Source organism: Dendrobates tinctorius, unplaced genomic scaffold (assembly GCF_039654945.1).
Source record: "Dendrobates tinctorius isolate UK_male_01 unplaced genomic scaffold, ASM3965494v1 ptg000046l, whole genome shotgun sequence".
NCBI classification, from domain to species: domain Eukaryota; kingdom Metazoa; phylum Chordata; class Amphibia; order Anura; family Dendrobatidae; genus Dendrobates; species Dendrobates tinctorius.
In genome coordinates, this window is record NW_027361714.1 from 61,062,771 (window position 1) to 61,134,859 (window position 72,089).

At 45.5% G+C, this 72,089-nt stretch overlaps 1 protein-coding gene across 4 annotated transcripts; it reads left to right on the forward strand.

Annotated features, from left to right (window-relative positions):
- Positions 1 to 19,088: 19,088 nt before the first annotated feature.
- GOPC (golgi associated PDZ and coiled-coil motif containing) lies at positions 19,089 to 58,277 on the forward strand. Of its 4 annotated transcripts, none has more exons than XM_073575939.1 (9): positions 19,089 to 19,611; positions 32,098 to 32,262; positions 32,941 to 32,964; positions 35,336 to 35,511; positions 40,745 to 40,910; positions 43,561 to 43,659; positions 54,692 to 54,856; positions 55,225 to 55,408; positions 56,740 to 58,277. In XM_073575939.1, exons 1-9 carry the CDS (start codon positions 19,357 to 19,359, stop codon positions 56,853 to 56,855), a joined length of 1,350 nt encoding a protein of 449 aa, XP_073432040.1. In that variant the 5' UTR covers positions 19,089 to 19,356; the 3' UTR covers positions 56,856 to 58,277. The 4 variants fall into 4 exon arrangements, with proteins under 4 accessions (XP_073432040.1, XP_073432041.1, XP_073432043.1 ...); XM_073575940.1 differs by having other exon boundaries at positions 19,090 to 19,611; positions 43,564 to 43,659; XM_073575942.1 differs by lacking the exon at positions 32,941 to 32,964 and having other exon boundaries at positions 19,103 to 19,611; positions 43,564 to 43,659.
- The last annotated feature ends 13,812 nt before the right edge of the window (positions 58,278 to 72,089 follow it).

A 72,089-nucleotide genomic window follows, 5' to 3' on the forward strand; every position in this document is an offset into this window, starting at 1 on the left:
TGGAGACACGTCGGGGCTCAGTGTCATGTTCCCATTGCAGGTTTTGACCTGCACATCTGGGGTTAATGTCTTGAGCCTAGTGCAGGCTTTGACCTGCACGCCTGGGGTTAATTATTGTGGCCTCTCTTTGGTTCAAGGAGAGCTTCTTATAGCCCTGGGAAACTCCAATCCCCGTCAGTTATACTTTTGCCTTTGGCCGAGTGTGGTGACCCCTGTGTGCCTGTGCCTTCTGATTGTCTTCTAGCTTGCTTATATGGTTCTGACCTGGTTTTGTCCCCTGTTGTGAGTTTGTCTCTTGATTCTGTACTGTGTATCTGCTTCTCTGGTTTCTGACTCATTGCCTATGTCCTGAATATTCTCTGATTGTCCCTCTGGTACCGTGCCGCCTCTCCGTGTAAAACCCCCCGTTTGCCTGACCTGAGGATCCCTGTAGCAGAATCCTGCATTCATCTCCAGCAGCAGGATGCTAAGCCCCGCCCCCTGCGGTCACATGATCGTAGGTCCTTCACTGCTGGCTACCTTCAACGTCCCAGGTCCTGTCTGCCTGAGCTTACCCTGCAGTATCTGACCCCGGGCCCTCCCGCAATGTGGGTGAGTCACCCTGTTCAGCCGTGGCAGGTCGCCGGCGCTGACAGGACCCTGACATTATAACTGACCGTGAACTTTTTTTTTCTCACTTCTGCAGCATGGACCCAATGCATGCTTTATCTGAGCAGGTGAAATGCTTGACTCAGTCGCTGCAGAAGCTAAGTTTAGAACACCAAACTTTGGCCCAGTCCCAACGGCAGGTTGCGGACTCGGTTCAGGGGATGCTTTCCGCTGGGTTTCAGCAGGTGGGGACTAGAGATGTCATTTAGTCCCACCCGAATCCCCGGTTAAGTTACCAGATACGTTTGCTGGTAACAAAAATGAATTTAGAGCGTTTAAGGAGGGCTGTAAGCTCTTTTTCTCCTTGAGACCCCGCTCCTCTGGGGATGAGAAACAGAGGGTGGGGTGGTTATGTCCCTGCTTAGAGGGGCCTCGCATGCCTGGGCATTTTCTCTTTCCTCTTCTGCCCCAGAGAGAATGACTGTGGATGCGTTTTTTGAGGCCTTAGGGCATATTTACGATGAGACGGATAGAATGCGTTTGGCCGAGTGTTTGTCAGGGGAAGCACTCGGCCAAGTGGTTCTGTTCTGAATTTAGGCGTGGGGCAGCTGAGATTTCTTGGAGTGATGCAACCCTTCGGGGGATGTTCCGTAAAGGCCTGTGTGAACGTCTGAAGGATGCCCTGGCACTTCATCCTCCACCTGACTCCCTGGAGGATGCCATGACCCAAGCGGTTCGTATGGATCACAGACTGCGGGCAAGAGGGGTTATGCAACTCGAAACCTCTTTATTCTCCAGTGGAGGTGAGACCCGAACTCCTCCTGAGGCTATGGAGGTGAGCGCTGTCACCTGTGAGGAGAAGGAAAGCAGACGCCACGAGAAGCTGTTGTGCTTCTATTGTGGGGAATCTGGACATTGGAAGGACTGCCCCTCCTGTCTGTCATCCTCCAAGGTGGCGGGAAATGACTAGGCCTGTAGTCGAGGAGGCTACCCAGACCTTCAGGTACCTTTTTCCTCACTTGCATAAATTGTGCTTCGGGTGGAAATGGAACTTGGTGATGTTCCTGTTCAGACTACCGCCTTTGTTGACTGTGGCTCTGCTGTTAACCTGATTGATGCCCGGATTATGACTCTTAATAAGATAGGGACAGTCAGGCTTCAGGATACTGTTAAACTTGTGGCAATTGACTCATCCTCTCTTACTCGGGATGGTATCTGTTTCAGGTCTGAACTTTTTTCTCTGAAAATGGTTCCCACTTGTGGAAAAACTAACTTGTCTTGTGTTAGATAACTCGCCTGCAGGACTGGTACTGGGGATGCCTTGGCTACAACGCCATAATCCTACCATTGATTGGGTGACGGGGGAGATCACTCAATGGGGATGCAAAGATAAATGTTGCAACCTGGGTCCTCTTGTTAACTCTGTTAAAACCGTATCTGTGTCGTCTGTCAGTCTGGAAGGTATTCCAGAGTACCTGAAGGATTTCAAAGACGTTTTTTCAAAAAGTGAGGCTGAGGCGCTGCCACCACATAGACCCTACGATTGTGCCATTGATTTAGTACCCGGAGCCAAGTTACCTAAGGCTCGATTGTTCAATTTGTCCGGGCCTGAGCGCCAAGCCATGAAGGAGTACATAGCTGAGAGTCTCCGCAAAGGGCATATCAGGTCTTCTGTGTCACCCGTGGCAGCAGGATTCTTCTTTGTGAAGAAGAAAGATGGTGGTTTACGGCCGTGCCTCAACTTTCGGGAACTTAACAAGATAACGGTTAGGAACACTTATCCACTTCCCCTCATCCCAGACTTATGTAACCAGTTATCTGGGGCCCAATGGTTCTCCAAATTAGATCTCTGGGGGGCCTACAACCTGATAAGGGTTCGGGAAGGGGACGAGTGGAAAACTGTGTTCCTCACATCAGAGGGACTCTTTGAAAACCTGGCTATGCCGTTTGGGTTAACTAATGCCCCCGCTATTTTACAGAACTTTATCAATGTTGTGTTTTCTGACCTGATAGGCCATTTTGTTGTCATTTACTTGGATGACATTTTGGTGTCTTCCCCGCACAGTCAGTCTCACTTGCAACATCTACAGACAGTTCTCCAGACACTCAGGGAGAACCACTTGTTTGCTAAAAATGTTCGTTTTTCGTACAGGAACTGTCTTTTTTGGGGCTGATTGTATCTTGTGAGGGGTTTCGTATGGACCCTAAGAAGGTGCTGGCGATCGCAGACTGGGTTCAGCCTCGTGATCTCAAGGGGCTCCAGCGCTTCTTGGGATTTGCAAACTATTACCAGAGATTCATTAAAGGTTTCTCTCAAGTGGTTAAACCACTCACGGATCTTACCCGTAAGGAGGCTGATGTAAAAAATTGGTCGTAACTCGCTAAGGAGTCCTTCTCAGCTCTTAAGAAATGTTTCTTGTCCGCCCCGCTGTTGGTTCAGCCAGACCCGTCCAAACCGTTTATTGTGGAGGTGGATGCTTCTGAAGTAGGGGTGGGGGCAGTGTTGTCCCAGGGTCCGGCCACCCTTACTAATCTCAAACCCTGTGCCTTCTTCTCCAAGAAGTTCTCATCCGCCGAGAGAAACTATGATGTAGGCAATAGAGAACTTCTTGCGGTCAAGCTGGCATTCGAAGAATGGAGGCACTTTTTGGAAGGGGCAGCTCACCCTATCACTGTTATCACTGATCACAAAAATTTGGAATACCTTGAATCTGCTAAGAGGTATACTCCTAGACAAGCCCGTTGGTCACTTTTTTTTCACGCTTTCACTTCTCCTTTACTTTTCGACCAGGGTCCAAAAATGTTAACGAGGATGCGCTGTCCAGAAGTTTTGACTCGTTGTTTCCCCCCGAGCTGCCGTCCTCCATTCTTCGCCTGAGGGTGGTAGTGGCGGGGGCCTCGTCAGAGTTGGAACAAGAAATTAGGAGGGCCCAGTTCCTAGCTCCAGCGGCCAGGCCAGGAGATAAATTGTTTGTTCCAGATTTATTGCGGCCTAGACTTCTGCAGGACTTTCATGAGTCTAGGCTGAGTGCTCATCCCGGTATCACGGCCACTAGAGAGGCAGTAGCCAGGGTTTTTTGGTGGCCTTTACTTGGGTCCGATGTCAAGAAATTCATTTCATGCAGTTTGTGGCCAAATTTTGGAGGGCAATCTGTAAGAAATTGGGCATCTCACTCTCCTTCTCCTCGGCATATCACCCAGAGAGTAATGGTCAGATGGAACGCACCAATCAATCCCTGGAACAGATTCTCAGGTGTCTGACCTCCACCAGACAGGAGGATTGGTGTGATGCGTTACCGTTGGCGGAGTTTGCTTTTTACAACCGGGTGAATCAATCCACCAACATGTCCCCATTCCTGGTCAATTATGGGTTTAATCCTCATTTTGGGGAGTTTTCACAGGTGGATTCCGGTTGTCCAGGGGCGGAGGTATCCGTTCAACGGTTAAAAAACCTCTGGGCTGAAGTTCGGCATAATATCTCTCGGGCCCAGGGGAGGTATAAATATTTTACTGACAAAAAGAGAGCCCCGGGACACATGTTTCAGGTGGGAGAGAAGGTTTGGCTTTCCACACGTAACATCACCTTGAAGGTACCATCAGCTAAATTGGGACCAAAGTTCATTGGTCCGTAAAAGATTGTGGAGATAGTCAACCCAGTGGCATATACTGTATGCTGCGTCTACCCGCCTCCATAAAAATATCCAATGTGTTCCACAAATCGCTGTTGAAACCCATGGGGTCTGTCAAGGAGGACTCCAAGCTTGTTGTTCCTCCAGTGTTGGTGGAGGGTCACTTGGAGTACGAGGTCGGACATATTGTGGACTCTCGGCGGGTGCGCCGCTCCTTGCAGTACCTGGTCCACTGGAAGGGATAAGGACCGGAGGATCGCTCGTGGGTCCCTGCTCACTCTGTACATACAGATCGCTTGGTTCGGGCTTCATTGCCTATGTCCTGACTATTCTCTGATTGCCCCTCTTGTACTGTGCTGCTATCTCCGTGTATGACTCATTGCTTACGTTCTGACTACTCTCTACTTGTCCCTCTGATACCGCGCCGCCCTCTCCGTGTATGACCCCCCCGTTTGCCTGACCTGAGGATCCCTGTAGTAGAATCCTGCATTCATCTCCAGCAGCAGGATGCTAAGCCCCGCCCCCTGCGGTCACATGATCGAAGGTCCTTCACTGCTTGTTACCTTCAGCATCCCAGGTCCTGTCTGCCTGAGCTTACCCTGCAGTATCTGACCCTGGGCCCTCCCGCAGTGTGGGTGAGTCACCCTGTTAAGCCGTGGCAGTTCGCCGGCGCTGACAGGACCCTGGCACTGTTAGGCGTCGGGTTCCGGGTGCTGCACAGCGGGAATCCCGAGCCTTGCCATCTGCAGTCTCCCATTCCCCTCCGGCCGCAGTGGAGCCTGCTCAGCAGACTCCACGATCCCAGCATTCTGCCCACACCAGCATCATGGGTTCAGTTGCTGTTGCCACCTCTGGTTCAGTTATGGCAATGCAGCCTGTCCAGCAGCAAAAGACTCCAGAGTCTAAGTTCTCCCCTCGCTCCACTGAGCATGCTCAGGAGACGATCTCCCATTGGGGATCGGGATTCACATGCTCAGGTCCTTCTCCAGTTCCGATTGGTCCATCTGGAGGATCAGGAAGGTCCCGGAAGGTTCCGGCTATAAAAGGCGCGCATGGCCGCCCTGCCATGCGCTATGATACACTAAATGCATTAGCCTCAGTGTCTATGTGTGATAATGGATGAATGAGCCTGGTGACTGACGCATTATAATTCCCCCTTCCTTAGATGTTACGTATGTGTTAGGGTGAGGGATTAGAGTCAGTATGTTAGCTCTACACTGCATAGCGCCGCAGTGTTGCTCCACATCCACCGCTAGCGCCTAGGGCGTCGGCCAGTATAGGCCTCCTTGGCCACTGCTATCGCAGCGTCCGCTAGTTACGCCGTGCGCTTTAGTAGTGCTTTTCAGCCCGGTTATTAGGCTGGTTAGCGGCATCCGTTAGGGCGGATACTGCACACGTTGCAGCAGTGGTTCACACCCCGTGACCTGTGACGTTAACAGGTTGTTGTGGTTGTTCGCCAGCAGGCATGTGTTACGTGAAGTAACGGCGCACATGTCTGTTAGCACCGGCTCAGTGGTTACGCACCGGTGTCCAGCTTTACTCCCATACGCCTTTCCCTCATTGTTTAGCAGCAGTTGGTCACCTCTGCACGGTGGGCCCTGGGCTGCGAACTCACCCTATATATTATTTCATCTTTATTATTTGGTGCGTTCCGCCAGCCCCGTAACAGACATTCGGAAGTAGTGACGTTTTGGAATGCAGACTTTGATGGAATGGTCTGCGGGTGTCATGTCGCGTTTGGAGAGCCTCTGATGTGCTTAAACTGATGAAACTCCCCACAAATGACCCCATTTTGGAAACTAGACCCCCTAAGGAACTTATCTAGATGTGTGGTGAGCACTTTGAACCCCCAAGTGCTTCACAGAAGTTTATAACGCCCAGGTGTGAAAAGAAAAAAAATCATATTTTTTTTCCACAAAAATGACATTTTTGCCCCCAATTTTTTATTTTCCTAAGGGTAACAGGAGAAATTGGACCCCAAAAGTTGTTTTGCAATTTGTCATGAGTAGGCTGATACCCCATATGTGTGGGTAAAACACTGTTTGGGCGCATGGCAGAGCTTGGAAGGGAAGAAGCACCATTTGACTTTTTCAACGCAGAATTGGCTGGAATTGAGATCAGACGCCACGTTGCGTTTGGAGAGCACCTGATGTGCCCAAACAGTGGAAACCCCCCAATTCTAACTCCAACCCTAACCCCAACACACCCCTAACCCTAATCTCAGCCCTAACCCTAGCCCTAACCCTAATGGGAAAATGGAAATAAATACATTTTTTTAATTTTATTATTTTTCCCAAACTAAGGGGGTGATAAAGGGGGGTTTAATGTACTATTTATGGTGGGTTTTTATATTTGGCAGCTGTCACACGCTAAAAGACGCTTTTTATTGTAAAAATAGTTTTTGCATCACCACATTTTGAGAGCATTAATTTTTCCAAATTTTGACCCACCAAGTCATGTGAGGTCTTATTTTTTGTGGGACGAGTTGATGTTTTTATTGGTACCATTTTCAGGCACATGACTTTTTTTGATCGCTTTTTATTCCGATTTTTGGGACGCAAAATGAACAAAAACCAGCATTTCAAGAATTTCTTTTGGGGGGTGCATTTACACCATTCCGCGTGCGGTAAAATTGATAAGGCGGTTTTATTCTTCAGGTCAGTATGATTTCAGCGATATCTTATTTATGTCATTTTTTTATGTTTTGGCGCTTTTATGCAATGAAAACAATTTTATATAAAAAATAATTATTTTTGCATCCCTTTAGTCTATGAGCTATAACGTTTTTATTTTTTGCTGATGATGCTGTGTGGCAGCTCGTTTTTTGCGGGACAAGATGACGTTTTCAGCGGTACCATGGATATTTATATGCGTCTTTTTGATCGCGCGTTATTACACTTTTTGTTCGGCGGTATGATAATAAAGCATTAGTTTTTGCTTTTTTTTTTTTTTTTTAAGGGGTTCACTAAAGGGGTTAACTAATGGAACAGTTTTATAGTGCGGGTGGTTACGGACGCGGCGATACTAAATATGTCTACTTTTATTGTTTTGGGTTTTTTTTATTTCCAAAAAATGAATTTATTAGGGAATTTTTTTTTTTATTATTTATTTAACGATTTTTTTATAAATTATTTTTACACTTTTTTTTTAACTTTATTATACTGTCCCAGGGGGTACATCACTGTCATGTGTGAGATCGCTGATCTGACACATCACAGATCGCTGTGACAGATCAGCGATCTGACACAGGCACTGCTGGAGGCTTCCTCATGCCGGCGCTTTACAGACACTGAGGAAGCCGGCTCCCTGCAGGCCCCCGCCGCCATATTGGATCCAGGGACCTGCAGGGAAGGAGGCCTGTGCAGCAGCGCTGCACATCGTGCTGCTGCGGGTTTCACAGGGAAGCACGGAGTGAGCCTCCTCCCTGCCGATGCTTCCCTAAACCCCCGGTACACTGCGATCGTGTTTGATCGCAGTGTGCCAAGGGTTAGCTGTGATAATCAGCTGACACCCAGCCGCGATCAGCGGCGCTCCCCCCCGTGAGCTAAGCGGATTGCGCTAGACGTACTATCCCTTCCATGGGCATAGGAGCCCGGGTCCCGTGGACGGGATAGTACATCAGATGGCAGAAAGGGGTTAAAACCAATCCTGCGTGATAATATATATGAATCTAATGAAAATGTAGAGTCCCTGTGGGTAGAGATAAGGGGAGGGGGGAAAAATAATAAATTACTGATAGGAGTTTGTTATAAGTCTCCAAACATAATGGAAGCAACAGAGAATATCCTCATAAAGCAAATAGATGAAGCAGCGACTCAAGGAGAAGTCATTATTATGGGGGACTTCAACTACCCTGAAATACATTGGGGAACCGAAACCTGCAGTTCCAGCAAAGGTAATAGGTTTTTGACAACTATGAGAGACAATTACCTTTCACAACTGGTTCAGGACCCAACAAGAGGGGGGGCACTGCTAGACCTAATATTAACCAACAGGCCCGACCGCATATCAAATGTAAGGGTTGGGGGTCACTTGGGTAATAGTGATCACAAAATAATAAGTTTTCATGTATCCCTTAATAAGATGTGTAGTAGAGGGGTTACAAGGACACTAAACTTCAGGAAGGCAAATTTCCAACGGATGAGAGATGATCTTGGTGCAATTAACTGGGGCGATATCTTGAGACATAAAAATACACAAAGAAAATGGGAGACGTTTATTAGCATCCTGAATAGGACCTGTGCACAATATATACCGTATGGGAATAAACATGCGAGAAATAGGAGGAAACCACTATGGCTAAATAGAGCTGTAAGGGGTGCAATAAGTGACAAAAATAAAGCATTTAGAGAATTAAAGCAAGTAGGTAGTGATGAGGCATTAAATAAATACAGAAAATTAAATAAATTCTGTAAAAAGCAAATCAAGATAGCAAAGATTGAGACAGAGAGACTCATTGCCAGAGAAAGTAAAAATAATCCCAAAATATTCTTTAACTACATAAATACTAAGAAGCTAAAAAATGATAGTGTTGGCCCCCTTAAAAATAATCTGGGTAAAATGGTGGATGAGGATGAGGAAAAAGCCAATATGCTAAATGACTTTTTTTCAACAGTATTTACACAAGAAAATCCCATGACGGATAACATGATCAGGGATGAAAATTCTCCATTAAATGTCACCTGCTTAACCAAGCAGGAAGTACGGCGACGTCTAAAAATCACTAAAATTGACAAATCCCCGAGCCCGGATGGGATACACCCCCGAGTACTGAAGGAATTAGGTATAGTCACAGATAGACCATTATTTTTTATCTTTAAAAATTCCATAATAACAGGGTCTGTACCACAGGACTGGCATATAGCAAATGTGGTGCCAATATTCAAAAAGGGGACAAAAACTGAACTTGGAAATTATAGGCCAGTAAGCTTAACCTCAACTGTGGGTAAAATCCTGGAGAGTTTTCTAAGAGATACGATACTGGAGTATCTGAAGGAGAATAACCTCATGACCCAATATCAACATGGGTTTACGAGGGACGGTTCCTGTCAGACTAATCTGATAAGCTTTTATGAAGAGGTAAGTTCTGGACTTGACCAAGGGAATGTAGTGGACGTGGTGTACATGGACTTTTCAAAAGCTTTTGATACGGTGCCACACAAAAGGTTGATACATAAAATGAGAACAATGGGGATAGGGGAAAATATGTGTAAGTGGGTGAAAAGCTGGCTCAGGGATAGGAAACAAAGGGTGGTTATTAATGGAGCACACTCGGACTGGGTCACGGTTAGCAGTGGGGTACCACAGGGGTCAGTTTTGGGCCCGCTTCTTTTTAAACATATTTATTAATGACCTTGTAGGGGGCATAGAGAGTAGAATTGCAATATTTGCAGATGACTCTAAACTCTGCAGGGTAATTAATACAGAGGAGGACAATTTTATATTACAGGAGGATTTATGTAAACTAGAAGCTTGGGCTGATAAATGGCAAATGAGCTTTAATGGGGATAAAAGTAAGGTCATGCACTTGGATAGAACGAACAAGATGTATAATTATGTGCTTAATTGTAAAACACTGGGCAAAACAGTCACTGAAAAACACCTGGGTGTATGGGTGGATGACAAACTCACATATAGTGACCAGTGTCAGGCAGCTGCTGCAAAGGCAAATAAAATAATGGGATGCGTTAAAAGAGGCATAGATGCTCATGAGGAGAACATAATTTTACCTCTATATAAGTCACTAGTGCGACCACACTAGTACCAACTGTGTACAGTTCTGGTCTCCGGTGTATAAGAAAGAAATAGCTGAACTAGAGCGGGTGCAGAGAAGAGCGACCAAGGTTATTAGAGAACTAGGGGGTCTGCAATACCAAGACAGGTTATTACACTTGGGGTTATTTAGTTTGGAGAATCGAAGGCTTAGGGGTGATCTTATTACAATGTATAAATATATGCGGGGACAATACAAAGACCTTTTTAATGATCTTTTTACTCTTAGGGTGTGTGCACACGCTGCGGATTTTGCTGTGGATCCGCAGCGTTTCTGGCCCTGCGGGTCTGCAGCAGAATCTGCTGCGTTGTACAGTACCATTTTACTCTATGTAAAATGGAAACCGCTGTGCACATCCTGCGGAATTTTCCACGCGGTTTTGCTGCGGTTTCAAATCCGCAGAAAGAAATTACATGTCACTTCTTTTCTGCGGATTCCGCTGCGGTTTACCATCTCCTCCATTGTAGAGGTGATAAAGCGCAGGGCTAAACCGAAGCCTAATCTGCAGGTCTTTTGACCTGAAATTTACCTGCAGATTTTATAAAATCCGCAGGGAGAAATCTGCAGCACCTAAAAACTACATGTGCACATACCCTTAGACCTGTGACAGGGACAAGGGGGCATCCTCTACGTCTGGAGGAAAGAAGGTTTAAGCATACTCACAGACGCAGATTCTTTACTGTAAGAGCAGTGAGACTATGGAACTCTCTGCCATATGATGTTGTAATGAGTGATTCCCTACTAAAATTTAAGAAGGGACTGGATGCCTTTCTTGAAAAGTATAATATTACAGGGTATATACACTAGTTTCCTTGATATTGCGTTGATCCAGGGAGCTAGTCTGATTGCCGTATGTGGAGTCGGGAAGGAATTTTTTTCCCCAATGTGAAGCTTACTGTTTGCCACATGGGTTTTTTTTGCCTTCCTCTGGATCAACATGTTAGGCCTCTTTCACACTTCAGTTTTTTGTGTCAGTTAAAATCCGCCAAAAAGGTGGAAAAGCGGATCCGTTCCTAACTGATGTGAACGGATGCCACAGGAACCGTTTTTTTGACGGATCCGCAGAATGAAGAATTTTAAAGGAACCGCTGGCGAGAGAGAGAGTTTTTCGTCCGCTAGAAAGGATTTCAGGGTTAATTTTCTCCCTGACTTCCTTTCTCCGGGCATGCGCACTGGAAAATGCGGATCCAACAACAAAAAAAAACGTTGCAAGGTCCATCCAGGCATGCCGGCGGACGCAAAAAATTTGGCGGATCCTCACAAAAACGGATCCAACGGATGGCCATCCGTCAAGATCCACCAGTAATGCAACTCAGTGGGGAAAAAAACGGATCCGCCCAAAAAAATGGCGGATCCGTTTTTTTCAAAACCTGGCGGATTTTGACTGATGGTCAAAAACGGAAGTGTGAAAGAGGCCTTAGGGCAAGTTAGGATAGGATATGGGTTGAACTAGATGGACTTAAAGTCTCCCTTCAACCTTAATAACTATGCTACTATGTTACTATCTCCTCCAGTCCCTTTCCCCTGCTGTCACCACTCACCTACCAAAAATATTCAACCGCTCTCTCTTCTGGTATCTTTCTCTCCTCATTTAAGCATGCCATCATACATCCATTACTTAAAAAAACATCCCTCGACCAAAACTGTGCTGCTATTTATAGACCTGTCTCTAATCTTCCCTTTATCTTTAAACTCCTGGTCCACTCCCGTCTTATCCACTATCTCTCAGATAACTCTCTTCTCGACCCTCTATAATGCGGTTTCCATACTTTACACTCTACTGAAACTGCCCTCACTAAAGTCTCTAATGATCTACTAACAGCTAAATCTAATGGTCACTACTCCATGCTAATTCTCTTGGATCTCTCTGCAGCATTCGACACTGTGGATCATCAGCTCCTCCTCACTATGCTCCGCTCCATCGACCTCAAGGACACCGTTCTCTCCTGGTTCTCCTCCTATCTCTCTGACCGCTCTTTCACTGTATCTTTTGCTGGCTCCTCCTCCTCTCATCTTCCCCTTACTGTTCGGGTTCCTCAAGGATCAGTCCTAGGTTCTCTTTGTATATTGCCCCTATTGGACAATCAGATTTGGTTTCCAGTACCATCTCTATGCTGATGACACCCAATTATATACATCTTCTCCTGATCTCACGCCTGCCTATAGAAAACACCAGTGATTGTCTTACCGCTGTGTCTAACATCATGTCCTTCCTCTATCTGAAACTGAACTGTCAAAAACTAAACTCCCTGTGTTTCCTCCTTCTATTATCCTACCTATGCCCGACATTGCCATTTCCGTGTGTGGTTCCACCATTACTCCACAGCAACATGCCCGCTGTCTTGGGGTCATACTTGATTACGAGCTTTTACTCACCCCCCTACATCTGATCACTGGCTTGCTCTTGTTATCTGCACCTGAAAAACATTTCTAGAATTCGACCTTTTCTTACTTTCAACTGTGCAAAAACTCTTAGGCTGAGTTCACACGTGGCATTTTTTTTGCATTTCCGCGGCGGTTTTAACCGCGCGATTTTGATGCGAAAACGCAAAAAATAAGCATCCCATGCATTCCTATGGGATTCCGCAATGCTGTGCTAATGCTGCGGTTTTTACCGCAGCGGAATCTCTTCGCGGTAAAAAACGCAGCATGCTCATTAATTTTGCGGAATCATGGCGATCCCGCACCCATAGGAATGCATTGTTCCGCTTACTTTCCGCATGTGGCTGTGCACACCATGCGAAAAGTAAGCAGAACATTTGCGGATGGTACCCACGGTCCGGAGGAGAGGAGACTGTCCTCTGGGCTTTAGGTACCATATCCCTGTAAAAAATAGAATTTAAAATAAAAAATATTGTTATTCTCACCTTCCGACATCCCGCGCAGCCTTCCCGCCTCTCTCCACGCTCCCGTTCCCAGTACTCCTTTGCGAAAATGCCGGCGATAACGTCTGTTCTCGCGGGATCGCGAAGTCTCGCAGTCATTCGCGCGACGTCATCACGAATTACCGAGAGACGTCGTGATCCCGCGAGAACGTACGTCATCGCGGGCATTTTCACAAAGGAGTACTGGGAACGGGAGCGTGGAGAGAGGCGGGAAGGCTGCGCGGGACGTCGGAAGGTAAGAATAACACCATTTTTTATTTTTTTAAATTATTTTTTACATTTTATCTTTTACTACTGATGCTGCATAGGCGGCCTCAGTAGTAAAAAGTTGGTCACACTCGTCAAACACTGTTTGACGAGTGTGACCAACCTGTCAATCAGTTCTCCAAGCAATGCTACAGATCGCTTGGAAAACGCTAGCATTTTGCAAGCTAATTACGCTTGCAAAATGCTAGTTTTTCCGCAGGAAAATCGCGGGAATTTAAAATGCGATTTTCCCGCGGAATGGAATCCCGGAACTCTCGCGGTAATTTCCGCGAGAGTTCTGCTACATGTGAACCCAGCCTTACTGTTTCTCTTATTCATTCTTGTCTGGACTAATCGGTCTCCCGCATACCAAACTCTCCCCACTCCAATCTGTCCTGAATCCTACAGCTAGGATCATATTCCTCACCAATCATAATACTGATGACTCTACCTTGTGCCAGTACTTACACTGGTTACCCATCCACTCCAGAATCCAGTACAAACTTATTACCCTCACCCACAAAGCACTCCATGGCTCAGCACCACCCTACATCTCCTTCCTCCTCGCAGCCTACCACCCTACCGTTGCACTCTGTTCTGCTAATGACCTGAGGTTAACATCCTCAATATTCAGAACTTCCCACGCCTGTCTCCAAGACTTTTCACGTACTGCGCCAATTCTTTGGAATGCACTACCTAGGTTAATATGATTAATACTAGGGGTGCAATAAGAGAAAAGAGGATGGCACTCACCATTTACCAAAAGTAGAAGTCTTTATTTCATGGACAAAAATGCAAAGACTTCTACTTTTGGTAACGGTGAGTGCCATCATCTTTTCACTTATTGCACTATTGGAGTTTGTATATTTCTACAGGATTGAGCACCTGTTCCTTGGGGTATGTGGCGTTCATATTGTGTGTGAGGGGTCTCTTTAGATTTGTTCATGAGACCACGGTGGTGTAGCGGTGCCAAACCTTTTTTTCTTTTGTTGGACTATGAATACTAGGACAACCCCTTCATGATCCAAATATTTGGCGCCGATTAAATAAAAAAACCTATACTCACCTCTCATGCCGACGCCATTCCAGCAACGTCAGCACCCGTGATTCCGGGGCTCTCGTGCGTTGTTGTGACACTTTCTGCCCGGCATCCAATCAGCGCTGATGTCACTGTCCCCTCCTTCGTATGGATTGAATATGAAGAGGAAGCCAGGGATCAGCTGCAGCCCGAGATTCCTCTTCATGTTCAATTCATACTAAGGCGGAGACAGTGATGTTAGCGCTGATTGGGTGCCAGGCATCACGTGTTACAATAACTCACAAGAGCCTCGGGATCACAAGTGCTGACACTGCTGGAATGGCGCCGGCATGAAAGGTGAGTATGAGTTTTTTTATTTTATAGGTGCCAAACATCTAGATTAAGAAGGGGGTTGTCCTAGTAGTGGATAATCCCTTTAGTAATTGTAGCATTAATTATGTTTAATTACTGATGAAAAAGAAAGAAATACAACATATAACACAGAGATAATAAAAATAGAAGTAGACTACAGGAGCAAAAAGTTGCCAAAAAACAACATGGTAAATAACAGATGTACAATGCTGTGCAAATTAATTGGGACAAAGCATTTTTTAAGTAAAATCATAAGTTGGTTACCAGTCAGTGATTCAAACCAGATTTAACTGCTTTGAACAGGTGTGAGTGCCTGTTCAAAGCAGTTAAAAATGGTTTGAATCACTGACTGGTAACCAACTTACGATTTTACTTAAAAAAATGCTTTGTCCCAATTAATTTGCACAGCACTGTAATACAAAAATGAAAATACAATGAAAAATAAAACTAAATGAAAATATAACTATGTCAGGAAAAGTGGCACATGAAATAGTAGGAAAAATAACTTAGAACAGAAATGTATCTATTTTTATCAATCAATGAGGATGTTATCTCTCTATATAAAAGTGAATGTATGTACAGTCATATGTAAAAGTTTGGGCACCCCTATTAATGTTAACCTTTTTTCTTTATAACAATTTTGGTTTTTGCAACAGCTATTTCAGTTTCATATATCTAATAACTGATGGACTCAGTTATATTTCTGGATTCAAATGAGGTTTATTGTACTAACAGAAAATGTGCAATCTGCATTTAAACAAAATTTGACCGGTGCAAAAGTATGGGCACCCTTATCATTTTCTTGATTTGAACACTCCTAACTACTTTTTACTGACTTCCTGAAGCACTAAATTGGTTTTGTAACCTCATTGAGCTTTGAACTTCATAGCCAGGTGTATCAAATCATGAGAAAAGGTATTTAAGGTGGCCACTTGCAAGTAGTTCTCCTATTTGATTCTCCTATGAAGAGTGGCATCATGGGCTCCTCAAAACAACTCTCAAATGATCTGAAAACAAAGATTATTCAACATAGCTTTTCAGGGGAAGGATACAAAAAGTTGTCTCAGAGATTTAACCTGTCAGTTTCCACTGTGAGGAACATAGTAAGGAAATGGAAGAACACAGGTACAGTTCTTGTTACGCCCAGAAGTGGCAGGCCAAGAAAAATATCAGAAAGGCAGAGAAGAAGAATGGTGAGAACAGTCAAGGACAATCCACAGACCACCTCCAAAGACCTGCAGCATCATCTTGCTGCAGATGGTGTCACTGTGCATCGGTCAACAATACAGCGCACTTTGCACAAGGAGAAGCTGTATGGGAGAGTGATGCGAAAGAAGCAGTTTCTGCAAGCACGCCACAAACAGAGTCGCCTGAGGTATGCAAAAGCACATTTGGACAAGCCAGATACATTTTGGAAGAAGGTCCTGTGGACTGATGAAACAAAGATTGAGTTGTTTGGTCATACAAAAAGGCGTTATGCATGCGCTGTATTGTTGACCGATGCACAGTGACACCATCTGCAGCAAGATGATGCTGCAGGTCTATGGAGGTGGTCTGTGGATTGTCCTTGACTGTTCTCATCATTCTTCTTCTCTGCCTTTCTGATATTTTTCTTGGCCTGCCACTTCTGGGCTTAACAAGAACTGTACCTGTGTTCTTCCATATCCTTACTATGTTCCTCACAGTAGAAACTGACAGGTTAAATCTCTGAGACAACTTTTTGTATCCTTCCCCTGAAAAGCTATGTTGAATAATCTTTGTTTTCAGATCATTTGACAGTTGTTTTGAGGAGCCCATGATGCCACTCTTCATAGGAGAATCAAATAGGAGAACTACTTGCAAGTGGCCACTTTAAATACCTTTTCTCATGATTTGATACACCTGGCTATGAAGTTCAAAGCTCAATGAGGTTACAAAACCAATTTAGTGCTTCAGGAAGTCAGTAAAAAGTAGTTAGGAGTGTTCAAATCAAGAAAATGATAAGGGTGCCCATACTTTTGCACCGGTCAAATTTTGTTTAAATGCAGATTGCACATTTTCTGTTAGTACAATAAACCTCATTTGAATCCAGAAATATAACTGAGTCCATCAGTTATTAGATATATGAAACTGAAATAGCTGTTGCAAAAGCCAAAATTGTTATAAAGAAAAAAGGTTAACATTAATAGGGGTGCCCAAACTTTTACATATGACTGTATGTGTGTGTGTATAAACAACCAATCATGAAGCATCTTTCATTTCACCGGAACTGTTTAAAAGAAGCTGAGCTGTGATTGGTTGCTATGAGCAACAGTTTTCCCACTTGACAACACCTTAGCAGACACTGACATGGTGGGAGAAATCTAGCATCCCCTGAAACATAAGCTCCCAGCCACCGTCGGCTCCCCAGAAAGGAGCAGAGATCACATGACAGAAATGAATCCCCCCTCCTGTGCCCATATACCCATCGCACATCCTTCATCCCATAGGCACATCTTCCCTCTTAAAGGGATATCCGGTATGGAAGTCAGGGAAAATCCATCCAGCGCTTTGGTTTTGACCCCAGGCCTCTCTTAAAGGGATCCCCGGTATGGAAATTAGGACCATTCCACTCAGCTCTGTGGTTCTGACCCCAGGGTCTCTTAAAGGGATCATTGGTATGGAAGGTAGGGCAATTCCACCACGAAGTGCTCTGGTTCTGACCCCAGGCCTCTCTTAAAGGGATATTCGGTATGGAAGTTAGGACCGTTCCACTCAGCTCTGTGGTTCTGACCACAGGGTCTCTTAAAGGGATCATTGGTATGGAAGTTACTGTAGATCAATTCCACTCATTCTGGTACTGACCCCAGGCTCTCTTAAAGGGATCTCCTGTATGGAAGTTAGGGCAAATCCCTCAGTGCTCTGAATCTGACCCCAAGATTCTATTGAAAAGATCATTGGTATGCAAGTCAGAGCAAATCCATTCAGCGCTCTGGTTCTGACCCCAGGCTGACGGAATGATGTGGGATATTAGGGGGAGTAGTCCGGTGGCTCTGGCTGATGGGATGATGTGGGATATTAGGGGTAGTAGTCTGGCAGCTCTGACTGATGGGATGATGTGGGATATTAGGGGGAGTAGTCCGGTGGCTCTGGCTGATGGGATGATGTGGGATATTAGGGGTAGTAGTCTGGCGGCTCTGATGGGATGATGTGGGATATTAGGGGCAGTAGTCCGGCGGCTGTGACGGGATGATGTGGGATATTAGGGGTACTAGTCCGGCGGCTCTGACGGGATGATGTGGGATATTAGGGGTAGTAGTCTGGCGGCTGTGACGGGATGATGTGGGATATTAGTGGCTGTAGTCCGGTGGCTCTTGCTGACAGGATGATGTGGGATATTAGTGGCTGTAGTCCGGTGGCTCTGGCTGACGGGATGATGTGGGATATTAGTGGCTGTAGTCCGGTGGCTCTGGCTGACAGGATGATGTGGGATATTAGTGGCTGTAGTCCGGTGGCTCTGGCTGACGGGATGATGTGGGATATTAGTGGCTGTAGTCCGGTGGCTCTTGCTGACAGGATGATGTGGGATATTAGTGGCTGTAGTCCGGTGGCTCTTGCTGACAGGATGATGTGGGATATTAGTGGCTGTAGTCCGGTGGCTCTGGCTGACAGGATGATGTGGGATATTAGTGGCTGTAGTCCGGTGGCTCTGGCTGACGGGATGATGTGGGATATTAGTGGCTGTAGTCCGGTGGCTCTGGCTGACGGGATGATGTGGGATATTAGGGTGAGTATGGCTATGCGGAGTAGGTGGGACTATACACTCAGCTTTATATATATATAGATATAATCATTATAATTTGTTATAACTAACCTTAGTTAGTTACTATGGCCGGGCAGCGCCGGGCTCTTCAGCTAGTCAGTTATAATGGGCAGATTTATAATAGAGAAAAGCGCTAAGCCACAAAGGTAATTAATATAAAGCTAGGTCTATTCCCATGGGACCATATTATAGACGAAAACCCTGTGAAAATGAAAGTTGTACTGATCTGAATGGCGACTTCCTGCTCCCATCATGCACCCAAGCGCGTTTCGCAAGTTGCTTCCTCAGGGAGTAAGAAGGCGGGTGTAGTAGACGAGTGCTGAGAAGACGGCCCTCCTCCGGGGACAGCCTGATGGCGACTTATAAACTGAGTTATTTTGAGACAATTCTTTAGGATTTTGTGCGGAATTGTCTGCGTCACACAAATCCGTTCACTACATGAGAATGGGCTTAGCGATCCAGTATCTACATGGCGTTCTGCAATTCAGCTGAACAGTCACAGAAAGTTGTACATGTAGCATCAGTCAGGACACTGTCACTTTATGAGACACCATGTAAACAACTAGTAACAATATCCCAACACACTGCCACATTGACGACCACGTGATCCATAAAGGCATACACACCATACAGCATGGGAGTATCCCTGGTCATGTGATCCACTGACGATCATTCAGGGATCACTTGATCTGGCCTGAAAGCTGAAAGTTGTGGCAGGCTAGAAGTGCAGACTACCTACACGCGCAGAGCCGCCGTTTCCGGGCGCTGAGGGTGCATCCATGCACATGGAGGAGCGCGCAGTGTGTGAGATACATAGCGACTGCCACTACACTATGCCCCAGGCTGCACACACACAACCTCTACACTCTCCACACAGCCCCGCCCTGTGTGACAGCAGCCAATCAGAAACTAGAAGCCGCAGAATGGGGTCCAATCCTAGCCTCTTGCTCCTGACTAGCCAATCAGAAAGCTCCTTTACGTTTGTGGCCACAGCAAACAGCCAATGGCTCTGCGGGTCACTGTGACGCTCTCGCTCGGCCGTCTGTAGTCTCCGCTGCTCTGTCATGTCTGCGGTTCCGTGTTCGGCCGCCTCGTCCTCCGGGCCGGTACCGGGAATGTCCATGTTTCGGTGGCTGGAGGTGTTAGAGAAGGAGTTTGATAAGGCGTTCGTGGATGTTGACCTCTTGCTGGGCGAGATAGACCCTGACCAGGCCGACATCACGTATGAGGGCCGCCAGAAGATGACCAGTCTGAGCTCCTGCTTCGCACAGCTGTGTCATAAAGCGCAGACCGTCAGCCAGATCAACCACAAGCTGGAGGTGAGTCGGTGACTGCCGCAGCGTCCCCTGACCGGCAGCAGCGTCCCCTGACCGGCAGCGGCGTCCCCTGACCGGCAGCGGCGTCCCCTGACCGGCAGCGGCGTCCCCTGACCGGCCGCCGTTGCTAGGACAACACATTGCTTTGGTTGTGATGTGTACCTGCAGACAGTGAGTGACATAGTATCGTTACGCGTGTAGAACTTAAAGGGAACCCGTCAGATGTCTGCACCCCACACCATTAATGACTGTGTGACCCCAAGTGATGCTCCAGTAATGAGAAATCCTATACCTGTATGTGTCGGGCATTAGGGGGCCGTGCACTTCCAGCTCCTCAGCCCCTGCTGTATTCCCGCCTCACACCACTCTCCTCTGGTTTATTGGTAGATGGTGGGCCCTGATACATGGCAGGAAATACAGGGTGAGGCGGAGGAGCTGGATCTCTCTCATTTTGATTGTTTCATGCCTTGACACAGCGTTCCCTGTGCTCCGAACACCAAAGGATGTCTACTTCGGTGAGCTGCACTTTTTTCTACTTCGTTAGGTGTATATAGCTGTGTTTGTGTGGTAAATAAAGACACAGCCATAATAAAGTCTTTTATTAGAAATAAGACTAAACACAGTTTTCCATTTTTATTTAAAAATAACAACTATAGGATTAGTAATCGGTGTTTTATAGATGCCTCTCCGTTACTAATCCGTGGGCTTGATGTTACCTGACAATACAAAGGTGACATCAACCCTACAAATATTAACTCTACTTACCACTGCTATAGGGCAAGTGGGAAGAGCCGGGTAAGGTGCCAGAATTGGAGCATCTAATAGATGTGCCTTTTCTGGGCAGCTGCGAGCTGCTATTTTTAGGCTGTGGACATGCCCGACTAGAGGGTGCCGTCTCGCTCAATACGAGTGTAAGTTCAAGTCCTCTGCCTCTCTGAAGAGACAGTGTGTATAATTTCCCAGAGAAGCATTGCATGGCTTATAAGCCTCCTTATCCTGGCATCTCAGACACGTCACTCTCCATAAGGGTAGGTGCAGAGGAGCGCATAATCAGTCCGAGTGTGAGCTGACAAAACCTAAGATCACACCTAGACCAATCTTATGCTATGTGGCCATGCACGTAGCATGGTCAGAGGAAAAAATAGCTGCATGCCTGAGTTTGATCCAGTGTTTGGCCATACAAGTCAGACCATGGGAAACTTCGGGCTGCACCCTGATTACTTCTGAGCGAAGTCTGATTTTCGCTACCTGACAGATTGGAGAAGATGGAAGATTTATTCTCTCCTCCTCATCTGGGAGAATCATATCACACTGATCAGAGTATGAATAGCTGAATGAACCCGGTTCTTTTGGATGAGAGAATACACGGGTGTCTGCAGCTAGCCTAAGTAGAAGTGTTACCCCTTAGACCCCCTGGATACTCCTCCAAAGAGCAGGCAGTACTTGTTTTTCAGTCCTATTTGATGCTATCACTCTGGTCTATCATATTGAAAGGGCTCCCCCCACTATAACAGCTGGTTGTGCCGGACCCCTACCACTAGCTCATCATCAGACCTGTTACTTTGGAAATAAAGCAATCGCAGAAAATGCAATAATGAGCTTGTGGCTGGTCATTCATAGTAGATGTGATAGCCTGGCTCTGTATGCTCACCTCCCTGTCAGCTTCTGCAAGGTTTCTGCCGTTACACAGATTTTAATTGTATGAAGCAGTGCTGAAGTATAAAGCATGCTGTATGGATTGCTGCACCTCATAGTGGTTTCCTTGGAGAAGAGTTAAAAACCATCCTGGAAATAAATATTGGCCTAACTACTTAATTTCTGATGTCTGCCAGAAGCAAGTAAAGGATTGGTTTCTACGGCCAAGACGAGCGTTATGTGTCTACAAGCCGAGCTGCACCATCATTTGGTTGGGGGTCGCATGTGATTTTGATGGTATGAAGAAGTTGCTGCCTTGTTTTGGTTTGCTTCGGTCCCGTGTTGGCAGTCACCTGGACTGTTATGTCTCGGCCGGCTTATCGTCGCCTGTAGTACTGTCACCACGTGCATAATAATCCAGGATCGACCTTGTGATTTTGATGTTATTGGACAGAGTGCTTTTCCTCGCTATAAATGGTTGATTGTCCAGAAGCGTAACTTCTCACATCAGTTATACACATAAAAGGACATTGACATTGGAATCTTTCGAAAGTATGAATCCAGTTCTCAAAACTCATTATCCATGTTTCTGGCTCATTTCATTATTTCTTTTGATGAGCCATGAAGTGTAAATTATCGCTGATACTTCTTGCTTTATAGATGGCAGCAAACAATGTAATTGTCTTTTTGGGGCAGCACACTCTAGGGTATGTGCACACGCTGCGGATTCTGCTGCGTTTCCGCAGCGTTTTTGGCTCTGCAGAAACGCAGCAGATTTTGCTGCGTTGTACAGTACCTTTATTTCCTATGGAAATAAAAAAAAAGCTGTGCACATGCTGCGTTTTTTTCCGCGCGGTTTTGCTGCGGTTTACAATCCGCAGCATGTCAATTGTTTGGTGCAGAAACGCTGCGGTTTTACACCTCATCCATTATGAGGTGTAAAACCGCAGATAATCCGCAGATGAACCGCAGAAAAACCGCAGCACTTTGTCCTGCGGATTTCCTGCGGTTTTCTCTACAAAATCCGCAGAGACTAAAAACTACGTGTGCACATACCCTTAGGCTGTATGCACACGCTGCGGATTTTGCTGCGGTTCCGCAGCGGTTTTGGCCGCTGCGGACCCGCAGCAGTTTCTGCTGCGGTGTACAGTACAATGATTCCCTATGGGAATCAAAAACCGCAGTGCAGACGGTGCGGAATTTTCCGCGCGGATTATCTGCGGTTTTCAATCCGCAGAAAGAATTGACATGTCAATTCTTTCTGCGGATTCTCCTGCGGTTTGCCATCTCCTCCATTGAGGAGATGAAAAACCGCAGGGCAAAACCGCAGAGCAATCCGCAGCGGTTTCACCTGCGGATTGTACAAAATCCGCGCGGATGAATCCGCACCTAATCCGCAGCGTGTGCACACAGCCTTATGCTACTCCAAACTGCAATCTGTATGCGGAAAATCTGGATTCAGCATTTGCTGAGAAATGATGGCAACTAAATACTGCAGGGCGTATTAAGGATACCCTGGTTCTCCAGCTTCTCACACTAAGTGGGCTTCCTCAGCCCCTGGTCCCTTGATGTGTAATTGTGTTGTGTGGTGATGGGTCATTGTGTTATAGTGTGTGCTGTACATTTTTTTTAATAAAAACTTGGTAAAGTTCTGAAATGTCCTATAAATCAGGGTTCCCCAACTCCAGTCCTCAAGGCCCACCAACAGACCATGTGTTCAGGATTTCCTTTTGTATTGTACAGGTGAAGCAATTATCACCTGAGCAATACTAAGGAAATCCTGAAAACATGATCTGTGGTGGGCCTTGAGGACTGGAGTTTTGGGAACCCTGCTATAAGTGACTGTTCTGTTCCAGATGTAAGGATCTCATGTTACTCCATGCTAATTCTCCTAGATCTCTCTGCAGCATTCAACAATGTGGATCATCAGCTCCTCCTCACTATGCTCCTCTCCATCGGCCTCAAGGACACCGTTCTCTCCTGGTTCTCCTTCTATCTCTCTGACCGCTCCTTTACTGTATCTTTTGCTGGCTCCTCCTCTCATCTTCCCCTTACTGTTGGGGTTCCTCAAGGATCGGTTCTAGGCCCCCTCCTCTTCTCTTTGCATACCGCCCCTATTGGACAAACAATCAGTAGATTTGGTTTCCAGTACCATCTCTATGCTGATGACACCCAATTATACGCTTCTTCTCCTGACATCACACCAGCCTTTTTAGAAAACACCAGTGATTGTCTTACCGCTGTCTCTAACATCATGTCCTCACTATATCTGAAACAGAACCTGTCAAAAACTGAACTCCTTGTGTTTCCTCCCTCTACTAATGTACCTATGCCCGACATTGCCATTTCCGTGTGTGGTTCCACCATTACTCCCCTGCAACATGCCTGCTGTCTTGGGGTCATACTTGATTCAGAGCTTTCATTCACACCTCATATCCGGTCACTGGCTCGCTCTTGTTATCTGCATCTCAAAAACATTTCTAGCATTCGACCCTTTCTTACATTCCACTCTGCAAAATTCTTACTGTTTCTCTTATCCATTCTCGTCTGGACTATTGTAACTCTCTACCAATCGGTCTCCCTCTTACCAAACTCTCCCCTCTCCCAATATTTCTTGAATGCTGCAGTCAGGATCATATTCCTCACCAATCGTTACACCGATGCCTCTACCTTGTGCCAGCCCTTACACTGGTTACCCATCCACTCCAGAATTCAGTATAAACTTATAACCCTCACCCACAGAGCACTCCACGGCTCAGCACCACCCTACATCTCCTCCCTCGTCTCAGTCTACCACCCTACCCGCGCCCTCTGTTCTGCTAATGACCTGAGGTTAGCATCCTCGATAATCAGAACCTCCCACTCCCGTCTCCAAGACTTTTCACGTGTTGTGCCCATTTTTTGGAATGCACTACCCAGGTCAATACGATTAGTCCCCAATCCCCACAGTTTTATGCATGCACTAAAAACGCATTTGACCAGACTGGCCTATCACCTCAACACATTAACCTAACTATCCCTGTGTGGCTCATTCAAAATCTTTTACCATAACCAGGCACTGTAGTAATGGCACCGTGCATGAAGGAGGGCACTGTAGTAATGGCACCGTGCATGAAGGAGGGCACTGTAGTAATGGCATCATGCGTGAAGGAGGGCACTGTAGTAATGGCATCGTGCGTGAAGGAGGGCACTGTAGTAATGGCATCGTGCGTGAAGGAGGGCACTGTAGTAATGGCATCATGCGTGAATGAGGGCACTGTAGTAATGGCATCATGCGTGAAGGAGGGCACTGTAGTAATGGCATCATGCGTGAAGGAGGGCACTGTAGTAATGGCATCATGCGTGAAGGAGGGCACTGTAGTAATGGCATCATGCGTGAAGGAGGGCACTGTAGTAATGGCATCATGCGTGAAGGAGGGCACTGTAGTAATGGCATCATGCGTGAAGGAGGGCACTGTAGTAATGGCATCATGCGTGAAGGAGGGCACTGTAGTAATGGCACCATGCATGAAGGAAGACGCTGTAGTATTAGTAAGGACTGAGATGATATTTTCTCACCCTGCAGCCATGGCTGTTGGTAATATTTGATCTTGTGTGCGAACAATACAGGTAGCTATGAATACAATTATCGCTCTCTTCCTATACACACAGTACACTACACTTATACCTAGCAGCAAAGATCTCTAGGGCACATAACATGGATCTTTTTTTTTTTTTCGGATACTGTGGAGGATTGTATTCATAGAATTATATAGATCTGCTCAGTTTAGATATCTTGTGGTAACAACTTAACAGAAGAGAAATTGTGACAAATCCTTATGCTAATTTTATTCCATGTTATAAGACCAGTCTGGAAAGTGCTAATAGTTTCCTTCTCATTTCAGATTGTAGGTGTTTTTTTAATAGTATGAGCAAAGTTATTTTATGGAAAGAGGGCGATGTGCACATACACAGTGGGTGGGATTTGATTTTATATATTTTTTTTAAAATGTCATCATATGTGTTTAAGAGGCTTTCAGACAGGAAAAATAACACTTAAAAGCTTGTAAGAAGTCATAATTCCTGGGTCTCCTGCGGATTTTAACTTCCTGCTCTAGGCATGACATCCGTGAACCCCTGCAGCCAATCACTAAAAAAGAGAAAAAAAAACAATAATTCTGCCAGTCAGATGTCCACTTCTAAAATCCCAAAGAGATCATTCCAAAGATATATATGAATCCAGGAAATGAGTGACAGCTAGATATGATGGGGCTGGGTTGTGGTGACCTACGGCCATGTGCACACGTTGCAGATTCTGCTGCGGATCCGCAGCGCTTCAGGCTCTGCGGGTCCGCAGGAGATTTTGGTGCGTTGTACAGTACCATTGCTATCAATGGTAAACTGAAAAACGCTGTGCACATGCTGCAGATTTTTTCGCTGGTTCAAATCCGCAGCATGTCAATTCTTTGTGCGAAATCCGCAGCAGTTTCACACCTTCACCATTGTACAGGTGTGAAACCGCAGGGCGAAACTGCAGGCTAATCCGCAGGTCTTTTGACCTGAGAATTTACCTGCAGATTTTTCAAAATCCGCAGCACCTAAAACTACTTGTGCACATAGCCTAGCGCTTGCTACAGAAGCTAGAAAATATTGTACTTTGCTAATATGAAAAAGTCCTGAAGTCTGTTGCTGCCTTGTCATGACCGTTGGATTACATAAACTTAATTAACTGTCTGGTTGGCTTCTTATTGCCACAATACTCATGATCTATAGATTACTATTTCTTTGGTGTTTATTGCATATTAAAATGGCAACTTAGATTTTTCACATGTATAAAAAAATTCATGTTACTTACAAGTACCCAAAATAATGGAATTAATATTGCAACCTGCTGTGCTTAGAGCCTCAAGTAGCTATGTTAAAGTAAAAAAATGGGGGAAAAACATGTTTGACCCTGATTAATGTAAGAGCGTCTGATTTGCCATAGAGACATGTGAGAAGTTTAGCATTCTGTGTCCCGGTGTTTGGAGAAGTGCAGAAGAGTGCCCGTGAGACCCTGATTCCAGCTTGGTGTTTTGAACTTGATGACTGGTTTGATGGAGTAAAATATCCCAGATTCTTTCAGCCGCCCACATTTGACATAATATGCGCCACCTATGAGCGCTCTTAACCACATTCTTCAAAAGGCTGGCTTAGCGGGACGGCAGTAAAAACGCCACAGTTCACAATGTCTGCACAACTACAAGATACACACAGATTTTGTGATATTTCAAGCATTTTTTTGCCAGAAAACTCAAAATCTGCTTCTTGAGTCTGCCTAATAGACTATGGCATGGCAAAAGTTTCCTGAATGTAAAGCTACACTTTAATGTGGTATCCCTATCTCAGGAAAACCAGATTCACACAGCAATGTTTCCTGGCCTGAGTATGGACGTAAAGGTTTTTTTCAATGCAGAACATTGTGTACTGTGGTCAAAACAACCACTGTAAGATCGACCCTACAGTAAATATCCTTTACATTAGTTTTTAGCTTTTGCTGCAAGCACTTGTTCTTCCCACCTGAAAGTAAGAAGTGACTTTAATCCTACATCCACAATATGTTGAAAACCCCCACACATAACCTTGGCTATGACGCATGGGGGGCCTTCTTGGATGCTGTACTGCAGAGCTACAGAAAGAACACAGTGTGATACATGAAGCAATGTTAGTGGCAGTAGTGTTACAGTTGTTTTTATTGTGCACTATGTTGCGGTGAGCTGGGGCTCTGCGCAACAGTGAATAGAAATGCTCTTATTAATAATGCATGGGCATTTTTTCTGTTCTGAACTGTGATATTCTTGTGGTCAGTCGTTTTCTTTTCACACAGCAGAACTCTGCTGGGCAGGTTTTTCTTGAAGGTTAATGTTTTACATGGCTGGTTGTACGCACCTAGCAGATAATCATTCCTTGATCCTGTTCTTCCAGAAACCGTGCTTTTACAAGAAGATACAGTACACGTTGGCAGTTTTTCAAGTTATTGTCTTCCAACTAAGGCTACTTTCACACATCAGGTTTTCGGCGTCAGGCGCGATCCGGCGTCGTGCCGGAATGCCGGATCCGGCAAATGTTTTGTAAAACCTGATGTGCCGGATCCGGTTTTCTGCCGGATCCGTCTTGTTCTTGACAGACAAAACCGGATCCGTCTCATCCGGTTCATCCGTTTTTCTATCCGTTTTTCGACGGATTACGCCGGATCCGGTTTTTAAAATTGACCCTTGTGGCCTTCCAAACGAGATTGGCTACTGGAAAACTATATATAGCATGTTCCTACAGCCCTTCTTTGACAGGTTGTAGAGAAGAAAGTGCAGGTTGGAGAGAAGAGCAAGTTACTGGCGAAGATGGATGTTGTCATTGGAAATATTACCACTAGAAGTTCTGTGACGGTTTCAGTAATGAGGGACAATTTTGCACTATACTTTGTCACCTCAAGGCAGAGTACACTGGCAGGATGACAGAGTGTGAAAGATTTGTGCCCAACCAAACTTGTGTACCTTCTGGACCAACAGTATATACCTTTGCCAACCAAAGTTGGCTATCTTGTCATGGTCTTACTATTTTTAGCTTTAGGCCACAGGTGTGTACCTGGTTGTGTTTTATGCAAAGTATTTCACCTTTTAACAAAAGTTGTGTACATTGTTAGGAAATCACCAACAATAAACACAACTTTTTAGGTGAAATACTTTGCTTCAAACACAACCAGGAACACAACTGTGGCAAAAAGCTAAAATTTACCCACAGTTATATACCTGGTTTTGAATACCTTTTTACCTTTGATATACCCTGTATTTAACCTTTTTTTTAAACATAGTTCGCCGCAGAAAGAAATGACAGACAACCATTGTGAAACGATAATTTAACTTTTATTTAAATTTTTTTTTTTTTTTGTAAAATGTTTTTAAAGTGCAAAAAACTTTTTTAATAAAGGTTTTAAACCCAATGGGCATTTTTATTAAAAAACACACATTACAAATCTGTGTAGTGTGGGGTGGAAATACTGCTGGAGGGGCTGCGGGACACTTCGACACTGGGTGTGTGGAGAGAGGACTGGGATCGTGGTGGGGAAGGAACAGTTAGAGGTGAAGGTGTGGAAAAAGCTACAGAATGGGTGGAGATGTGGGAGGCAGAAGAGGTGGTGGGCGGTGGAGTGGAGGGTTGGGCAGGGACTGTAGGAGCAGATGATGTTGATGGAAAGTTGTATGGGGAAGGAGTTTGGTACGGGGAAGGAGTTTGGTACGGGGCAGGTTGCTGGAAGTGGGGAGATGTCTGGTACTGGGGAGGTTGCTGGTACTGGTGAGGTTGCTGGTATGTAATAGGAGGGGGAGGATGGAAAGTGGCTGGAGGGGGTGCAGATGTAATAGGAGGGGGAGGATGGAAAGTGGCTGGAGGGGGTGCAGGTGGAGGAACTACAGTGGTGGGAGGTGGAGGTTGGGAGGTAACCTGCTGTAGAGCACCGTGGCACGAATGCATTACATGCATCTGCTGGGTAGGAGATAGTGTTGCCATGCGCTCCACAACAGACCTGAAAAAGGTGTGGTTTGGCGAAGATCTTGCTTCTGAATGCATGGTTTGCAGAAGTGTCTTCACCTCCAGAATGCTGGAGTTGATCTGCTGAAAGCCTGCGGAGATTTGCTCTGACAAGACTTTTAGACAGTTCTGGAAAGATGCATTCAGATGCAAGAACTCTGGCGCATAACTCTTTTCCTGACCCCTCTGCCGCTGCCGCCCAGTACCCGCAGGTGTACTAGAGGTGGCAGGGGCAGAAGGGTGGGGTAAAGGGAAAGCGATCTCCTCACCAGCAGCTTCATGTAATGTAGGCGGCCACGATGCTCCTGTGCTGGTGGATGGGACAGATGGGTCGAATGTGTGGGAAGGCTGGGAAGGTGCAGATGTACCGGGGCGGTCGAAGTGTCCCTCAGTGCCGGTCTCCTCAGGGATCGCCTCAGAAGGGTCCAATCGTGCAGGCTCCCGAGTGCTGCTCACCGTGCTGTGGAATAAAGAGAAAAAAAAACAATTAAAATACTGACATGGTATGGCCCTGGCTGAAAAAAAAAAAGTTACATCTAACATTTTTTTTCACATGTGGTGTGTAATATTTACCTTCTGGTGAGCATTGTTTCCCGGAGGAACGACAGGGCTTGTGCGTACTTGTACTTGCTCCTGCGTCCTCCAGATCCACTCGGGGCCCGCATCTCTTTATTGAACTCCTTTTTGAAACGATCCCTCACAGACCGCCACCGATTCACAATTCTGTTCCCTGAAACGAGAAAGGAGTGGTTAGTATACAACATCAGTGTTTCACAAACTCCAGTCCTCATGGTCCCCAGGGGTCATGTTTTCAGGATTTCCATAGTAAATAGAAATCCTGAACACATGATCCGTGGGGACCACGAGGACTGGAGTTCGGGAAACACTGGTTTACATCAAGCAACCGGTACTGTATATACTTACGCTCTTTAATCTGGGCCCGAACATCGAGGTCCTCCCAGCGGCCCACAAGGAGCGAACAGATTTCCTCCCAGAGTCGTCGGGTAACGATAAGGTCAGCGTGGCGGCGGTCAGCCATATTCCAGAGCGGCTCCCTTTCTCTGACGAGATCGATGAGGTGGTCCACATCGAGTCCTCCAACCTCACCGTCAGAGTCGGGAGCACGCTGTGAAGGCTGTTAAAGAAAAAGACAAAAATAACATAATTAGCCTCCACAAAAGAAATGAAATAAAAAGTGCAAAAAAACAAAGCAAAAATATTTATACTTACACGCTGGTGACCGCCGCGTTGCTGTCGCCGACGACCCTGGGAGGCACTGCGAGGACCTCTTGGCCGAGCACCAGATTGGGAAGACTAGAGAAGAAAACAAAAAATGTTATGTCTTTGGATGTAGGCATTTGTTTGCTGTGTGTGGTCTGCAGAACATTGTTTTCTATGTGTTGTGTGTAGTGTGATGTTGTGTTTCTGCGTTTGATGCAAAAAACTTACCAATTGTGAGCCCACTCCAGGTGTCTGTCCACCCCTTCCTTCTTCTTCTGGGAGCTCCTCTTCATCTTGTGATTCCTGTTTTGAAATAAAAGTCAATGAATAGACATATATTACAGAGATGATGGATTTTGGAAATAAAAACTTATCGTCAAACGCTGACGATGCGAGGGAGGGCTCCCAGAAGAAGATGTGCTGTCCTGTTGATGGCCAGACTCCATGGCTGTGGGTATTGCTGCTGCTGTTGCTGCTGCCAGTGATGCCATTTCTGCTGCTGCTGCTGCATCTCTTGGGCGGCTGTTGAATAAAGAGAAACAAAGGGCCAATGAATATCTTGATATTCCATGGCCCTAGTTTGGAGGAATGGGGGATTTGATAATTACCGTCTCTCATCTGCTGCTGGACTCCCCTCCTCAGCATGTTCCATTTGCTGTTCCATTTGCTGCTCCATTTGGGGTGGTGGTGGTGCTGATGGTGCTGCAGTGGTCTCCTGCCTTCTGCTGCGCTTGGTTGCTTTCTTGGGTGGCATGTTGGGTGTGGCTGTGGGTCCCACTGTCTTGCTTTTATATATGTCTTGTGGGCAGAGCTACTGAGCATGCTCAGACCAAAAAAAACGGATCCGGCCACCGCATCCGGCTTTCGCCGGATCAGGCGCATTGCGGCGCTCATAGGCTTTCATTGTGTGAAAAAGCCGGACGCGCCGGATCCGGAGGGTCCGGCTTTTTCGCCGGAGACAAAAAACGTTACAGTAGCCGTTTTTTCCAGACGCCGGATCGCGACACATTGCCGGATCCGGCGAAAACCGGATGAAACGCATGGCCATCCGGCGCGATCCGGCGCAAATGCAAGTCAATGGGGGGGAAACCGGATCCGGCATTGCATTTCGCCGGATCCGGTTTCTGTCAAAAGCGCCGGATCACGCCTGACGGCGAAAACCTGATGTGTGAAAGAGGCCTTAGAAACACTGATCAATTAAGACTTTTTGCCTTCCTTTACTTTCTATTTTGCTTGGACCTAGTAACTTTACTGGTGATTTTAGTTTTAATGGCAACCTGTCCCAACCACACGGGCTGTGCACATTTTCCCCTCTGAAATGCTCCATTGTTTTAGATAAAACATAGTTTGATAAGCTGACTGTCAATCATCTGGGACCTGACTAGTCCGTCACGGCCCCCTAGCCCACTTCAACTGATTTTCTTGTCTCTCCCATGTTTGGGACGGCTGCTCCCAGTTCTAATTGACTTGACAGGTTTCTCCCATACATAGACAGCTTGGGAGGGGAAATGTCAGTCAGGGGCCTCACTCAACTTATAAGGTAATAATAATAATCTTTATTTTTATATAGCGCTAACATATTCCGCAGCGCTTTCCAGTTTGCACACATTATCACCACTGTCCCCAATGGGGCTGACAATCTAAATTCCCTATCAGTATGTCTTTGGAATGTGGGAGGAAACCCATGCAAACACGGGGAGAACGTAAATAAATAAAAAGGACAGATATGTAATAAATGAGGTGATTTTAGATGACAACATCCTTTTAAACGTCTGGTCTCATCATTTACACATTAACATGTAATAGAAATCAGAAAATCCACAAAATGCATATCCATAACAGAAAGAAATTGATATGTTTCAGATTTCAAAATTGCAGTCAGGTCAGTTTACGAAGTGTTAAAAAAAAAACCATGGGGAATGAAATCTGTATTGATCCCACATGCCTTGGACCTGTAAATATGCTGCGGAAAATAAGTGTACCAAATACTCATCGGGGTAACTTGGCCTAACATGTATTTTAACAAGCCCAACCATTTGAAAATCTTTACAAAAGATCACAAATAAATGTATTTATTTTTTTTTTGTGAAGGCCCAGCTTGTGGACTTGAAATCTGAGCTGACGGAGACTCAGGCAGAGAAGGCAGTTTTGGAGAAAGAGGTTCATGATCAACTGTTACAGCTCCATGCGGTCCAACTACAGTTACATGCCAAGACGGGCCAGAATGTTGACTCTGGCGCCATCAAAGCCAAACTGGTAAGTCCTATTGCTATATTGTCATTCTGGCTTTTGTTGTTTGCTTCTGCGCGGATTTAGCAAAATGGCAGCTGATGGCTGACATTTTTCTGAACCATAAAGGACCATCAAAAAGTAAAAAAAAAAAACAAACAAACTATACTCCTCACAGCTCACTTCTCCAGCTCCTCACAGTCACCCTTGCAGGCCTCATAACAGCTGGAAATTTTGTAAGAAGATGGATCTGAGGATGCGAAGGGGACCAAATGGATGATGTGTGGGGCAGGAGAGGTGAGCGGTATGGAGAAATATAAGTGTTTTATTTATTTTTACATTCTTTGTTAATTATGCTCTGGGGTCTGGTAAGACCCAAAAGCGTAATAAGGGACATAAAATTTGTGAATCGAATTTCCCGGGAAAATTTGCTCAAACAAGTGAATTTGAATTCTGCCAGATCTGCTCATCTCTACTTGGCACTGCAGCTCAATTGCAGGCTACATTTCATTGTGGAGGTTTACGGGGGTCCGAGCACCACCAATGATGGCCTGTCCTAATGAGCATCCCTTAGTTAAAACGTTTAAACCACCTTTTTAAGGTAACACGTGATTTCCTATTATGACATTGGAAGGAAGGCCAAAGTATTGTTGAAAATCTAGATATACATCTCTTCTAATCTGATGTCTTTCTTCTTGCTCTAAGTCTGTCCCTAGTATGGAAGTACTGGTGAGTAATGCATGATTTTGTCTTTCAATGTGATTCTATAGAATTGCTAAAGATTCTTCACATCATTAGTTCCTGATTTTAAAGCAAAAATAAAGGGTACCTATCATTTTAACATAGCTTATATAGTTAAAAAACTACAGCAAAACCAGCAGTTTCCTATCGGGGTGTTGCGGAGGGCAGTAACTGCTAGGCTTTTGGTGTATCCACCTGCAATAGTAAATGTAACAGGTAATCTCATTACTGTAGTGCAGAGACCAGATGACTTGTAGTCCACCACCATTCAGATGGCATCTGCAGGGTTTTCCCATCGTGTAGTTGTTGGCACTCATCTGTTCTGTTGCGGTAGCCGCTTTTCTAGGGGTGACATCAGGAGGTGAAGCCGTACTGGTTTGCACCTTTTAGTTCTTGTCCCAGATGGTAAACTTATGAACATGATGACAGAATAATAACTTGTTGGCAGTCTCTGAGAAGCTATTATGAAACGTTCACCCAAGCGTGACTGAGTGCATTGTTTCTGCTATTCAGGGTCTGTCTGACACTTCATATACCAGGATCTGTTCACGTCATGTTCTGCAGTCTAGGACACTAATCCGCGATTGCAGTGCTGTGGTCTGACTAACCGGCGTGAGCTGTCCTTTCTCTCACTTCCCACTACGTGTTTATCAGCATGTTCACTTCTATTTCACCCAATGTAAATATTACAATGGTACGCCATGCATGCCAGTCACTGCATAAACCAATGGACAGGTGATCATGGGGCAGTTAGGAAATCAGCGAACCTGACACCTGATGTATGCTGCCCAATCCGTGGCACTGGCTGTATGATCTCAGCCAGGTATGAAATGCTGCGGCGTTTCAGAGAAAATGTACTTTCTCGTTCATCTTATTGGGGGACGTAGTAACCGTGAATCTGCTGCCACCTCAAAGCTGACACTATTAATGCAACTAATTGAAAACTGGCTCTTGCCCTGCAAACTGTAACCTACCTGCTGGCACCAGGCTACCTTCCCCTAAGCTTAAATCTCTGCCTTTTCAGTGAATATTGCTCTCCCTTCTTTAGGTATTTAGGTGGATGTAGCCAGAAGCTTGGCAGCTCTACCCATCACTCAAAACTCCATTCGAATGCTTTAGGGTCATCCCGGTATGCTGTGGGTGAGGTCCTCCCACCTCTAGGGCTATCTTTGCCCGCTGGATGAGATCAGACATTAGTGAGGCTTATAGGGCAGGTGCCAGTGCTCCCCCATTCAGGGTTAGGGCACACTCCGTGTGTACTGCAAGAGCTTTCCGGGCAGTTCATTGCCAGGTAAGGCATTCATTTGCTCATTGGTGCATACTTTTTCCATGTTTTACTGGGTCCACACCTTGGTTTAGCAAGCAGATCTGGGAAGGAAGTTACTGCAGGAAGCAAATGGTCAGGAAAACGCATGAGCAACAGTGGAAAACGTTCTCTGGTAACTGTATAATGTTTAAGGGGTTCCCACCCCTGGGACAGCTTGGGGTGTCCCATGGTTACTGCGTCCTCCAATAAGACAAATGAGGATTTTTGACTCAGCGTAAAGTCTTTCTCTGTGTAGGAATACAACTTGCTGTTCAGATGTTCAGGCTTTTTAAATATTTCATGCTATTAAGGAATTCAAGTGTTTCAAAGAAGTAACATGTTCACTCTTCTGGTGCTTTCCTCTAGGAAGACACTCCATGCTTTACAATACATGTCAATGGGCAAAAAATAAAAACTGGCTTGCTCTTCCTTTAATGGATTTAAAAATGTTTGAAAAATAGCATTACAAAAACTGCTGAAAAAAACGCCCAAAAGGCTTTTGGGAAACAACAACAAAAAGGAAGTCTGACCACTGGAAAAAGATGCCGTGTGAATGTTTCTGAAGTGACATCCCATAAGGAAATCCCCATTAGTAGTCTTTTATCGAAGAGCAGTCTCCATAGCGAACATCTGTATGCCAATACAGTAGTGACGTGCTCTCGTGTATATCCTTTGGGCAGGTGTATCGTTTAAACATTAGTGTACATTTTGTATGTTTTGTAGGATAAAAAAAACTTTCCTTTTTTCCATATTGTTAAAAAGAGATACTGTCAGCTGCTAAAAGGCAACACTTTTTAATGTCTGCTCTGTGAATTGTTGATACATTTGACATATGTTCTAGCCTAGGGCGTAAATCGGACACATCCTGCAATTTTAAGTCGGCCTAGTAAATGGACCATACGGTACTTTTACAGCCTCTACACATGCAGCGGTTCCCCTGGCACTGCCTCTGTTAGTTCCAAGGATACTATATTTTTTTTATTCATTTTTTTTTTTAAAGCCAAAAGCCTTCTTTGCATTTATCATGTCTTTTATTCAATGTTTTTAATGCAGGAAAAGGAACTGGAGGCCAGCAAGAAGGAAAAGGTGAAGGAAGCACAGCTGGAGGCTGAAGTGAAGTTGCTTCGTAAAGAAAATGAGGCTCTCCGTAGACACATTGCTGTTCTCCAGGCAGAAGTGTATGGAGCTCGGCTGGCTGCTAAATATTTAGATAAAGAGCTGGCTGGAAGGTAAGAGCTTCTATGGAAAAATATGCCCACCATCTGTTAACATAAGTTGAAGAAATAATGTTTTTTTTCTACTATGTATTACTGCCTTGAGAGATCTGTCTGCTGGTGGCTGATCAAGAATAGTCCTTTTTTTTTTTTTTTTTTTTCTCCGTCCATATTTCCCAAGACAGTAAGTTCGATCTGCAACTTAATATACATCCTTTGCTGGAGATGGTTAAGGGCAAATTCATGATCTGGGGTAAACTTCCATTGTCTGTGGCTGGACGTATTAATTTAATTAAAATGATATTACTCCCCAAGCTTAGTTACTTTCTCCAACATAGTTCTGTAGTGGTGCCCAGATCCTTTTTCGCTAATCTGAATTCCCAGATCACATCTTTCATATGGGGGAAGACCAGGCCCAAACTCAAACTATCCACTTTGCAGAGACCTAAGAAAGGAGGGGGGGCGGCGTTACCCGATTTCTTTCTGTATTATTTGGCCGGACAGGCCAAAGCCATAAGCACATGGATGTCCGGTGGTCACCTTCCTAATTCTGAGGGTCATCTACTTCATACTGCACAGGTTGGTTGCCCGTTGGGTTTTTTGGAAATGAGGAAAATAAATGTCCCACGGTTGTTGCCCCTGCTTCGTCTGGCACGGTTGGTGTGGAAACAGATTAAAAGGGTGGTTGGATTTGAGGATATCATAGCTGAGATGCCTCTGTGGAATAATGGTTACCTTCCAGCGTTACTCAAACACCCATCTGCTGAATTTTGGGCTCAATATAATGTTTACATGATAGGCGATCTGTATGATCGTGGAACTCTGGTATCTTTTGAACAACTGCAAGTTAATCGCAATGTCCCGAGATCCCAGTTTTTTCGGTATCTACAACTGAGGTCAGCTATTCAATCGCATATAAGATCTGTAGGTACAGACACTGTTATTTCGTCTTTACCCTTGATAGGGATCCTTAAGTCCCAGGGCCCCCAAGTTCTCATCTCCTCTCTATATACATATATGCTGTCGGTGGGGACAGGACCTGCTATAGACTCTGTTAAGAAAAAATGGGAGAGGCTCATTCCGAATGCGCAAGGAGAAGAGTGGGAAGAAATATTAGAGTCCTCAATTAAGGTGTCTCCATCTGTTAATAATAGGATGATACAATTATATATTATAAATCAATCCTATTTAACTCCAACTCGACTCTTTAAGATGGGCCGATACCAATCATCGGAATGTTTGAGATGCCATTCAATAGATGCAGACTTTATCCATATGATCTGGTGCTGTCCTGTCGTTGCACAATATTGGAAGGAGATATCATTATTAACATCCTTGGTACAAATTCCTGTTCCCCTTGAACCGCTGATCTGTCTGTTTGGGGTCTGGGATGATGAGACATGGGATCAATATGTTGGGATTTTTCTTCGGGAGACATTGTTTATGGCGCGAAAGGTACTGGCATTGCGGTGGATGGGAGGTTCATCCCCGTCTCTTGGGTCCTGGGTAAATTTAGTGAACTTGATCATCCCATATGAACGCACACTATATCAAAATAGAGGGTGCCTGGGTAAATTAAAAAAGATCTGGGAGAGGTGGAATTCCTCTCACCTTACTTTGCAGAGTGGAGATGTCACATAATAAAGGATTAATGGTGTGGAAGTAGGCTGCGGAATAGTTTAGTTTAGGTTTATGTTTTTTGTAGATGTGGCTTAAGTCAGGCAGATCTCATTATTCAAGTAATAACACAAGACCATTGTGATCTAAATGACATTATATTTTGTTTTATTCTGTATACAACTGGTATGCACATTTTGCTTTATATTTTCATATCGTATGAACATATATATATTTTGTATTATGTTTAACGTTATTTACCAGTATGTGTATTGTATACCTGTTTATGACTTTATAAACAAATTAAAAAAAAAAAGAATTGTCCTTTTCACATACTCTAAATTCTACATGATGGCAGAATAATACTTGGCTATAGTTCATGATGTGTTTTTTTTTGAGTGAGCAATAAGCTATTCTTAATAGTAGTTCCCATAGCTTCCATGACACTAAATAGCGGCGTAACAACTGGTCGCAGCTATGACCAGGCCCTGCCCACGCCAACAGAAACTTCAACTGGATGTGCTTCCTCAGATTCACATCCAATTGAAGTGTATTGCAGCGCACAGACACATCGGGTCCCCACGCCACAATGCACACTGCTGGCAGATGAGAGGCCAGCAGCTGATGACGGGGTGCACGTGACGGGGAGCATGGCCGTGACGTCACACGCTCCCCTCGCACACTGAAGTCAGCTGCCTGCTTCACAAGAGGACACACATTGCGGGGGATCAAGGGAAAGGTGAGTATTTATTTTAAAAAAATCAGTGGCCATACTAGTACATTTATGAGAATGGGAGTGCATTATACTACATGAATGACTGAGCTTTGCAGCATATAATATATGGAGGACTATGGGGCGATGCATTATACTTCTTCTGTGAAGCCCCATGACTTTTGTGTACGCCCCTGGTCAGTATAATAGTTTTTCTTCTGTACATTTAAGAACCTTGGCAGAACGGGGCTATTAGCAGGATAGGGCCCAGGATAAGGGACATATAGCAGAATGGGCAATATATAGCAGAATGGAGAACATACATAATATTTTTATTCAGGATAAGGTGGGGCTTGGTCCGAATCTTGCACAGTGGCCCATCAGACTCTGGTTAAGCCACTGTTGCTGTATGTATATAATACAGGAATACATGGTTTTCTAAGAGCTTGTCCACTACTCAGACAACCACTTCTTAAGTACTGTATTCTCAACTGAAAAACAAATGACAGATACATCTAGCACAGTTGCTGCGTCTCCCAGTGCTTATGAAATTTTTATGCTACATGACTACTGCAGTCAATTAGTGGCCAATAAACAAAAGGAATTTCTTCCCTAGAATGTCTAAATCGCATTGATGGTAAGTATGTAGGACCAGCAGCCCATTAGTGGCTGAATGCTCACGTGGTGTAACAATGTCATTCAAGTGCTGGGAGACCCTGTGCCAGTGCTAGAAGTTAGTATCTACTATTTTACACTGATGAATATAGTATTTAAAAAGAGGTTATCCATGTAATGGGCAACCCCTTTAATATGCAACATACAACCAAATAACAAAACCTACATGACTGAAAGACTGACAAAAAAAGAGGGCCTTATCTTCAAAGAATTGCGACTAAGGCTGGGTTTATACTGCGTTTAGGCGGTCCGTTTAACGGATTGCGTTACACCGCGGCATAACGCAATGTAACGCTTCCGTTTGCGCTGCCATTAACGAGTGCATCGCTAACGCATGTCATAAGCGGCATGCGTTAGCGATGTGCCGTCATTCTGTGACGGACACTCGGACGCGGTCTGCAGCGTCGGAGGGTCCGGAAGCATCTGCGCTAGCGGTATAGCATAACGCGATAGCGTTATGCAGTAGCGTTAACGCAGGCCGTCAACGCTATGCGCAGAGGTCGCATTAACGCCTGTCTGGGAGTCTATGACGCACAGGCAGGCGAAAAAACGCCTTCAGATTAGTACGATACGTCCACGGGACGCATCGTTCTAAGCTACAGTGGCAGCGAGTTGGACGGAGCTGGGGAAAGGGCAGTATCAGATGTTGCGGAGGCGGAGCGACTCACGTCATCGCGGCGCGCCCTCTGTGCTTGTCTCTGAGCTGAGCCGTGAAGTGGCGGCCGGTCACAGCCAGCGGCGGCCGCAGCCTCCCATCCCCCTCCGCAGTGCTGCCGCCGCCATGTATGTGAGCAGCGCGTCCTCCTCCACACCCCGCCTCCTCTCCCACCGCTCAGGCGACAGCCCCAGCCGGAGCCATCTTTGTTCGTTATGGTAGTCTCCCCTTCCCCCTCAGAGGCTTCTCCAGCTGCGCGGAAGTTACTGCGCCTCCTGGCTCTGCCCCCGGCCTCTGGCCTCACCACTCGGCGTATCCGGTCGGGCAGGGCAGCGTGTTCTGTGGTGTCTGCTGCACTCTCACACCGTGCTGCCTGCTGGAAGTGCCGGGGACAGGAGGCGACACAGCAGCATGAGCCATAGACATACACCTTCTGACTGCACACCCCCCTTCAAGGTTCAGTGGTTTCATCCTCCGCGCCAGAGTTCTGCGTTCTAATCCCTTCAGTACAAGAAGGGCAGGGGTCCGTCCCCGGCGAGGTGCAAGGGCAGGGGTCCGTCCCCGGCGAGGTGCAAGGGCAGGGGTCCGTCCCCGGCGAGGTGCAAGGGCACAGGTTGGCCCTTCTAGCTCGCAGGCTGGCCCGTCCCCTTCTCGTACTGAAGGGATTAGAACGCAGAACTCTGGCGATGAGAACGAAGCCAGCTAGAAGGGCACGGGTCGGGGTCTAGCTGTCTGTGAAGCCGCTGTGGACATGTCATCACTGCAGCTAAAATGCTCTGTCCATCGCAGCTGTGGAGTAACGGACACGTGACCCGCGCGACTGACGTCATTGTGGCGCGCTCTCTCTGTGCATCTCAGCGTGTGTAGTGCAGCGGCGGCTGTACGGACACGTGACCCCCGCGCCCTCTCTCTGCTTCCCAGCATGTGTAGTGCAGCCTGCACGGCTTCAGGACACGTGACCCCCGCTCCGTGCTCCATAGTACCGGCCACGTTCTCAGGGTGAGTGTGCTCGGCTCGCTGTATGACAGAAGTGCCGACTCTGAGTATGCCTTATGACAGAAGTGCCATCTGCCAAACAAACCCTATTGACAATTATGGGATTTGTTTGGCTTCTGTTCTGCTGCCTGCCTGGGACTTTTGGATGGATCTCTGCTGGCCACCCTTTTTTTAATAGCACGGCAATGTATACCCCTGTATGGCCAATTTTAATTCATAGAAATTGCGTAATCCTCCGTGGTGAAAAATGCTCCTCAAAAATATTGGGAGGAGTATTTTTACTCCTCTGAAAAATATGTAGCGCGACCTCTGGCTATGTGTTGAACGGACTGCATTAACCCACTATGAACCTGGCCTAAGAAACAGGAGGTGACAGGTAAGGTTCTTGGGTTTCCAAATCACAGATGAATACCACTATGTATATCATGACTACCAGTTTTGTTTATATTATTTGTGAAATAATAGTTGAGTATGCTCAGAAGTCAGTCTGTTTTCTGTAAAGTGGCTGATCTTTTTTTTTTTTTTTATCATTTAATTGCAGATATGTAAAAAGAGTTCACCATTTTTGTCTTTTTCCATTGATCTCCCCAAAGGGTGCAGCAGATCCAGTTGCTAGGTCGTGATATGAAGGGTCCAGCCCACGACAAGCTATGGAATCAACTTGAGGCTGAAATTCACCTCCACAGACATAAAACAGTCATCAGAGCCTGCAGAGGACGAAATGACTTGAAACGGCCATTGCCAGTGCCTCAAGGGCATGTAAGTCCCTTTTCCTGCTCATTAGCCACTAGGCACATTATATGTGTATATGTACAGTACCGTTCAAAAGTTTAGGGTCACTTAGAAATGTCCTTATTTTTGAAAGAAAAGCACAGTTTTTTCCAATGAAGCTAACATTAAATGATTCAGAAAGAAATACACTCTATACATTGTGAATGTGGTAAATGACTATTCTAGCTTTCCAACAACCATCACTCCTGTGTTCTTATGGTACTTTGTGTTTGCTAACTGTGTAATAAGGCTAATGGATGGTTGGAATACCCTTGAAAACCCTTGTGAAAGTATGTTAGCACAGCTGAAAACAGTTTGGCTGATTAGAGAAACTATAAACCTGACCTTCCTTTGAGCTAGTTGAGAATCTGGAGCATTACATTTGTTCGTTCCATTAAACGCTCAAAATGGCGACAAATAAAGAACTTTCGTATGAAACTCGACAGTCTATTCTTGTTCTTAGAAGTGAAGGGTATTCCATGCGAGAAATTTCCAAGAAACTGAAGATTTCCTACAACGGTGTGTATTACTCCTTTCAGAACAGAGCACAAACAGGCTCTAACCAGAGTAGAAAGAGAAGTGGGAGGCCCCGCTGCACAACTGAGCAACAAGACAAGTACATTAGAATCTGTAGTTTGAGAAATCGATGACTCACAGGTCCTCAACTGGCAGCTTCATTTAATAGTACACGCAAAACGCCAGTGTCAACGTCTACAGTGAAGAGGCGACTTCTGGATGCTGACCTTCCGGGCAGAGGGGCAAAGAAAAAGCCATATCTGAGACTGGCTAATAAAAGGAAAATATTAATATGGGTAAAACAACACAGACATTAAACAGAGGAACACTGGAAAATAGTGTTATGGACAGACGAATCCAAGTTTGAGGTGTTTGGATCACACAGAAGAACATTTGTGAGACGCAGAACAGCTGAAAAGATGCTGGAAGAGTGCCTGACGCCATCTGTCAAGCATGGTGGAGGTAATGTGGTGGTCTGGGGTTGCTTTGGTGCTGGTAAAGTGGGAGACTTGTACTAGGTAAAAGGGATTTTGAATAAGGAAGGCTATCATTCCATTTTGCAACGCCATGCCATACCCTGTGGACAGCGCTTGATTGGAGCATTTCATCCTACAACATTATAATGACCCAAAGCACACCTAGAAATTATGCCAGAACTATTTAGGGAAGAATCAGGCAGCTGGTATTCTATCTGTAATGCCAGCGCAGTCACCAGATCTCAACCCCATTGAGCTGTTGTGGGAGCAGCTTGACAGTATGGTATGCAAGAAGTGCCCATCAAGCCAAACCAACTTGTGGGAGGGGTTTCTGGAACATGGGGTGAAATTTCTCCAGATTACCTCAGCAAATTAACTGCTAGAATGCCAAAGGTCTGCAATGCTGTAATTGCTGCAAAGGGAGCATTCTTTGACGAAAGCAAAGTTTGAAGGAGAAAATTATTATTTCAAATAAAAGTCTTTTTTTCGAACCTTGACAATGTCTGGACTAGATTTTAAATTCATTTGGCAACTCATTTGATTAATAAAAGTATGAGTTTTCATAGAAAACACAAAATTGTCTGGGTGACCCCAACTTTTGAATGGTAGTGTATATACAATATGTCTGTCTGAACGTGTATAATCCCCATGATTGATTTTTGAATTACATGATAATTATTTTTATTAAGTCATGTGAACCACAGCTCCGTTTGTAAATGCGCTAAACATTTGCACTAAATATAAAGGTCCATATCGCTTCAACCGTATGTCACTGTTTTTTAAAAAAAGGTAGCCACAAGAATAAAATAAGAAGCAACTACTGAACACTTGACCTGATGACAGGTTCTCTCTAAATGAACAGTATTGGAAAAATGGAAAAATATATTGCAGCAGTATAAAGCGCATATACACCAATGACCACACAGCCCTTATCAACTTTATTCATTTATGTGATTTTTTTAATGGATTGCACACAGATTTTATTAGCTGTGGGTAATGTTATTCTCAGTGACACCCCTATTATGGCGAAGTGTAAGTCACCTGGCCACTGTAGGAACATTCAGCAGCAGAAATCTTTATATGAATAGGGCTTACCAGATGTGTGTGCCTAGGATAGCCCATTGACGCCCTTTATGCACACATTCATATACTGCAGAGAGAATGGTGAAGCGATAAAGGTTATTATTGCTTGTTGTCTCAGGGATAGATATTGCACTAAGGTATGTGTAATGGCTAAGAATGTTTTAATGTTCAGTAGTTTTCAGACCACATGAGGACTCCAATGATATTCATGATTTGCGAACCCCTGTTCTCCAATCATGGCAGAAGCTCAGGAGGAGCCAACACATAGAGCATACTTAGTGGTCTGCTATGAGGCTGGAATTATTCTGGCTGTATGTCCCAAAGCTTAAAATGTCACATCTCAAGAAATTTTGAACTTCCACACATATGCTACAGGGCACAGAAACAGAGCAGTAGAACCAACCTGACAGGTTTCCTTTATTGACTATGTCCTTTGTATCAAGCTTTCTATGTTTTTTTTATTTTCCTTATTCAGAAGTAAAAATAGAAAACTTCACTACAATCTTTTGTCCTCTGTGACTCATTTCTTTGTGTGAGATCGTAAATGTGGCCTTTTGATTTAGCAGGATCCTGACTGCCTAAAGAAAAGTCAAGGAGTTGGTCCCATCAGAAAAGTAATTTTGGTTAAAGAAGATCATGAAGGACTCGGCATATCAATCACGGTGAGTGTGCATATGTGAGACGGGCGTATTATTGCTCATGGTCTGTTGTACAGCGTCTTAATCAGTATCGTATAAAGAGACCGATGGGCCCTGATGCAAGATTTGGACCTGCCCCCCCCTTTGCATGTTGGTCAGATGTGTGGGCCCGTGTAACGTTCTAAATCCTAGAAGGACATACAAGATGCACCACCTCCTCCATTATGTAGTAATGTCCCCCATCTTGGTGTGAGTGGCTGAAAGTGTTGGCACCCTTGAAATTGTTCTGGAAAGGAGGGAAGGTATTTATCCCAGACAATTATTGCACTTTCTTGTGTTTTGTTATACGCATGTTTATTTCCTTTATGTGTATTTAGAACAGCACAAAAAAAAATTAAAGAAGGCAAATAGGACATAATTCACGCACAACCCCAAAAATAGGCTGGACAAAATTATTGGCCTCTTTCCATAATTGTGGGTGAACAACTTTTTCACCTTCCCCCATGACTTCACCATGGAGAGAGGGGATATGTCCTTCAGGGACAGGAAACCTACAGATAAAAAGGGCGGTACCTCTCCCTCGCTTCAGTTGGATTCCTGTCCCTGATGGGGAACCTTCAGTTTTGCATTCCTGAAGATAGAAGATGGTGTCCAGGCCCGGCCAGACCGGTACACTCAGCAGGGATGCACCTGCCGCGGCTGGTGCGGTGCCCTGAAGCCGCTACTCCTGGGACTGAGAGGTCTTGCAAGGTGAGTAGGAGGGGGGGGGGGAGCGAAGCTGCTGCATCATACTCTGGTGCAGGGTTTCCGGACGTCCTGCCGGCGCATGTGCGGGGACGTGCCGAATTCACCCCCTAATGACGCAGCCGGGGTTCACATGACGAAGAGGAACTTTCGGGGTGAAACTGGGAATAGTACAGAGGACACCAGGCAGGTTTTTCAAATAGAGGGAGCGAGGTGAGATGCTCCCTGCAGCCAGCAGTCCCCTGTAGAATGGATGACAGCGAACCGCCACAGCAGCAGCCGAAGAGAACTTGATTCTTAAAGCAAGCGGAGTGGACGTTCCAGCAGCCATTCCACTCATCACAGCAGATGATCCAGCACCATTGACATGTCTCCGTCCTCAAAAGGCCCTTCAATGGACCTTATTTCTCCTCCAAAACCGGTACCCACGTCTGCGTCTGACTAGTGAGTGATCTTCGTGAAGGTTCACCTTGTAATTGGGATCCCCTTTTCTCTTTCATTATTCAGGGAGGAAAGTGGCTAAAACCAAACACAGAAGTTGCCACATCTGTAACGAAGAGTTACCTGTCACCTGGGATAAGAGATTTTGCCGTTCATTCATAGAACAGGTGTTATGTGAGGAGACCCCAAACTTCGGCTCTGAATTAAGATCAGTGATTAAGTTGGAGGTTGAAAGCACCTTTAGATCCCTCATACAAGGGGAGATACTCAGGGAAGAGAAGGCCAACAAGCACTCCCAATCTGAGTCCTCTAGCTCTGAGGAGAAAGACTCGGATTCATCAGATGCGTCTTCATCCTCAGACGGCGAAGTAGAGGGGCGCCACTGTTTCCCTTTAGGAGAGGTAGAAAGCCTGGTGAGATCCACTATGGGGCTAATAGACTCTTGCCCAGAAAAAACAGTACAGGATAAAATGTTTTGGGGATTGGCGCAGAGAAAATGGAGTTCATTTCCCCTGAACGAAAACATACAAAAGAGAATACGGCGGGCCTTGATGAACACAACAGCTCAGATTTTCAGGTTGGCAGAAAGCAGTCTCCTCTTCCTGATGGCACTCTACATTTGGGGGGTAGAAAATCGCAAGGTAGAATTTTTGATCCGCATTCAGTTTAGACTAAGCGAGTGGGTGCTAAAGGAGTCCATTTTCAAGCAGATTGTGGCAATGTGGGGTCTCCCAATCATAGATCTCTTTGCCAACATCGAGAACACAAAGGTAGACTCCTTTTGCTCCATAGATCCCAGAGGGAACCCTCAGGCTCTAGATGCCTTTAGGATCCCGTGGGATCAGAGCCTGGCTTATGTCCCCCCCCCCCCCCCCCCCCCGGTCATCCTCAACTTAGACATCATCCATACCCAGGAGAACCATCACGATCCTTCGGTATCACCGGAAATCCCGGACTTTTTTCTCAGGAACCGGTGTTCCACCTTCAGGCATGGAACCTACATTAACATCATGATGGAATTTGAAAGGGTGCTTTTGAGGGACAGAGGTTTTTCTCCAAACTTGGTTTCTACCCTACTTCAGAGTAGAAATATTGTCAATACTAGAGGCTATGGTAAAACCTGGGAGAAATTTCTATCCACCTCAGGGGGTTAGAGTCATGGATGGAGTACAAATTATGGCAATCCTGGACTTTCTACGAAAGGGGTTGGAACGAGGCCTGGCTACTAGCATCCTAAAGGTTCAGGTGACAACTCTGGGGGCCTTATTCAATCACGATATAGCCAGTAACCCATGGGTAGCAAGGTTTAATAGAGCCTCCGCAAGATCTAGGTCCATTATCAGCCAAAAATTGCAGCCATGGGATCTAAACTTGGCCCTCCCTTTGAACTCTTTAGATTCGGCCCCACTCAAGGTTCTGTCCCTTAAAATGGTCCTTCTAGTGGCTCTAACGTCAGCCTGGAGAGTGAGCGACATACAGGCTTTATCTGCAGGCCCTCCCTTTACAAAAATCCTAGAAGACAGGGTTATTTTAAAACCTGACCCTGCTTACTTGCCCAAGGTAGCATATCGGTTCCACAGGTCCCAAGAGGTAGTCCTTTCTTCCTTTTGTCCAACCCCAAAAATACAAAAGAAGAGAAATTCCACACTTTAGGCATAAAAAAGATGTTTGGTTCAGTAGTTAGCATCCACCCAGGGGTGTATGATGGATGGATCTCTGTTTATATGCTTTCCGGGGCCTAGGAAGGGACTCAAGGCCTCCATAAGGACCTTGGCAAGATGGATAAGAGATGCAATCTCGTTGGCCTACTCATCTAGTGGGAATGTCACCGCGGAGGATCTGATAGCTCATTCCACGAGAGCAGTGGCAACCTAATGGGAAGAAGGAGGTATCCATAGAGCATATCTGTAAGGCTGCCACATGGTCATCACCTTCTACCTTTTTCAAACACTATCCGCTGGACCTGGCCTCCTCTTCTTACCTAACCTTTGGGAGAAGGCTGTGGTCCCTCCCTAAGGGTATGTGAACACGTTGTGGATTGCTCTGCGGAATTTTCCACTCGGAATCTGCATAGTTTGGCAGAATCCGCAGGTCAAAATCCGCACTTTTTTCCTGCGGATTTATTGCGGATTTGGCATTCGTTTTTACACCTGCGGATTCATATAATGGAATAGGTGTAAAAAAACGCTGCAGAATCCGCACAAAGAATTGACATGCTGCGGAAAATAAACCAGTGCGTTTCCGCTCGGATTTTTCCGCAACATGTGCACAGCGTTTTTTTTTCTCCATTGTATAACATTGTACTGTAAATCACTAGAAAATCTGCAGCGGCAAATCTGCTGTGGATTCGCAGCAAATCCACAACGTGTGCACATACCCTTAAGATACAATTCTCTGTTATTCTCTCCGTGGTGCTGTCATGGGGGAAGGAGAAAGACGTAGTTACTTACCGGTAACTGGATTTCTCAGAGCCCATGACAGCACCTTTATATTCCCTCCCATCATGTGTGGGCGAGTACGTTTTCACTGTTTGTGGTGTGATTTATGTGTATACACGGAGTGTTTCTTATAAGTAGTATGATAAAAATGTTTAATTTTTTGACAATAACCTGGAGGCCCTCCTATGCTCTGTAAACCAGCTAATGCGAAGGAGAGGTTCCACCCTTTTTCTGTAGGTTTCCTGTCCCTAAAGGGTTAATCTCCTCTATCCATGGTGCTATCATAGGCTCTGAGAAATCCCGTTACCGGAAGGTAACTACATCTTCTTTTTTTTTTTCCCCAAGTATGTGCTGCTTGTTCAAAATCACATGTGGCAAGTAATAGGTGTATGCAATATGAAAATGACACCTAAAACCAGATAAAAGGGGAGAGGTTGACTCCATCTTTGCATTATGTGTCTGTGTGTTCCACACTTTAGAACCAAAATTGTTTAAAAAATATCAGCAATCTCCAGCTTTAAAAGTTCATCTCCTGCCCCAATAAAGTTCCAAAGAAATTCAGTGTGAGCGCTGACACTATCTGTCGACATTTGAATGAAATGAAATGCTATAGCAGAAGAGCAAAGAAAACCCCACTGCTGAGACATAAAAATGCTAGACTGCAGTGTGCCAAAATGTATGTGAGTAAGACAAAAACCTTCCTGGAAAGCATTTTGTAGACAGATAAGACCAAGATAGGTCTTTTTGGTAAAGCACATCATTCTATAGTTTACTGAAAATAGAACCTACAAAGAAAAGAACACTACCTACAGTCAAATATGACAGAGGTTCCTCAATGTTTTGGGGTTGTTTTGGTGCCTTGACTGTGTGCATGGCATCATGAAAGTATTTTCAGTTGCAATGTGTAGTGCCCAGTATCAGAAAGCTCGGTTTGCGTCTTAGATCATGGATATTCCAGAAAAAGAAAGACCCCAAACGTACTTTAAGAAGCACAAAGAAATGGATGGAAACAAAGCCGTGGAGAATTCTGAAGTGATCAGGAGTGAGTCCAGATCAAAATTCCATTGAACACCTTTGGAGATATCTTAAAATTGCTACTGTTGGGAGAAGGACTCCATGAGAGACTTCGAGTAGTTTGCAAATAAAGAGTGGTCCAAAATTCCAGTTGAGAGGTGTAAGAAACTTGTTGGTGGTTATAGGAAGTGATTGTTGCAGTAATTTACGCCAAATGGTTTGAAACCAAATATTAAGTTGAGGGTGCCAACAATTTTGTTCGGCTATTTTTCGGCGTTTCTTTGATATTATGCCCAATTTGCCTTTTTTCTGAAGAAATCCCATGCCCACTATGCGTCCAGAGATCCCCGCGGCACACTCCCGGTGACGGACATGCGGCGCATCTTTCCAGACTGCAGCATATCTACCTATCTTCCCGAGACGCAAATCTCCACAAGATAAATTTCACCCATACAATGTATTGGACGCGGTGATTCTGCACAATTCACCTACGTTCAATAGACGGCAGTGCTTTGGAAGCAGCAGACGTGCTGCGTCCAAAGCGCTGCCAATTACTGTCCGTGTGCACCTACCCTAATGCATAGAAAAATAATAATGATTCTACTCACCTTCTCTCTGCTCCCCTGGCCCAAGTGATGTGAGGGCATGACATCACTGCCATGCTCCTCCAATCACGTGCACACTGACGTCAGATGCTGGCCTCTGATTGGCCAGCAGTGTGTATTGCAGGGCACAGATCCAGCGATTCTCTGTGCTGCAATAGACTTCAGCTGAATGTACATCCTGTTAAAGTTTGTGCGGGCATCGCCTGTCACCTTAGGCCCCTTTCACATATCAGTTTTTTGCCATCAGTCGCAATCCGTCAAATTTGGAAAGAAAAACAAATCCGGTGACTGCTGCCGGATCTGTTTTTTTTTTTTCTCATAGAGTTGTATTAGCGATGTATTCCGACTGATGGCCGTACGTTTCATCCGTCGTTCGCTTGATCCGTTGGAAGTTCTTTGTCCGTCGGCCGGAGACAACGGACACAGGAACGTTTTTTCGTCTCCGTCGAAAAGTCGTACAGCGACGGAACTGGCGCCGTCCGTTGTTTATTAGAATGGGAGCCGGATCCGTCTCTGTCCGACAAATGACGGAATCCGTCGCTGGATTCCATTTGTTTTAACTGTGCTTGCGCCGACAGGTCACCTGAGTTTACCTATCACTTTGTGGCACTACAGCGTGAGAATTTTCTCACGCTGCAGTTCCGTAAAGTGAGAGGCTTATCTCCGATGACACACTGCCAGAGGGTTATCTCCGGTCAGTGTGTCATCGGAGGCCTATAGAGCGGGCACGTCTGCTGTTGTGACAGCTCTATAGGGGAGATCGTCGTGGGACAATCGCTATTAATGGGATTACGTTGGACAGAGAGTATATTTTTGTTTTGTTTTTTTGTTTTTTGCAGGTGATCGATGGCTTCGACTGGATAGGCGTAAAATAAAAAGTTTGAAAAATTGTGTTTTTATTTCATTAAAATACTTTATTCTTATGTGTTTTTTTTTTTAAACTCTTTATTAATATAAGATTAATAATGGATAGGCGTCTTATTGACGCCTCTCCATTATTAACCAGGCTTAATGTCACCTTACAATAGCAAGGTGACATTAACCCCTTATTACCCCATATGCCACCACTACACTGCAGAGAGAAGAGAGGGGCTAAGTGCCAGAATTGGTGCGTCTTAGAGATGCGCCATTTCTGGGGCGGCTTCGGGCTGGTATTTGTAGCCGGGGGGCCAATATCCATGGCCCCTTCCTAGGCTATGAATATTATCCCGCAGCTATCTGCGTAGCCTTTCTGGCTATAAAATATAGGCGGACCCCACGTCATTTTTTGGGGGGGTTCCCCCTATTTTAATAGCCAGTAAAGGCTATGCAGACAGCTGCGGGCTGATATTCATAGCCTGGGAAGGGGCCATGGGTATTACCCCATTGCCAGGCTACAAATATTGGCCATCGGCTTTCCTCCTCTGGCGCAAAAAATTGTGCGGGAGACTACGCCATTTTTTTTTTTTTTAAATAAATATATTGTTTATTAATAAACATCGGCCTTGCTATTATTTATATCTATCCATAGATAGAATCCATAGCTATATCTATGGATATATCTGTCTATCTTTAGATCTGTCTGTGGGCATTTTTAAAAACTGATCTGTCAAGAAACGGATGAAAAAACGGATGTGACGGATCCGTCGCATCCGTTTTTCACAATCTGCGACAGATCCATCGATCCTCGAGCCAGCGGATTATGACTGATAGCAAAAATCTGATATGTGAAAGCAGCCTTAACCGCACGGGCTCAGTCGTGGTCGCGACCTCTGCGATCAATTGTTACTCCCCTGGTCTTTGTAAGGTAATGATGAAGCTCAGAGGACGATGATGGGCATTCTCATAAAAACTGTTCTGTTTTTTTTTTTCTCCACATCTATACATCTCTCTACTATATGACATTATATTCCCAAGTCTGATTTCCCCTTGCTTCCAATTTAATAAGAGGATGCTGTTCTTTTATTTTTTGCACTCACGTTAAAGGGGTTGTCCGGGCTTTTCACATAATCTCAGTGCATATCTGGGCTGCAGAATGCTGACAATAAGTAATTTTACCTTTTGTGACCAGTTTGCAGGGTTTGCTAGATATCATCTGTTGCTTGTAAGAAAAACGTCCGGGGGTGTGTGTTCTGGCATTGAAATGAGAACTGGTCGTTTCCTCCTCACTAGTTTCACTTAACATAGATCACTGTTCAGTGTTTGTCTGGGGGAGGAGCAGCTGGGTGGTCCTGCTCTCTGTACTGAGGCTGCTAGAGGGGGAGGATTTGTTACTGTGTGAGGAGGGATGGGCTTGTTCATGTGGTCAGGGAGGGCCTGTTGCTATGGAGGGTGGGGTTGTTGCTATAGAGGGCATGTTTTTTAGTAGAGTAGGAGGAAACGACCAGTTCTCATTTCAATGCCAGAACACCCCCCTCCTGGACGTTTTTATTACAAGCAAGAGCTGATATCTAGCAAACCATGCAAACTGGCCACAGAAGGTAAATTGCTTATTGTCAGCATTCTGCAGCCTAGATATGCACTGAGATTGTGAAAAGCCCGGACAACCCCTTTAAGTAGTATACGTTGTATGGAACGGCAGCCACATGCACTATACTTGACAGCATGTACTGTTGAGTTGAGATCTCAAAGTCCATTTACATAAACTTTTTATACAGGTCTTCCTTCCTTGTTCTCTAGGACAGAGTAATGTACTGCTGCACTTCCTTGTGTAAGGGAGGTTAGTTCTGTTTTCAGCCTTCGTTCACAATATGTAGACCATGTAGATAAAGTGTAAGAGACAGAATCATTATCATTGCTATAAAAATAATCTTTATTAAAATATAAAAATATTTAGTAGTTAAGCTGCGGGCTGCAACCCTCAAGGTCAGCATTAGCAAGACTGGTGATCAAGAATAGAGGGGTCCCCACTAGAGTTGAGCGACTTTGGTCGGATCGGGTTTCATGAAACAAAATTTGAGTCGGATGAAACTGGTCCGACTAGGGCAAAAAAAGTCGGAGTTTCGTCCGAAACCCGACCCCAATGCAAGTCAATGGGGAATAAAAGTCCCCCCACCTCATATTTTTTTAATCATTTGAATACAAAAAAAAAAAAGCGTGGGGTCCACCCCATTTTTAACAATCACCCGAGGTAAAGAGGTAAATCTGACAGCTGGGGGCTGGTATTCTAAGGCTGATAAGGGGCCATGGATATTGCTCTTGCTTCTCCCCCAAGCCTAAAAATAGCAGTCTGCAGCATCCCAGAAATGGCACATCTATTACAGTAGATTCGCCAATTCTGGCGCTTTGTCCTGCTCTTCCCACTTGCCCTGTGACAGTGGCGAGTGGGATTCATATTTGTGGAGTTGATGTCACCTTTGTATTGTCCAGTGACCTCAAGCCCACGGATTAGAAATGGAGAGGCATCTATAGAATACCTATCTAGTACTAATCCTATACTTGTAGATAAACACACAGCCAGTATATGTTTTTTTTTCTTATACAATATCACTATGGAGTTAGTAATGGTGGATTCTTATAAACGATTCTTCGTTACTAACCTGTGTGTTAGATGTCACCTGACAATACAAAGATGAAATCAACCACAAACTACCCCCCCCCCCAAACTATCACCATACTTGCCACCGCAGCAGGGCAATTGGGAAATGCCAGGCAAAGCGCTAGAATTGTCGCATCTAATAGAAGCAGCCCGCAGCTGTCCCAGAAAAGGTGCAGTTCTTTGGCTGGGGGCGCGGGGCAATATCCATGGCCCCTTACCAGCCTTGTAATACCAGCCCCCAGCTGTCTGCTTTAGCCTAGCTGGTTGTCTAAAGTGAGCATGGGGGGGGGGGGGGGAGACCACAACACTTTTTTAAAATTATTATTAAATTACAAAATACAGCGTGGAGACCTCTCCATTCTTGATAACCAGCCTTGATAAAGGTGACAACTGAGGGTTGCAGCCTGCAGCTGTCAGGTTTGACTGGCTGGATACCAAAAATACATAGGAACCTCAGGTTTTTTTTTTTTATATATATATATATATATATATATATATATATATATATATATATATATATATATATATATATACACTCACTGGCCACTTTATTAGGTACACCTGTCCAACTGTGTGTTAAGACTTAATTTCTAATCAGCCAATCACATGGCGGCAACTCAGTGCATTTAGGCATGTAGACATGGTCAAGACAATCTCCTGCAGTTCAAACCGAGCATCAGTATGGGGAAGAAAGGTGATTTGAGTGCCTTTGAACGTGGCATGATTGTTGGTGCCAGAAGGGCTGGTCTGAGAATTTCAGAAACTGCTGATCTACTGGGATTTTCACGCACAACCATCTCTAGGGTTTACAGAGAATGGTCCGAAAAAGAAAAAAAATCCAGTGAGCGGCAGTTCTGTGGCCGGAAATGCCATGTCGATGCCAGAGGTCAGAGGAGAATGGGCAGACTGGTTCGAGCTGATAGAAAGGCAACAGTGACTCAAATTGCCACCCGTTACAACCAAGGTAGGCAGAAGAGCATCTCTGAACGCACAGTGCGTCGAACTTTGAAGCAGATGGGCTACAGCAGCAGAAGACCACACTGGGTACCACTCCTCTCAGCTAAGAACAGGAAACTGAGGCTACAATTTGCACAAGCTCATCGAAATTGGACAGTAGAAGATTGGAAAAACGTTGCCTGGTCTGATGAGTCTCGATTTCTGCTGCGACATTCGGATGGTAGGGTCAGAATTTGGCGTAAACAACATGAAAGCATGGATCCATCCTGCCTTGTATCAACGGTTCAGGCTGGTGGTGGTGGTGTCATGGTGTGGGGAATTTTTTCTTGGCACTCTTTGGGCCCCTTGGTACCAATTGAGCATCGTTGCAACGCCACAGCCTACCTGAGTATTGTTGCTGACCATGTCCATCCCTTTATGACCACAATGTACCCAACATCTGATGGCTACTTTCAGCAGGATAATGCGCCATGTCATAAAGCTCGAATCATCTCAGATTGGTTTCTTGAACATGACAATGAGTTTACTGTACTCAAATGGCCTCCTCAGTCACCAGATCTCAATCCAATAGAGCATCTTTGGGATGTGGTGGAACGGGAGATTCGCATCAGGGATGTGCAGCCGACAAATCTGCGCCAACTGTGTGATGCCATCATGTCAATATGGTCCAAAATCTCTGAGGAATGCTTCCAGCACCTTGTTGAATCTCTGCCATGAAGAATTGAGGCAGTTCTGAAGGCAAAAGGGGGTCCAACCCCTTACTAGCATGGTGTACCTAATAAAGTGGCCAGTGAGTGTATATATATTTATTTTATTTATAGCACAGGCAGCAACTGATGAATACTCCCACAAGCCACCACCTGTTCTTGCTGTTAACAATTATATTATACAACTCTCATTATTGTCCTCTGCTAGTGCTGATCGCAGTGCAAGCTGGGGACCATGATGTGAGCTGTCTTCACTTCAGCACCCGGGCTGGGGAACCGCGCGAACAGTACAGCTGATTCCCAGGCGTCATCACGTGTGGTACATTTTGCGGTCTGTGCTGCTACCGGAACCACAGACATCTGAAAGAGCCCTTAGTGGAAACTTGATCATTTACTGAACTTTGGCCAAATGTTGCCAATTTTTAGGGAAAATGCTCAGGAATCCGAAAACGAGTCTGAATGTGCAACGTTTCTTCCGAATTTGAGATTGGTGAACGTTTTCCGAACAAGTTTGCTCATCTCTACCAATGAGTCCACCTTACACTTAATTGATACAGGATGGCACATCTGTGTGTAGTTCTATGTCCTTTCATTTGTATATGTTAATAGATTTTTTTTTTTTTTTTTTTACAGGGGGGAAAGGAGCATGGTGTTCCCATTTTAATATCAGAAATTCATCCAGCTCAGCCTGCTGACCGCTGTGGAGGCCTCCATGTTGGTGATGCTATATTGGCAGTAAATGGCATAAATTTAAGGGATGCAAAGCACAAAGAAGCAGTCACCATTCTTTCTCAACAGGTAATGTCTATATGTAGTTAACAGGATATTGGTGATATTGTTTTCATTTTAATCTTGCCACAAATGTATAGGATGCTTATGTCTCAGTGGGGCTACCCCTCTAAGACAAGCTCCCTGTTAATGGCATATACATTACTAATCCTCAATAGTCGGAATAGTGGTAACTACCTCGTCTCGAGTAAATATTTGATCTTAAAAGCAAAAAACAACATCCAAGAAGGGCCAAAATATATTTTGCACTTTTATGCAGACAAAATCTTTTATTGTATCTTTTTTTTTTCCCTTCCTCTGTGCTAGTACTTCGCAGCTTTATGGCCCTACACGGACACTGCTTTACCTAACAATCCTATTTTCATGTTTTCTTTCAGCGAGGAGAAATTGAGTTTGAAGTAGTTTATGTTGCTCCAGAGATAGATTCAGATGATGAGAACGTGGAGTATGAGGATGAGACTGGACATCGCTATCGCTTGTACCTTGATGAGTTGGAGGAAGGTGGTACTAGCCCTAGGGCAGCAAATAAAGATGGAAGTGGTGATGCTAAACCATTACGAGGCAAGTTTGATTTCCCTAGGTATAATCTCAGGAATGCTTTATGTGGGGTCTGTCATCACAGAATGACTGTTGAAACCAAGTATAGTTGCTTGGTGCACCACCTAATTGTTTCCCTCTGCCCTCCACCCCCTCTATTTCGATGGACTGTTCTGGCTTTATAGAGCCAGAGAAGGGCATAAATAGATGGAAAACACAGTGGGTGTGAACAGAGGCATGAATAGAAATCAAGGGACCCCATAGCACAAATTTTAATTGGGATGCCCCCCGCCATATCTCCTTCTGAAGCCCTAGATTCCTTTTTCATTGCACTGATAAAGTATGATGCTAACAAAAGTGCCCCACAAATGCTGTATGATACCCCCACAGTGAATTCCTCCACAGTACACTCCACAGTATGCTAACCCCTCCTCAACTCCCCTGGCAAAGTAAGATGACCCCAACCTATGATCCCCCAACTGTGACCTCCACATAGTCCTCCTAACAGCATAATGGCCCCCACACAGTAAGATGGATCCCACACAAACGTTCACACTGTATAATTGCTTGTATACAGTGTAATGGACCCCCCATACTCCTCCATACAGTATTCTGGCCACCATAATATAATCATGAAGTAAAAAAAAAAAATATATATTTGCCTCTCCTCTTCGTTTTCCTGCAATTCCCCCGTCTCTCCACCGAGCGTTCTGAAGCTTTGCACATATCAGCGTAGCGGGTACCATGTAGTGTCATCGTGCCCACGGTGCTGAGACGTCAGATGCCAAGGAAGAATTATGGAGGAGTAATTGTCAGCTAATGAGCTATCCCTCGTCATTAGTTTCATCTGTATTGTCATTCAGAATGCCGATATAGTTGAATATGCAATGTTGGGTGGGAAGGGTGGTGCTAGTACTGCTACCGGCACCCCCGGCTCATGGGCCCCATAGGAGCCGCGTGCTTGCCGCCATTGGGGTACGCCACTGGGTGGGAAGGTGCACTGAACTGTTTAGCCATGCCAAGAGTGTACAGAGTGTCCGTACTTGGATTGAACAGTCATTCTGCACTGATAGTCCCTTTAACACCTTCCCATCATATGACGTACCTGCACATCACAGGTTGAGGGGGTGTGTGCACAGAGCAGACTTGGGAGCTGAGCTCCATATAGGGCAGATGCCAGCTGTGTTCTACACCCACCATCTGCTCTAACACAAGTAATTGGAAGTTTGCTCCAATCGCTGTTGTTTAAACGCCTAAACACCACACTAATTCTGAGACCTTACAGTGCTGCATTCCTGGTGGGACTTTCTGAAGTTGAATATATTGTTTTTTTTTCTTTCCTACTTCTTTTTTAGTGTTTGACCAAAAACAGGTTGAGGTACATGAAAATGGGGAGCTGGAGTCAACGAGTGAATCTCTTGCGGGTGATACGGCTTCCAAGCTGGCATATTCTTCCGAATCGCTGTCATAGGAGCAGCCCTACAGTTTTAGAGGAAGAGACCAATACTCGCTCTAGTGGATGAGACACTACAGTCTCGAGGGGGGCTGGATACCTCTGCCTCCAATGCGGTTTCTCAGGGTTTGTCTGAGCAATTCTACATGTGCAAAAATGTGTCATTTATCCACTAGGAGTTGTAGCCGTTGACATTGCATGTTTCTTTTATTTTGTACTTCTTTTTGTAAGCACCAAAGCATGTCTTTCAATTGTAACCTGAAAAGACCTTTTGTAATTGCTTTCTGTCATTGACAAAACTGGACTGATAGTGTTTACAAGACAGATCTAGTGAAAGGTGCAAGAATCGTCATGTAGTCTGACCGTTGACATCGAAGTGCCAACCTGGGCCAGCACAATCATACAAGTACGGATGAGTTTGTTCTTTGTCATGCAGTAAACTTATATCCTGCCTTCTGCAGTCATTTTTTTGGTATTTAATATTTTCTAAAAAGATTGTTAACCCGTCCATGTGTGTATTTCTTATTTATCCAGAGTATAGGTGAACTATGACTAACGGGGTCCTCATTATCTTGTGCATTCTGAGAGCCCCACCAGCTGTAGGTGAGAAGATTTAGCCACAGGCTTTGGATCTTCACTTTCCAAAAGAATGAATTGACTAGGAATGCATAGTATTAATACTGTTCAATAAGCCAGAACATTAACAGGTCTGGGAACATGTGCATTCAAGAAACGGGAGAGAAATTAGGTGGAAAGATTTTTTATTTTAAAGAAATCTGGGGTTTTAAACCCATTGTATGATCCCAGCAGAAGGCTGTAGAAACGTGTGGAGCAGTGTACAAAAATGGGGATTTACCCTTCCCTATTTATGTACAAAATGGATGTGAAACTGTGCTGCCCACCGCCTCCTCCCACATTGTACGGATTTATTTTCCTTCCCTCTGCACTAAAGGCATGATGAGAAAACCTTGGGAAGTGTATATAGTAGTTTAAATTGCTATTTATAAATCTATTTAGTCTCTCCTGTTTGTGACCTGATCTTTTGGTGTCACTTAATCTAGGAATGTAGGTTATGTATATGTTTAAGGCTTTTTATACTGTATATTTTTTTAGGTTCCCAGTTTTTTGGTTTATATTCTATTGATAACGCTCCATTCACAGCCAATGCAGTACTCATATAATCACATACTGCATATATCAATATATTCATTGTCATTTTCTTCAAAACATATTTGCTTTAATAGATCGCAGTAATGGGATGTCTGTCCTCTTATCCTGGCAATGGTGGATATCCGTGTGCAATGTGTACATCATGTTTTCCATGCCAAAGTGGTGCAAATGGATTTCATCCTGATACATATCCATGTTTTGTACTGTCTCCTCCTTGGGACTACAGTGATTATTAGTTCCACCAAACTTAAATAAATGCACTAAATCTGTCACGTCTGTTATTTTTTGTACACCACATTCGGCGTTTCATTCCTCACCACTGCTGTTGGTAAAGGAGAACCAATTTTGTATTCAGAGGTTAAAAACATTGTCCATTCTGTTCTCTCTACCTTTTTGAGATCTTCTCCAAAATATAGAAAAACATGATGAAAAATGGTCACATTAATGCCCCTTAGTGACCCCAGTTTTTTCAGTTTGGCGTTTTCGTTCCCATTCTTCCCAGAGCCATAACTTTTTTATTTTTCTGTCAATATGGCCATGTGAGCTCTTACTGTTTGCGGGACAAGTTGTACTTTTGAACGACACTATTAGTTTTACCATGTCATGTACTAGAAATCGGGAAAAAAAAGTCCAAGTGTGGTGAAATTGCAAAAGAAAAAAAAAAAAAAGGTGCAATCTCACACTGTTTTTTGTTTGGCTTTTTTGCTAGGTTCATTAAATGCTAAAACTGACCTGCCATTATGATTCTCCTGTTCATTACGAGTTCATAGACATCAAACATGTATAGGTTCTTTTTTAAGTGGTGAAAAAAAAAATCCAAAGTTTGCTGACAAAAAAAAAAAAATTGTGCCATTTTCCGATACCCGTAGCGTCTCCATTCTTAGTGATCTGGGGTTGGGTGAGGGCTTATTTTTTTGCACGCTGAGCTGACGTTTTTAAGGATACCATTTATGTGCAGATACGATCTTTTGATCACCTGTTATTGCATTTTAATGCAGTGTCGCGGCGACCAAAAAAAGTAATTCTTGCGTTTTGATTTGATTTCCTGCTACGCCTTTTAGCGATCGGGTTACTGCTTTTTATTTTTTTGATCGGGCATTGCTATTAGCGCCGACCACCTGGTGGTGCTCATAGCAATCCGGCATCAACAACCATAGAGGTCTCCGAGACCTCTTGTTATGCCAACGCATCGCTGACCCCCGATCACGTGATGGGGGTCGACAATGCGCGTATTTCCGACCCAACGGCCGGAAGCGCCGGTTAAATGACACTGTCAGCATTTGACAGAAGTGTTTAGTTAATAGGCGCGTGTGGATCGCGTTTCCGCTCGCGCGTATTGTGGGCACATGTCAGTTGTTCAAAACAGCTGAAATGTACCGGCTTTGATGCAGACTCACCGCCGGAGCCCTCATCAAAGCGGGGGATCTGACCTCGGACGTACTATTCTCTCCGAGGTCAGAAAGGGGTTAATGACAGTGTCTCTTTTAGTTCGCCCTGTTCTGTTCTTTTTGTTATGCCCTACAGTTGGTCCATCAGAATCCCCCCAAAAAAGAGATTCAGAATTAACCTGATGGAGCCCCCCACTCTCTCTCCTCCGCCTTTCCCCCCAACCACAATGTATCTTCAGAACGAGCACAGGAATATAGTGTCCTACAGAGTTTCAATAATTTTCTGGCATTACAGTCAGCACAAAAATTGCGTGTCGGGAGGTGCATGAGTATCCATGGCCAAGTAACTGCATGCAAGCCCTACATCACCAAGCAATGGATGGAGCGGTGTACCGCGCACAGATTCTTAACCCCTATGGGATAAAAAAATATATATATGAAATAAAGACTGTAACACTTTGATTTTTATTTTCAACTGGAAAAAATGGTATATTCAAACATATTTGGTATCATAATAAGTGTAAAATATAAAAATACATGAAACCATTGGTAAATGCCGCAAAGAGAAAAAAAAAATGTTTTCCCTTCACCCATGACAGCACCACCTGAGAGAGGGATCCGCCCCACCAGGACAGGAACCTACTGAGACATAAGGGGCGGCACCTCTCCACCGCTTCAGTTGGGTTCCTGTCCTGGAAGGAACCCCACGGTCGGCGGTGCCTGTCATGGGTGAAGAAAATGGACCCAGCCCCGTCCCGGCGCAGGAAGAGCAGGTGTCTCACCTGCAGCGCCGGCCGTCGGGTGCTGGATGCGCAGTCCCCGGGCCCTCCGGGGTTCCGGGTTCGTGCGGGCGTGGGTGGGATCCCCGGGGTCTGCGGGAAGCCCCCACCACGCCGCCCTCCCCTCGCGCACGCCGCATCTCGATCCCCATAGCAGTGGAGAGACGCTGGCTTCTTCCGGCCGCTGACGTCAGCGGCGCATTGCATGCTGGGTGCGCCGGCTGACGTCAGAGAAGGGCGACGGTGTAATGGCGCCGGGTGCGACGCCGGCCGGCTTTCTGAAGGCGAAGGCCGGCGGTCGCAGGGGGGAGGGGAGGGGGGACGCTCACCTGGCGGAGGCGCGGTATTTAAGGAAGGCGACAGCAGACGGCGGTGCAACATGGAGTCAGAGCAGGAACGTTCAGCGTCCCTGCCTCCCTCTCAGCCCTCTGGCAGAAAGCATGGAAGCCATTCCAGCAGCAGTCGCCCCAGCCGCAGGTCGGGGGATTCAGCTAGATCCAAAGAACGCAGGTCACGTGCCCCGACGCAGCCTCCGAGTCCGGTACCCTTGATTTCGGGTGGTGAGTGATCTTCGTGAATGTTAGCATTTATGTTAATAGGGCTTCTGTTGTATGCTTCACCCTGTAGGAAAGGCCTAGGAAAGCGGGAAGCAAGAAGAACAATAGGGATTGCGCTATATGTAAATCTCCCCTAGCAAGAGATTGGCAAAAAGATCTCTGTGCTGCGTGCATTCAGCGGACTATGGCGGAGGAAGCGCCTAGTTTCGCAGCCAATCTGATATCTGCCCTAAGGTCAGAAATGGAAGGCTCAATTAAGTCCCTATTGAAAAAAGAGAAAAAAACCAGGAAGGATCCCCCCAGTTCCCCCTCGGATTCCGCGTCAATGTCATCTCAGGCGGAAAAATCATCCTCCTCAGACTCCTCAGACAGCGACATGGGGGGGTAAACCATGTTTCCCTGTAGAAGACACAGACGCCCTCCTAAAGGCCATCAGAGCTACAATGGGCCTACAGGAAGAAAAGGCGGCTAAAACCCTAGAGGATGTTATGTTTGGGGGGCTTCAGGAGAGGAAAAAACAAACCTTTCCAGTAAACGAGAAGGTCCAGGCACTTATTGAGAAAGAGTGGAAAAAGCCCGAAAAATCGGGGGCCCTTCCATCCACTTCCAAGAGACGATATCCCTTCGAGCATAAGGATGCAGAGATATGGGACAAAATCCCCAAAATAGATGCAGCGGTATCCAGATCCTCCAAAAGGTCGGCCCTGCCCCTGGAAGACGCAGGGGTTCTTAGAGACCCACTAGACAAAAAGGCGGACTCATATTTGAGGCACGCATGGGAAGCAACAGCAGGAGGACTAAAGCCGGCAATAGCGGGTACTTGTACGGCACGCTCCCTCATGATCTGGCTGCAGCAGTTAGAAGAAAAGCTGGCTTCAAGGGTCCCAAGAGAAAAAAATCTTATCGGAGATGTATCTCTTACACGGGGCAGCAGCTTTTTTGGCCGATACCTTGGCAGACTCTATGCGGATGACAGCCAGGGCAGTGTCACTATCAAATGCTGCTAGGTGCGCGTTGTGGCTTAAGGGCTGTCCGGGTGACCTTCAGTCCAAGGCCAAATTATGTTCTCTCCCCTGCGACGGTCGATTCTTGTTCGGCAAAAACTTGGACGATATACTGGAGAAAGCAGGCGATAAGAAAAAAGGCTTCCCCAGATTCCCTATGGATCAGAGGAGACAGCCCTTTCGGAGGGGAAGATTCAATAGGGGGCGCCCTCCCGCTGACAGGAGAAGATGGGAGGATAAAAGAAAAAAAGAACCGAGATTTATGTTGGTGGAGGCACCTCCACCTCAAAAAAGTCGCCACAGTGACGCCAGTGTTCCAGTGGGGGGGAGATTGGCACTCTTTTTCCAAACATGGAAGAAGATCTCCTCCAACGCCTGGATCCTAACCATCCTAACAGAAGGCCTGAAAATTCCCTTCATCCGTCAGCCAAAATCTGTAGTCGTCATCACACCCATCAGGAAAGTGACCGAAGAGCAGGTGGCCTTAGTAACAGAGATCATGAGCCTGATAGACAAGCGGGTACTCTCCGAGGTACCACGCCTACAGGAAGGGAAGGGGTTTTATTCACCCCTTTTTCTGATAAAAAAACCCGATCAAACTTTCAGGACTATCATAAATCTCAAACGGCTCAACCTATGGAGAAGGAACTCGACCTTCAAGATGGAATCAGTAACTATGGCGGTGAAGCTATTACACCAAGATTGCTTCATGGCCGTGGTCGATTTAAAGGATGCGTATTATCACATCCCTATCCACCCAGATTTCCAGAAATACTTGAGGGTAGCACTTTATATTCAAGGCACGCTAAGGCACTTTCAGTTCAGGGCTCTTCCGTTTGGCATATCTATAGCCCCGAGAGTTTTCACCAAAGTCATAGCGGAAGTGACTGCCTTTCTCCGGATTCACGACACGGTCATAATACCATACCTGGACGATTTTCTCATAGTAGGCAGCTCCGAGAACCACTGTACAGCGCAGTTGACCCGGGTGATCAACACCTTGCAGGAATTAGGGTGGATAGTCAATTTCAAAAAATCTAAATTGCAACCCCTAAAACAACAGACCTTCCTAGGATTTATACTAGACTCAGAAAAGCAGGAGTGTCTGCTGCCAGAGTCCAACATAGAAAGAGTGCAAAATCTGGCCTTCACGGGCCAAAACCAACCACGTATGACTTTAAGAAGAGCAATGTCCCTGCTAGGTACCCTAACATCCTGTATTTCGGCGGTCAAGTGGGCTCAGTTTCACACCCGGCAACTCCAGTGGGAGATACTAACAGCACAAAGATTGCTAAAAGGGCGTTTAGAAGGAAAGCTGGAGCTTTCCTTAAAAACCAGAGACTCTCTCAATTGGTGGCTGGACAAGAAAAATCTGACCTTGGGAATACCGTGGGACAGACAGACATCAGATATAATCTTAACAGATGCGAGCTCCTCGGGGTGGGGGGCACACCTAAGGGGCATCATAGGTCAGGGTTCCTGGACGCGTCAAGAAAGGGAGGCATCCTCCAACCTGAGAGAACTGTGGGCAGTGAGCAAGGCCCTAAGTCACTTCATTCCGCTACTCCAGGGTCGAAACGTACGCATCATGTCAGACAACAAGGTAGTAGTGGCGTACATCAACAACCAAGGAGGGACAAGATCACACTCCTTAATGGAAGCGGCAACAGACATTCTGAGCAGAGCAGAAGAACACCTACACTCCTTGACAGCCTTACATATAAAAGGGGCAGAAAACGTAGAGGCAGACTTCTTGAGTCGCAATACCCTGAAGCAGGGGGAATGGGCGCTAAACCGGTCCATTTTTCAGAAAATAACTCAGCTTTGGGGGAAACCGGTGATAGACCTGTTTGCCAACAAACACAACAGGCAAACAGAAAGGTTCTGCTCTCTAAACCCGAGAGAAAATCCATGGGCAGTGGACTCGTTGCACATCCAGTGGAACTTCAGGCTAGCTTATGCGTTCCTCACAGTGGCTCTGATCCCAACAGTTGTCAGGAAAATCAGAAAAGATCAAGCCAGGGTGATTCTAATGGCTCCATTTTGGCCAAAAAGGCCCTGGTTTGCTCTGCTACGAAGGATGTCCCTCTCCGATCCATGGGTTCTACCAGAAATCCCGGACCTACTAGCTCAAGGTCCAATATTCCACGCTCAGGTCAAAGGATTCCATCTGACGGCGTGGAATTTGAAAGGGCGCTTCTAACGGATAGAGGGTTCTCCCCTGGGTTGGTGGCCACCCTACTAAAGAGTAGGAAACCAGTGACGACTAACATCTACGGCAGAACATGGAATAAGTTCCTATAGTTCTTAGGTAGGCCGTTAGGGAAAGATCCCCCGATTAATGCCATCCTGGAGTTCTTACAATCGGGGTTGCAGATGGGGTTAGCAGTGAACACACTTAAAGTTCAGGTGTCTGCACTAGGGGCACTCTACAACTGCAAATTGGCATCAAATTGATGGGTAGCCAGATTTATTAAATCCTGCCATAGAGCTAGGCCTATCCCAAGCCCCCTGGGATTTAAACCTAGTGCTAGAAGCCCTTACAAAAGATTCGTATGAGCCATTACATCAGCTACCCCTAAAGTTTCTGACCTTAAAAACAATCCTGTTAGTGGCCCTCACGTCAGCCCGCAGGATAAGCGATTTACAGGCTCTCTCAGTAAATCCACCTTATACGCAAGTCTTTCAGGATAGGGTAGTGTTAAGAACAGACCCCGCTTATTTGCCCAAGGTAGCATCAGATTTCCATCGGGGCCAGGAAATTGTCCTTCCATCTTTCTGCGAGAACCCCAAAAATCTGGGGGAGGAAAAGTTCCATAATCTAGATGTTAAGAGAGCTCTTGTAGAATACATTTCTGTGACTAGCCAGTGGAGGAGGTCCCAGTCCCTATTCGTAGCTTTTCAGGGTGCCAGGAAAGGCTATGGGGTTTCAAAAGGGACTATTGCTAGATGGATTAGGGAGGCCATTAGTGTAGCCTACACAGCTAGTGGTATCCGATTCCTGACGGCATCAAGGCTCATTCCACCAGAGCCGTGGCGACCTCCTGGGCCGAAAAAGCAGAGGTATCGATCGAACAGATTTGTAAGGCCGCTACCTGGGCCTCACCTTCAACCTTCTTTAAGCACTATAGGTTGAATCTATCCTCCTCTGCTGACTTAACCTTTGGTAGAAGGGTGCTGCAAGCGGTGGTCCCTCCCTGAGGTGTTTCGAATCTCCAAAAATCTCTCAGGTGGTGCTGTCATGGGTGAAGGGAAAACCACCATGGTTACTTACCGGTAGCCGGTTTTTCCGGAACCCATGACAGCACCCGTATATTCCCCCCCCTTTTTCACCATATGGGTATGCACAATTAGTAGGGTGTTTTTTTGAGTGTTGTGGTGTTGGATTAAACATGTAACTAACCGGGAAGTTCCTCTCAGTGCTCTGTAACCCAACTGAAGCGGGGGAGAGGTGCCGCCCCTTATGTCTCAGTAGGTTCCTGTCCTGGTGGGGCGGATCCCTCTCTCAGGTGGTGCTGTCATGGGTTCCGGAAAAACCGGCTACCGGTAAGTAACCATGGTGGTTTCCTAAAATTGGATCAATAAAAACATCATTTTATATATCCAAGTAGAAATGAGGTCGCACTCAACGAGCTGGTGAAGATATTGCTTGATTTATTGACACATGTTACACATGTCGGGCCGGGGGAGTGACATCGGGAGTGCAGAGGGAGTTGTCAGCTCCCTCTGCCCTCCTGATGTCACTCCCCCGGCCCGACATGTGTAACGTGCCAATAAATCAAGCAATATCTTCACCAGCTCATTGAGTGCGACCTCATTTCTACTTGGATATACAGAGCATTGTGAATTCTCAGTTCTAGCGCCCGAAGCTGCCAGTTATCAGCGCTCCGAATGCCGCACACCAGCTGAGGATATACGGCAATAGCGGCGCCGTCCGCGGTTTTTCTTTTTTTTTTCTTTATGCAGAAAAACATCATTGTGCCATGCAAGAAAAACAAGCCCTCATGCAGGTAAATTGATTCAAAAAGAAAAAAAAAAGGAGCAGATCAGTTTGTTTTCACCATCTCATCCTGCATGCAATTTGTTTTACTACTTTCAATACATATGGTGAGATAATGGTGTCATTCAAAGATATGCTTCTTCAATCCCCCCACCACAAAAAAAAGTTATCTTTTGGAACAATTTGGGGAATTAAAACCGCCTAGTTAAAAAAAAAAAAAATCGCATATCAGTTTTCGAAGACGTTCTGGAAATCAATTGCAGGTCTAAATAGTGATAGGTTTTGGTGAGGTTGTAAAACCAGATGGAAGTGAATCCCAAAGAGTGAGGTAACAATCTTTTCTTTCTCCTTCTTCCTGTGATTCCAGTCTTACATCATCATGCAAATGCAATTAGGTCATATTAGTAAAGGAGTGTTCAGGAGATTTGTCACCGGAAAGAATTTTCTTCAGTACCTGAAATTTTGCCAATTGAGACTGAAGCCAAGACATTGGATTTTACGTGGAAGATTACAGGGAATCTGTCACCACCAAACCTGAACTGTTTACACATTCACATTGGGGAGTTGGCCCCTATAAAAATTACACTGATCCTGTAGATTTTAGTACAGTTTCAGCGCACTATTCCGCTCTGACAGTACGTGTTATATCCTTTTCACTGTAAGGCTATGTGTGCACGTTGTGGATTTGCTTACGGAAATTTCTGATCGGACTCTGCATCTCTTGGCAGAAAACACAGTGTAAACTCCACACATTTTTTTGTGTGCGGATTTGATAGCTAAATAAAGATAATAATAATATATTTTTATATAGCGCTAACATATTCCGCAGCGCTTTACAGTTTGCACACATTATCATCACTGTCCCAGATGGGGCTCACAATCTAAATATATTAATGTAAAAAAAAATTGTAATTTTCAAGTTCAAACTTCCATTGTTGATGTGCTTCAACCAAGATAGGATCTATTCTGGATTCTCAGCCCACTAACTCTTCCTCCTTCTGACATTATTTCCTTTTACAAATCTGCTGTGTTTCTTGCAGCAAATCTGCAAACATTTATACACCTGTGTTTTTGCTGTAGATTTGAGTGACTTAATGGAAGTCAATGGGTGAAGAGCACTGCAGATCCGCAAAAAGATATGAGATGCTGCAGAAAATAAACCGCTGCGAATCAGGACAGAACTTTCCACAGCATTTGCACACCAATTCTGCATTCTCACTGATTAACCTTGTGTTAGGCTGGCGGAACGCACCAAATAATAAATATGATAATGAGGTGTGTTCGCAGCCTGGGGTCCGCCGTGCAGAGATGGTAAACTGTTGCTTGGTAATGGCGGAGTGCAAACTAAACACTGGCGAGTAACCACTCACCCGGTGTATACAGGAGCGAACTCTGTTACTTCACAGAGTTCGCTGTTAACTCCACAGGACTCGGCAAATGGAGCGCTAGTGTAGAGTCTCAGGACAGCCTTTAGGACACGGGCAGGAGTCCCTCTAGCGCTCGGCGCCCCAAACTGTGGAGCCAGCAGAAAATACTCTTACAAATATAGCGCGCAAGTGTGCACAGTGCCGGATGATAGTGTCCTGCAGTTCAGCGTCTGTTACACATGTAACGCTTACACTCGATTCAGGACCTAGATGACGTATTCTGTCACGTGACTCTTTGAAAATCAGAAGATGCGCCTATCTCAACGATAGGTGATTAGGATCAATTCCTACCCGTTCTGAAAACAGCGTTTTCCTTCCTTCCTTCTGGGATCATACATGTGTAACAGACGCTGAACTGCAGGACACTATCATCCAGTGTATGTCGCCGGTCGGGACATTGCTGTAATTTAAGGTTCTATAGCTCACCAGCTCCAATCTTCTATCAAGCAGTCACAATCGTATGATGATATTCAGAGAAATTCGGCATTTTAACCTGTCTGATCTCCACGGCAAGGCAATAAGGTAACTGATCATCACTCCTGCTGCTATCTGCTTGATCCCCACGGCAAGAAAATAAGGTAACTGATCAGCTCTCTTGCTACCGCTGCCCTAATTTTATCACGATATCCACCTTGAGAATAGTGGATTTTACTACACAGAGTTTCTCTACAATTTATGACAGTATGTTTCAATAGTTATGTGGATTCTTTTTCGTTTTGTTTTTTGGATCAAGCAAGTAGAAAGAACCGCTGTCCTCCATCTCCTGAGCGCATGATCTTATGGACGTGGACTAAACAGCGCTTTGGATTTTAGTTTGTATGTAGCATCCAAATGATCTGTCTAAATTATTTCAATGAATTAGTACTTTAATATTGGATCATTTGAGCACATTTCTACAATAATTAATCTCCCATTTTTAATTACTAGTGCCTTTCATCTATTCTGAAATTTTTGGACAAGATCTTTAATTGGAACTATTACCCTAAATTCTGTAGCACACCTGCACTTTATGAAAACACCTGTATCATATTCTAAGGTAAATTTTAATGTATTTATGCTAGAGATATTTCCTATAAATTAATAGATATCGGTTTTATTACGTGTGGTCGCAATCAGCTGCCTATAGTAGGCATGATTTAATCGTAAACCATTTACTAGATACCTGCTCAAAAAATCTCTGTTTTAAACATCTAAGCAAACCTTATGAAACAAGTCCTGCGGACGGATAAGGTAAAAATAGAACTCTTTGGCCACAATGATCAAAAAGTATGTGTGAATCAAAAAGGACACAGAATTTCAGGAAAAGAACATCTAGTCAACCTTTAAAGTTAACCTGTCAGCTGGATTTTGCCAAGTAAACTCAGGCATTGTCATGTTGGCGTTGTTACATTGTTTTTTTCACCCCAGGTGTCATTTTAAACAGTCATATGGTTTTTGTGTAATCAGTGTTACAAGTTTTCAGTTAATGAGATGCTCGCGCATCATTGTAGGCAGTCTCATCTTGGTGCTCTAGGCCAGAGAAACCAAGAAGAGACCCGCCCACAGGCCACCTTGATGCACAGTCTCTCTCTGTACCTATGATGAGGAACATGTTTGCTTCAGGGCAGGCCTGTGGGCCAATCTCTTCTTGGTTTCTCTGGCCTAAAGCACCAAGATAAGAATGCCTACAGTCCAGAGCCTGAGCATCTCATTAACTGAAAACTTCTAACGCTAATTACATAAAATGGATTTCTTCACCCCGCCAACATGGCAATGCTTGTAGTTAGCAGCCTATATACAGCCAAAGCTAACGGACAATACTCTATACTCCTCCTTGACCTGTCCTCTGCTTTCAACAGTTGACCACTGCCTCCTACTACAGATCCTCTCTTCCTTTGGCATCAAAGACCTCGCCCTATCCTGGATCTCCTTATACCTTTCCAACCGCACATTCAGCGTCTCACACTACCTCCTCATCCCACCCTAGCTCTGTTGGAGTCCCCCAAGACTGTTATAGGACCCCTATTTTTCTCAATCTATACACTTGGCCTGGGACCAGAGGCGTATCTAGGCTTCATGGCACCCGGGGCAAGAATTTGGTTTGGCGCCCCCCCCACTCCAAATCCCCCACACATTAACCCCATCCCCACTCCAAATCCCCCACACATTAAATAACCCCCACTCCCAAATCCCCCCCACACATTATGTACCCCCCACTCCAAATCCCCCACATATTAACCCCATCCCTACTCATTAACCCCCCCAAACAATAACCCCCATCCCCACTCATTAACCCCCCTGCCCATACTCCCAAATCCCCCAACACATTATGTACCCCCCCACACATTAACCCCCCAGACATTAATTCCATCCCCACTCATTAACCCTCCACAAATTAATTCCATCCCCACTCAATAACCCCCATCCCCACTCATTAACCCCCCCCACATATTAACCCCATCTCCACTCATTAACCCCCCACTCATTAACCCCCATCCCCACACATTAACCCCATCCCCACTCATTAACCCCATCGCCACACATTAACACCCCCCATCTTTGGTGGTTTCTTCAGCTCCACATTGGAGCACACTTACCACCAGTGCTGAGCGTTCACTCTGGGCGCCGGGGAGTGACGTCAGCAGCGTGATCACATGACATGTCACGCTGCTGACATCGCTCTGGCCCGGCGGTCAGAGCTGCAATTGTACTGGCGTCTATACAGATGCCAGTACAATTGATCCCTGGGAGCCGGCACGCGCACCTTCTCTGCGCCAGCTGTCAGCTTGACAGCTGACAGAGAACCGCCGACTCTCAGGCCAGGGGGGGGCGGCAGAACGCAGCCGCCAGGGAGGACACTGCGGACCGCTGCATTCCGGCCCGGACTGCGCCCCCTGCCGGCTGCGCCCGGGGCAACTGCCCCGGTTGCCCCCCCCGTAGATACGCCCCTGCCTGGGACAACACAAAGTCCCATGGATTCCAGTACCACTTTTATGCTAATGACATTCAGATCTACCTCTCTGGCCCAGACGTCACCTCTCTGCTGTCCAGAATCCCGGAGTGTATCAATAATATCCTCCTCTCGCTTCCTCAAACGCAATGTGATCAAATCTTAACTCATCATCTTTCCTCCATCTCACAGATCTTCCTTACCTGATCTATCTATCACAATAAATGACAACATGCTTTTCCCCATACCAGAAGTCCACTGCCTCGGAGTAACCCTGGACTCTGCTCTGTCCTTCAAACTGCACATCCAAGCTCTTTCCACCTGTCGCCTCTAGGTCAAAAATATTTCCAGAATCCATCCTTTCCTCAATCTACTAAAATGCTTGTGCATGCCCTTATCTCCCGCCTCGACTACTGAAACATCCTCCTCTGTGGCCTCCCTGCTAACACTCTCGCACCTCTCCAGTCCACCCTAAACTCTGCTGCCCGACTAATTCTTCTCTCTCCTCTGCAAATCTGTTCACTGGCTCTCATTCCCACAGCATATCCAGTTCAAATGACTAATACTGACCTACAAAGCCATCCATAACTCTCCTCCATATATCTCTGAACTAATCTCCCGACATCTCCCCTCACATAATCTCCGGTCCTCCCAAGACCTCCTTCTCTCCTCCACACTTATTCACTCCTCACCTAGTTGCCTCCAAGACTTCTCCCAAATATCCCCCATCCTCTGGAATCCTGTGCCCCAACACGTCCTACTATCAACCACATTCGGATCCTTCAGACGGAACCTGAAAACACCTCTTCAAGAAAGCTTACAGCCTGCAATGACCCCACTACCTCCTCACCACTACTGGAGCTACTGCAACCCCCAACATCATGTAGAATGTAAGCCCACAAGGGCAGGGTCCTCTCCCCTCTGTATCAGTCTGTCATTGTTAGTTTGTTTACTGTAAGTGATATGTAATTTGTATGTAACCCCTTTTCATGTACAGCACCATGGAATCAATGGTTCTATATAAATAATAATAGTTTACTTAGCAAAATCCTGCTGACAGGTTCACTTTAGGAATGGGGTAGATCAAAGGTCTCAAACATGCGGCCTGCATGTGGCCCCTGAGGCAGTCATCTGCGGCCCGCAGTACACCACGTCTCACTCCCTGAGTCAGGGCGAAGGCACGCATTCAGGAGCGTGCAATGGCTGTTCTTTGTACACATGACCTGTGATGAGGTCACAGGAGGGGGAGGAGTCATAGGTCACATGATCAGTGGCCTCCGTGTCAGAGGACTCTGCTGTGCTGGTTGTCATGGTGCTGGATGCGGGGGTAAGTTTCTGTGTGGGGTCAGGAGGGGTTTACAGGGTGGCTGTAGCAGAACTGTGTGTACGAGGTGTACGGAGCAGAGCCGTGTGTGTATGAGATGTACAGAGCGGAGCCGCGTGTGTACGAGGTGTACGGAGCGGAGTCCCGTGTGTACGAGGTGTACGGAGCATTGAAAGTTCGTCCCAGGGCCCATAACTTTGTAGTTATGCCACTGCTCACGCTAGAAGAGAGGAGGAGTGCTCTGCTCCGTAGTGGCTGTGGCCCTGCATGATGACATCACGCCCCAGCGTGCAGAGAGCGGAGGCGTGACTTTCCCCCCATTGCTGGATTTTGCAGGTGACTGTGGCTGTGCGTGTACAGCGAAATGATAGCGCCGACTCACATGCAGAGCCGACACTATCATCCGCTGAGGTAAGCTGTACATCGCAGCTGACAACCTATTTGAACGGCAACGATCGGTATTAGCACCGATCGCGTGCTGTTTAACCCCTTAGATACCGCTCCTTAGATACCGCTATCAATTGTGACTATATTAAGTTTGAAAGGAATGGGGCCCGCCAGCTTTAATTTTTTTTATGTGCGGCCCATTTACTCTGCCGAGTTTGAGACCCCTGGTGTAGATCAATCATGCTTTGAGGTTATGTTGCAACCATTGGCATGGGGCACATTTCATG

Bases quoted from the DNA above. Each gene is read 5' to 3' on its own strand.
- GOPC (XM_073575939.1), top strand. From the start codon at position 19,357: ATGTCTGCGGTTCCGTGTTCGGCCGCCTCGTCCTCCGGGCCGGTACCG. The intron at 19,612-32,097 runs GTGAGTCGGTGA...TTTTTTGTGAAG, and splicing joins AGATCAACCACAAGCTGGAG to GCCCAGCTTGTGGACTTGAA. The intron at 35,512-40,744 runs GTAAGAGCTTCT...ATCTCCCCAAAG, and splicing joins GATAAAGAGCTGGCTGGAAG to GGTGCAGCAGATCCAGTTGC.